This window comes from Papaver somniferum, chromosome 9 (genome assembly GCF_003573695.1).
Source record: "Papaver somniferum cultivar HN1 chromosome 9, ASM357369v1, whole genome shotgun sequence".
Taxonomy (NCBI): domain Eukaryota; kingdom Viridiplantae; phylum Streptophyta; class Magnoliopsida; order Ranunculales; family Papaveraceae; genus Papaver; species Papaver somniferum.
In genome coordinates, this window is record NC_039366.1 from 168,379,210 (window position 1) to 168,451,298 (window position 72,089).

Sequence of the window (72,089 nt, forward strand, 5' to 3'; positions counted from 1 at the left end):
CGTTCCGTTGCCGATGTATTTCTATCAAAGTCTTCAAGGACTTTGTTCCAAGCGACATCCTTCGAACCATCTTCTGAATCTTGGACTATCCTGGTTGAGGGGAGTGAAAGCGTCCCATGTTGGTAGTCCCCATGTGTAGCATACTTTCATTGCATCGCCTTGAATCCACGTCCACGGGATTCTATGTAAGCTTATTGTACTCTTCTGGATATGTTGTTGGGATACACATGGACGAAATATTCTGGATAGCGAAGAGGTAGGAATGAGAGAGTTATGTTGTTTATCGTGGCTCCCTCTGTTTATTCAAGAAAATGTTTCAGCCGCGTCTCTGGAGTCATCTCATGAGTCTTTGATGGTCGTCGGGATGGACTCCGATGATCAGTCCCCGGTCGCGTTTTTCTTTAGTTTCTGAAGTTGTTTTCCTCTGAGCAGGCTTGAGATCCGCCGCAGCCTCGTAAAGTGTTGAAGGCGTCTTATACACAGAGAGGTGATGATATTCTTACGCTACACCCTTGAGGAGTAGATGACCTTGTTGTGGCTATGGCCTTTTGGTTGACTGTATCTTCTGAGCTTTGACAGTAAAGGGATTCCGTGTAGATCTTTGTAGTGATTGCTGCTGCAGTGAAGCTCTGGCTAGTATCAAAAAATGAGCGGCAAAAGTTTTTGGTAGCAGACGTAATCAGAAGAGACTATATTGTCGTGGGAACAATGTAGGTTGGCTAGAATTGTATGGTAATCCATGGAAGTAAAAGGATTGGATAGATGCTTAAGCGAGCAAACTGTCCATGGTCACGCGTTTTGGAGGGATGGATTAAAAGGTGGCCATGACTACGAAGATTGGATGGCTGCGATCATGATCCTTGACATGGGGAGTGTGGTGGCACGACCCTTTGCAGGAAGGAGTGGAGTTAAAGCGGCTTCGGCTCTTGGAGAGGACGTTGAAACTCAAGGAGCCAAGCGCTGAAGCTTCGGCTTCGGATCCTGGAGCAGCTTATAGAGAGAACGCTGAAGCGGAGCGGCTGCTGGAGCGAACGTTGAAGCGGAGCGGCTGTTGAAGTGAGTTGAAGCGAAGCGGTTGTTGAAGCGAACGTTGAAGCAGAGCCGCTGCTGGAGAACGTTGAAGCGGAGCGGCTGTTGAAGCGAGTGTTGAAACGGAGCCGCTGCTGGAGAACGTTGAAGAGGAGCCACTTCTGGAGAGAACGTTGAAACGACACCTTGCAACTCTCAGAGCCTTGACGATTACCATGTTAAAGTCGGAGACCGCGTTCTGTCAAACTCGACATCCCTCAAGTGAACAGAGGTTAGGAGTCCCCAGTTTCATCTATCGATCGTGCTTTCCAGGAGAGGTTTGGGTTTCAGAACGGATTCCCTGGATGGAAACACCTATTTTCCTGATGCAGTGCGGTTGAGGGATGCAAATATGTCTTGACGCTACGCCTTGGAGAAATATAGAATCTCACGTAACTGTTTCATCATAGACTGTACGACTTTGTGGGTGAAGTACCCAGAAATCATGCAGCTCCTGACGGGAAGAGGGTCTCTATGAACTCAGGAGGATTGCTGATTTCCTTTGCCTCGATTTTGGAGAATTCGTTCCTAATCATTACGTTTGATGAAATTGGATTGCTGATTCCCTTATACTGGGCGCTCAAGAGCAACGCGAGCCTCTTCATCTATAAAAGGACGTCCTGCTGAAGTGCCTGCGCCGGATGTTAAAAGTATTCTTTGTCAGCTCCCTCTTGGGTTGACGTGACTCTTATGGTGGCCGCTCCGTCAGTGTCTTGAGGAAATAGGTATCTCTTCCTGAGTTATAAACATGTTTGTCTGAGCCTTACGAGAACCTTTCGTCTTTTCATCAAATCAACAGTGGTAAAAGGAGGTCGGCTTCTTCTGGCTCTTCCAGTATCTTGCCCTGATGGTGGAGTAGCAGCGTCTCTGGTGACGGTTGAAGCTGTCATACTTGAAGAAACGTTGGGGTGGCGGAAGCGGCTCTGGTTCTGGTGATCGTAAGTGTATCGTGCAGAGATGGAACGGTTTTGATCACGGAGTGCTGGAGCCATGGTGATGTTTCGAAGGGTGAGGCTGGCGCTGCTTTGGCTGGTTGTGGAGCAAAGAAGATGGCGCTGGAAGGGTGCAAGATGTTAGTGTCGGAAAGATGCAAGCTGCTGGCGCCGGAAAGATGCAAGTTGTTAGCGTTGGATCGTCTTGGAATGAGCACTGGCTTGGCGTGGACGCTGGCTTGGCATGGACACTTGGCTTGGATTTTTTATGGCGCAGACTGTTGGTTGGGCATGGCGCAGACTGTTGGCTTGGCACGACGCTGGCTTTGCGTGGCGCGAACTTGTTCTTACGGGTCCATTTGTCTCTTTCCATACGTAGCTCAAACAGGAAATCCTTTCCCTATTCAAATTCCAAAAGTGTTATGCTTATGAAAGGGGTTGGCTCTCCTTTTTTTCTCGTATCTTTGTTATCACGTCCTGGTGTTAGCGGTAGCGTGGTAGAAATAAAGTGGGCAAGCATATTCCAGCTATGTACTCCAGCGTTTCTCTTTCAAATTGTTCTCTTGTTTTCTTGTGTTGGTGCAAACCCTAGCCATAGGTATGCCTTCCATAAATCTGTAGAAATATTTTTCTTCTAAACTGGTGTAAACCCTAGCCATGAGTATGCCTTTCATAAACTTATAGAAATACTTCATCATAAACAATTCCTCTTCGAATATCACCGTAGTAACGTCGGCTACCTCATGAATAGTGATGGGTAGTCATTATTATGCAAAGTAGGCACGTACGGGTAGGTGACTGTTTTTTTTTTTGAAAGGAAAACAAAGCGCATGGTTTATGGTTTGATTTGAATTGATAGATAACTGTTATCTATGAGGGTTTTGTATTATTCTTTTGGAATGAATTATTTTAGAATAATGTTGTTTTGGTTATGACTATAAGTAGCATAAGTATCTCAGGAAAGCCATGGAATTGTGAATGTTGTGCGATAGTAGAAAGCATGAAATGAAACATGGGAACAATATGGTTATCGTTTTTTATCATCTCTGTGAAGATTTGAAGTAGTAGACCATGTATATTGTCTAGCAAGACTTACTCGGTTTTTCAGATCTCCTAACGAAAAATGGATCTTCCGGGTGCAAGTCCGAGTTTTGTGGGAAGCACCGCCGTGATTGTGGAAAGTCCCCAGTCGTCCCTGAGTCACCTGATAACCGAGTCGTCGATCCCTGGTCGGATCGTTTGCTTCTAACCTCTGGGAAGTCCCCAGTCACCCCTTGTCGTGTTATGATTGGTAACTGAGTTGCCAGGTAACTAAGTCGTCGATCCCTGAGCGGATCGTTTGCTTCTACCACCTTGATGTCTGGGTTGAAGTATGAGATCGGGAATTAAAAATTGATATTGTAACCGAAAGATCAATCTCCCACTGTGGTCGCCAATTGTTTGAGGGTGAAAACGGTTTCTGCTGATTTTGGAAATTTCAGGTGTGTGGGTGAGAAAAGAGTTTAAACCCTAAACAATGTACTGCAAGGGAGTACTTTAGATTCGAGAGATCAATCTGTACAAATCCGGCCTAAACCAAGAAATGGCCGTTCCATACTTGCTTCGCTCACAAAGTGAAGGATAAGGGTTGGTTTTGGGGAGGGAAGCGAAGAGAGTGTTGAGACCAGAATAGTTGATTCTGGAAGAGTATTTGTTTCACGACTTGTATCAGAAAGTGGGAAGCTAACAGATGGAAAGCTAACAAATGTTTTCTGAGTGTTGTATGCTCATGACCTGAACTTGTTGTTCGGTGGAAATAGGTAATGCCTATTTATACAAGTCGAAGTGAAACGTACTCTGGTCTCATTAAGAAATGGAAAACGGGTGAGTAAATGGGAGGAGGTGGTAACCGGTAACGCCTGGAATTGATGTTCCATAAAAGAAAGCGTTTCACCATTACTCCCTGTATTTACTAACCGCCTCATCCTTATGCCACTTTCTTATAATGGGCGTAGTGTACGCCGCACGCTGTAAACCGCCAAACCAATACCCAATGAGCATCCCCCAGTTTGTGACATGCGTTGATGTCTCGAGTGTTTTCACGGAAAACATGTAGCACGTTGTTGTTGTCTGGCAAGTTGAGCTTGGGAGACTTGCCGGCTCGGTGGTGACCTTCGACGATTGAGATATTGCATCTTAAGAGGAATGGTAGCCGTTGATTATTGCAACCCTTCGTTTGGTATCCAGTGACATGAAAGCATGATCAGTATGGATTTAATATGTCCTAGTTTAGGAACGGCCAAAAGTTAGGGTTTTGGATTTGTTTAGGCGCGACCAAACTAGGGCCAAAGGTTGCCATGCGTTAGATGGTAACCTTGGACGGCTAACATCTGCACCTTAGATGAAAGAGTGGTCGTTGATTGTTTCAGGGTTTCGTTTTGGTAGCCGCATAGGGAAGGCCGGAATGGTATGGTGCGGCAAGGTGGTTGGCATGCCATTGGCACATGTAGCATGGCATGCCTTGGCGCGGTTTGGCGTGGCCAAAACTAGGGTTTTGGGCCAAAGGTTACCATGCGTTGTTTGGCGACCTTGGACGGCTATGATTTGCATCTAGGATTGAAGATCGTCGCACGCCTTCGTTTTGGTAGCCGCATAGGGGAGGTAGGCATGGTATGGCGCGGCAAGGTGGATGGCATGCCATTGGCACATGTGGCATGGCCGGCATGCCTTGACGCGGTTTGGGCGTGGCCAAAACTAGGGTTTTGGCGATGGGACAAAGGTTACCATCCGTTGGTTGGGCACCTTGGACGGCTAAGATTTGCATCTAAGATGGAAGGGTGGTCGTTGATAATCGCACGCCTTCGTTTTGGTAGCCGCATAGGTAAGGACGACATGGTATGGCGCGGCAAGGTGGTTGACATGCCATTGGAACATGTGGCATGGCATGCCTTGGCGCGGTTTGGCGTGGCCAAAACTAGGGTTTTGGGCCAAAGGTTACAATGCGTTGTTTGGCGACCTTGGACGGCTAGGGTTCACATCTAGGATTGAAGGGTGGCCGTGGATCGTCGCACGCCTTCATTTTTCTAGCCGCATAGGGAAGGCCGGCATGGTGGGGTCAAGGCAAATGGCGCGGACGGCTTGGCATGGTGGGGCCAAGGCAAGGTGCGATTGGCTTGACATGGTGGGGCCAAGGAAAGGTGCGGTTGGCTTGGCATGGTGGGGCCAAGGGTTTGACATGTCATTGGCGCATGGTGCGGCTAGCATGGTTGGCATGCCTTGGCGCAGTAGACGTGGCTGGCATGGTTCGCTACTGGCACAATGGAGCGGGTGGGATGTTTGGCATGCCTTGGCGCGGAGATGTGGCTGGCATGGTTTTCCATTGGCACGGTGGTGCGGCTGGCATGGTCGGCATGCCTTGGCGCGAATATGCGGTTGGCATGGTTTGCCATTGGCACAGTGGTGCGGCTGGCATGTTTGGCATGCCTTGGCGCGGAGATGTGGCTGACATGGTTTGCATTGGCACAGTTGTGCGGCTGGCATGGTTTGCCATTGGCACAGTGGTGCGGCTGGCATGGTTGGCATGCCTTGGCGCGGAGATGTAGCTGGCATGGTTTTCCATTGGAAGAGTGGTGCGGCGGGAATCGTCGACATGCCTTGGCGCGGAGATGTGGTTGGCATGGTTTGCCATTGGCACAGTGGTGCGGCTGGCATGGTTGGCATGCCTTGACGCGGAGACGTGGCTGGCATGGTTTGCCATTGGCACGATGGTACGATTGGCATGGTTGGCATGTCAGATGTATGGTTTTACGATTTTACCCTTAAGCTAAAAACCACCATCAACAATAGGTTAAAATCTTTTGTTTGCAAGGATTATGTCTATTGTATGTCATTGTGCAAATAGTGATGGAAAATAGAATGAATCCTTGAGTATTCCGCAGTAATTGATCTTCCCTGATACATATTTTATGTATTACTGTGAGGCTATGTAAAGTGTCTTATGTTGAGCATTAAACAACCAAGTCGATTATTTTTGATTAGCTATGTTGTTGTTCCGTAAGGTACTTTATGTCGAGCATTTTCAACTAAGTTAATCATCTTGTTTGGTTATTTAGTTGTTGCTTCGTAAGTTTTCTTATGTCGAGCATGACCAATTAAATTGATTACTTTTGTGATTAATTTGGTTGTGTATTTCAATTAGATTAATTATGGGTTCTCTTGTGATTAATCTAATTGTATCTTTTAAGTCTCCATAAGTTCACTTATGTTTGAGCACTTGTCGATTAAATTAATAATGGGTTCTCTTGTGGTTAATTTAATTGAACTTTTTGGATTCAAATTCATACTTGTATGTGATTTGTTTTGTCCAAAGAAATCCTTTTTTTTTTTCGAAATTAAGGTCGCTCTTGTTGTTCCCTTGGGAATGACATTTTACGAGGGAGAGTTCTTTTTGAACTTGCGGTTAATTGCGAAATCTTTGTGGGGAGTGCGGCTGAGGAATATTATAGGGGTTATCTTGTATCTTTAAACTCCTTGATGAATGCATTTATCTTCGGCTTTATGATTGCATCTAAATAAGATGATGCGTGTTCTTTCTTTTGATCATGAAATGTCTCTTTCGGAAATTTCATTAGGATCTCGTTCTTGTACCTTTGCCAATTTTATTGACAAAAAGGGGGAGAATTAATATGTAATTCACACTACAAATACATATGGTTTTCGGATCATAATGTAAGGGGGAGTGGTTTCCATGTGAGATGGAGTATTGACTAAGGGGGAGTGATACATATCACCATAGTATTGTTGTTGAAGTTGTGATACAATTGAACTTTGACGCTGTATAATGATACTATGACATTGTATAACAATGATTGAGAACTATTGTTTTCTTGTTGTTATAGCTACGGAATTTTCAACAACGATGATGCTAAACTTATAACCTTTGGGATCATTGGAATACTTGGAAGTGATGAAGATTTCGAGTAATGTTGAAGATTAGGCATGTGGAATAGGCGCTACAAAAGTTAATTTGTTTATTTTTTGTATTCCATATTTATTAATAGTTTTGCCACTAAAATTGACAATGGGGGAGATTGTTGGAGCATTGCTCGGTCGAACTCGCATGCGTTGCTATCTCAAGCATGTTTGTCAATATTAGTGATCAAAACTATAAGTCTTGATTACTAACCTATTAGAGCTAAGGTCTTGGATTAGTATAGAAACTGTAGTTGAGCTCAAGACTCCATGGCAATCATCATACAAGACGAAGGACTACTCAAGGATCTGGTGGATCTTCATCGACTAAAAGGTATGTGGAGACTTGAACTTATCTGTCACTCAAAAGTCTATTTACTCTATCTCCTACTCTTGAGACAAAAGTCGTTTTGATATATAGACTTTCATTATACACATTTGCTATTTCGAGTCGAGTTTATCTCGCCTATCTATTTCTCGAAATGTGTGTTGGTAAGCTTTCGATTTAGCCGAATTCATTTTTACCAAGTGACGAAAGTCATGTTATGTTTCAATCACTTTGAAAATTGCTCTAACGAAAAATGGTATGTGAATAGCGGCTATATAACGTTCTGAGAATGTTTCAATGATTGAAATGAGAGTTTAGGTTACATAACCATTGGTAGGATATAAGCATTGTTGTGGAAACACATATATGCATAAGTACTTATTCCTTGAACCAAAGTTTGCGAACTTTGTTGATCAAGAGAAATGGAAGTGGCGTGAGCCAAGTCCGCGAACTTGCAGAACTTCTTGGCCCGAGATTTTCTGCTGGAGTTTGTGTACTCCTTCCATGAGCTTAAGTCCGCGAACCCAGTCCGGAGCTTGAGCAGGTTATATCTAAAGTCGGTTGTTCTTGAACTAATGTTTAAATAAACTAAGGAATGCTTTTGCAAAACGTGGCTATAAAGTTCATGAACTGATTCGAGAGAATCAAACCGATTTTGCTTCAATTGTGTCTTGTGTAGTTACATAAGATTTTCTTGCAATTGAACAACTCTCTAACTAGTTCATTTGAGTCATTTGAACTAGTTATGGTGAAGAAGAATAAGGTTGATATGAAAGTGATCATATGGCTAACCATTTGGTTGACTTGTTGAGCCAACAAATGTTATTTTTTGGGTACGGTTCATAAACCTAAAATTGGACATTTCATTTGTGTGTGACAAGCTAAGTTTTCGATCTAACGGTTGAGAAATATTAGCTTGAATCTAATCAGGTTTTCATCTAACGGTGAATATTGAATGCTTTATTACTAAGCTAACATTGATTGCAAACCCTGATTTGAAAGTGTATATAAGGGAGAACTCTAGCAATTGGGAAACCTAATCCCCACAAATTCTTTGTGGTACTAGTTGTGCTAAGCTAGAGTTGATTCTCCTTTAACCTTTGGTTTATTCTTTTAAATCAGGTTAACGACTTAAAGACTTCATTGGGATTGTGAAGCCAGACCGATACTACTTTTATCGTAGTTGTGTGATCTGATATTGCTTTTTCTATCGTACGAGTACAATTGTAATAATTGGCTCGAGATTTTATATCTCCGATATGAAAGATAGAAAAGTAATCACAAACACTTCGTCTCATCGTTTGTGATTCTGCAATATCTTTTTTCGCTGCGTCGATTAAGATTATTGTGAGGTGATTGATAATACAAAGCTGTTCTTCGGGAATATAAGTCTGGTATTATTGATTGGTTCCTGTTCACCTTGATTTATCAAAAGACGGAACAAAACTCGTAGGTATATTCGTGGGAGATGGATTTATCTATTATCGTAGACTTTTCTATGTGATACAGATTTGTTTATTAAAGTCTTCGAATTTGGGTCGTAGCAACTCTTAGTTGTGGGTGAGATCAGCTAAGGGAATCAAGTGCGCAGTATCCTGCTGGGATCAGAGGAGTAGGAGCATAACTGTACCTTGGATCAGTGTGAGATTGATTGGGGTTCAACTACAGTCCAGACCGAAGTTAGTTTGGAGTAGGCTAGTGTCTGTAGCGGCTTAATACAGTGTATGTTCAATCTGGACTAGGTCCCGGGGTTTTTCTGCATTTGCGGTTTCCTCGTTAGCAAAATTCTGGTGTCTGTGTTATTTCTTTTCCGCATTATATTTTGTATATAATTGAAATATCACAGGTTGTGCGTTGTTCAATCAATTAGAATATCCTACCTTTTGGTTGTTGATTTAAATTGATTGACATTTGGATATTGGTCTTTGGTACCATCCAAGTTATCTCTCTAGTATTTGATAAATACTCGCATATTTCTATTTGCTTGAGTATATATCAAATCGAGAGATTGAGATATAAACTCTTTGATATACTTTTTATCTAGATTGAGTCTGACTGTCTAGTTGATTCTCTAGAAAGTATATTGGAGTTTGTCCATACAGATTGCTAAGCGAAATATTGGGTGTGGTTGTTGTACCCCCATTTTTTCACCATCAAACTTGGTTGTAATAGGTTGAGAGTCTTCTCGAGACATGATGAATAAAAAAGGATATCGCAGATGTAAACGAGATTAAGGATACGAGTGATACACATGAAGGATGCGTAGGGTTTCAAACTTTGATAAGAGAGTTGTATTTTAGTTGTTTGCAGTGGAAGATTGGATCTTTTGTGGCTCTGATGCCATGATAATATTAGTCATGGAATCAAGAGTTCTGTGTATATTGAGCGTGTGTAGTTTACAATAAAGCACTACTCTCCTTATACATGATATATTACAACAGAGAAGGAAACAATAGAATACAAAATATGGCATATCCCAGGAAACTAATACTATAGTATATCCTAGAGTAATGAGATGGATATGCGAATATATGCAGAATACTCTAGAATATTTCTTAAGTAGATCACCAATTTTATGGCTAGTATTACCAGCAGTTTTACTACAGATTGTATAACTTGTGCTACTAGTAGTATTACCGTTTGTATAGCTAGTACTAGTAGTTGTATAATTTGTTTCATCAGGAAGTGATACCGAAGGAGAATCATAGTAAGAAAAACTAGCTACCGCGATGTTTGTCGATGAAAATGTTACGATGATCAAACACAACACTGACAGAATTAGTTTAGAACAACCCATGGTGACTTAAGAAGAAAATTTGTTTAGAATGAATTTGGGTTTGTTTAGCATCTATTTATAGTTTCAATTACAATGGATTTAGATTTAATAACTAGACCTTTCTATCGGTTGGCATGTACATGTTAAAGGACCATATCTGATTACTTATTGATGTGCTAGAACTTGAATAAATATGCTCAAAAATGTATTAGGGATAGTTATTGGTGTGCAATCAATCTATTCAATTTCTCATCATTTTTGTAATAAATCCAAGAAATATATTATATGTACTTAATGCAATTCATGTTCAAGGTTAATTGACTAGCTATCTGGCTAATTAATCTCACACTTATGATATTTCATCAAGATAAACTTTGAAATCTCTTACTCAGAATAGACTGAGAAAAACTTATCTGAAGTTAGTTTGTATAAACATGTTATTCCAGAGTCTCAAATGGTAGATTTATTTGTTGACTTTTTGACACGTTATTGGCAAGTAAAATATGGAAATGGAGTAGAGAGGATAAAATGCATTCCCGTAGACCAATCAATGGGTGCATATGATAAAATGTATCATGGAGTTCGAGTGGCATACGCCGTAATACAATACCATCAGCACCACGTCATCCTCCCATCTCCCTAATGATTTACAAAAGTGTATATGTTAGACAAACACAAACTACTAATATCAATCAAGGTTTTTGGTATACTTGCCATTGCCAATAAACTACTGCATAAGTATGACAAAAAACAAGAATGGACTGAAATTCAAAATTAGGTACGCACCTGCGGGTAATTTAATCAACACCGTATTTCCACAAGTATGGCTCATCCCACACATACTGCTTAGATATTTTCTTAAGCTTAAGTTTTTGAAAATTACATATTGTACTTCAATTATAAAAATACTCCAAGAGACATGGGTGTTGTATGCATAGTTTCACAAAAGAAAGGGAAGATTCAAAAATAATTAACAGAAATAGCAACCTGCTGCAATTTACTTTCCACCACCCTCGCTGCATATGCCCCCCCTTTTTTGCTGCATTCACTTATTTTGACCTCTTTGTTGCTGAGAAATTATCTATGTTGTTATTCACACCTCAAAAAATAAGGGAAATACTGTCCCACTTAAAACCTACTAGAGAACACACTCAAATTATCCTAGAGCTTCTCTGTTTCTTTTCATCTCTGAACCTCTTAAGAACTTGAAAATTTTCACTTCTTTTCCTTTTTCTTTCCCATTTCTGCAAATATTTTTCTTGAATCTTTTTCTTGCGAGGTATGTTCATTAGTTTCTTGAAATCTTCACTTCGTAAGTAAAATGAGAGGTTGGCTTATGTTTTGCACGGGGTTTGTGTTTTTGTTTGATTTTAAGTGGTGAATACAACGTTGTAGAGCAACTTCTCCGACCTGCATTCAACTTTTCCATCGAATTATTCATAATGAAGAAAGATCATAACTTCCCCCCTATTTGGTATTGTCTTTCCGTTATTATTCCTCACTGTAAACTCCAAGCCAAACGAAGAAGATGTTGGTACAATGTGTGAGTTTAGAAACAGTTTGAGTTCATGTTCTTTAAAATATATTGGTTGGGAAGATCCAAACCCACGTACAATAAAACTTATCGGAGAAATACTCCATATAAGAATAAAAATTTATGGTCCCGACTTGGGCTAGTTATATTTAAGAATAAAATTCATATTGGAATAAGTCATAAATTTTTTTGGTCCCGCCTTAAGGATCTTACCTCTATTATAACTTTATAAGAATAATTGACATCATAATATAAATATATAACACTTGTCATACATCAAAGTTTAATACGAATATCTTCATACTCACATGACTTCATTTGTCAATTTACAATGGGATAATTGTGATGTATATAAATTGATTTATTACAAATTTTGTATATACATAAATATATATATTTATATAAAATAATCCTCATTTAAATAGTTTTTATATATACTTGTACATAATTTTGTGTTTCCTATGCGTATGCATGAATATTCTCAAATATACATATGAAAAAATTTCTTTTGGTGTATTCAAGTTATACCTCCATATAAGAATACCTTCCATATAATATCTTTTTGTGGTCCCTGAGATATTCTTATACATAGGTTTTACTGTAAATGGAATCATGTCCATTGCAGCGAAGGAAGGGTTAGAGTCATTGATTTAGGTGATCTAGGAATAACTGGCACCCTCACTCCAATGGTCAGTAAGCTTAGAGCTCTGGAAAAATTGATACTTAAAAGGAATTATTTTTCGGGTGACCTTCCAAGCTTGAGCGGAATGAGTTTGTTGAGGTTGTAAACGTAAAGGGGAACAATTTTACATCATTTCCTTCTGATTTTTTCTTCGGTCTGTCATCCCTCACAGTCGCCTGGTTAGACGACAATCCATTTCCCTCCCGGGAAATACCGGAGAGTTTGAAAGACGCATCAAAACTTTCTATCAGGTTTTAATTTTCCTTTGTTATACGTACTGCACATGTCACTGAACGACCTGGAAGGTACCATTCTCACTAATCTAGGCATTATGCACCTCATTGACCTTGCACTCAATGAGCAAACAAGAAAGCTAACTGGAAGTCTCCACATTTTGGCGAATATCAGTTCATTAATTGGGGTTTATCTACAAAGTAGTCGTTTTTCTGGGTCTTCGCCAGATTTCTCTAATCCAATTTATTTCAAAGTGCTTAGTGTAACAGACAATGATCTATGTGACATTTTCCCTTAATCCATAATGAGTCTTACAAGTCTGAGTTCGGTTAGTTTGGCGCACAATTACCTGCAAGGGCATGTACCCAAGTTCGACAAGTTGGTTAAAGTAGAGATGGGAACAAACAACTTATGCTTGTCTGGTCCCGGTGATTTCCAGCCTGAAGTTATGAGTTTGCTTTCCTTTGCAGAATCGGTGGACTACCCTGTCAGAATGGCACAAAGTTGGGTCGGAAATGACTCGTGTGCGCAATGGCTGAGGATCACTTACCGCAATGGTAAGGTCACAGTAATCAACTTCAAGAAAGGCTTCTCTTAAATGTAGCCCACGCTTTTATTAACCACAGCCCAAAAAGTTTAAGTTCAAAATAAAAACCAAAAGTTAAAATGAAAAACCAAACAAGTCTTAGTTTTTTTCCAACAATTAAACTTAAATCCTTCTTACTCAAAATCAAAATAAACCCTAACTTTTTTTCCTTAATCATACTTAAAATTAATCATCATTGTTTTTTTTTAGTATTCTTACTAATTGAACAATTATATATAAGCGCTAATTTAAACTTTTCCCAAAAAAAAACTCTAATTCTTATTTTCTCTAAAATAATTTTTTTTAATCATGATTACATTAAAATTAATTGGGGTGTATATTTTAGTGGTTCTCTTAAAAAAAATCCACAACAACGTCAATCAAAATGGAATTAACCAAGGTTTTAATTCTTATCCTAGGACCATTCTCCTAGAACTCCAGAAACATAATCTATATAAAGAAAATATCTATAAGATGATGTTTTTTTCTTCTCAATCATGATTATACTAAATTTGATTGAGGGTGTTGATTATTCTTAGAAAAACATTAATTATGTCAAATATCTTACATAAAATTGATTAGATAATTAACTTTTTTTTTAATGTTGATTTAGGGATTTAGGGATTTAATGATTATCTTATTATTATGGATTATATATAATAGTTATGCATAATTTAGTGGGCTATGTCGAATGATTGTAAAGGTCTATTTGGTTAGTTTAAGCACTTATTTTGAATGGACTATGCTTAATAAATGTGTGGGCTATATTTAAGAGAAGCCTCAAAAAATTTGATCTTACGGGTTCTATATCTCCCAATATTTCGTTCATTCGTACTCTGGAAAAATTGTCCTTTCCGACAATAATACGAGTGGCCCAATACCAACTGAGTTAACTAATATCCCTAATCTCAAGTTGGTTGATATTATGAACAACCACATGTCATCTAAGATTCCACATTTTAGAAGTACTGTAATTGTAATTACATAAGGGAACCCAGACATCGAGACTTCACCACCTCCAGGAAGTTCAAAGAGTAGAGTACTAGTTATCGTGGCCGTGGGTTCTATATTTGTAGGAATTTTTATGTTTGCTTCGCTCGCAATGTTATCTTTCTGTCTGTATAAAAGAAAACAAAAGCGAGGTACAGTTCTATGCTTCAACCCGATGGTGATTGAAACAATATGTCCTTGTTTGGTAAAATTTATGATTATAGATAATCATAAATTGATAAATGATTTTGATATAATCATTATAAAAAATAAGTTTTCCTAAACATTTTTTTTTCAAATAATTGATTATCTCAGAACGATGATATCAAAAAGGAGAGGAAACAACAATGATTTAGGATTTTTTTTTAGTCCTATATTGTTTTTTTATCTCTCTCTTGATAGTTTAGAGAAAATACGAAGAAAAGTTTCAGTTTGAATTTGTTAGAAAAAATAATAGATTATAGTAAATTTTCAGAACAACTTTTTTCTGTTTATGGAAATAATGGATCTTTTCAATTATGATTAAAATAATCAATTATTATAATGGTTACCAAACACTATGGAATCCATTATAATTTGCATAATGGATTATGGGCAGATAATCCATTAAAATAATAGTAAGGAATTTCCAATTGAACTACTTGAAAAGGCCACCAACAAATTTAGTCAAGAAACTCTTTTATGTAGGGTGGGGAACTGAGCGACAAAACAATTGTTGCAGGGAAAAGAATGATAGGTGATATGAGTAAGGAAGCCTTAGAGGCGTTTAAGTCTGAAATTGAGATTCTTATTTAAGTCAGCGATGTGAATCTTGTTGCTCTTCATAGGTTTTGTTTGACGGCAAATTAAAGGATTCTCGTTTTCGAATACATGCCCAAGGGAACACTTGCTAAACATCTTTTTAATCCGGATGGTGTGCCTCTTGATTGGACAAGAAGGTTAAGCATTGCGCTGGACATTGCTAGGGGTGTTCAACATCTTCATCGTCACACTTACATTCACAGAGACTTGAAATGCACAAACGTTCTTCTCAATGAAGCCATGACGGCTAAGGTAGCCGATTTCGGTCTAGTTTGTAAGACTCCTACTGGCAATTCAGCTGCGCAACTATCAGAAGTTGTTGGAACTTTTGGTTATATGGACCCGAAATATTATCGCAAGTGTACAATACATTACTGCTTAAACTAAGAAGCATTTGTTTTTTTTCTTCTAGAAAGTTTAAAAGCAAGTCTTAATTCTTAGATATCTCAGTGTCAATTCTTTTGAGTTGGTCTTTGATTGGGCCGATCGAACGAAGCGAGGGAGGACCTTTATACGGCAATTTTTCTGTAAAATGTAAGTGATCAATTAACATAAAAAGATTGAATTTGGTGTCCATGGTTGGTCTTTTCCACTTGACACAATTATCCATTTTTTTTAGTCCAATTACTATAACTCTTATGTATCCTATTTTTTAGGGATATAATTGGAAAATAAACTTTAAAATATAAAATATCTAAAAATCCGTGTCTTTGAATTTTACAAATTTTATCTCGTTGGAAAGGTTATAAAAATATCTAGACAATGAGTACAAACAACAATATCAAATTTAGAGTTTTTACGAAAAATTTGGAGGCATTTATCATTTTAGGCACAATTTTAAAAAATTAAATGTATATCCATTATGCAAACCACCACAAATGATGCATAACACATCATGCAACCATATTTTGGTTTATAGATCGACTAATTTTTTGTTTCAGGAAAAGTGATACTTTCACATTTCGTTTCAGGAAATTTCGCTCAATTTCAGAAAAAATAATATTTTCGCCTGTTTCAGAAAAAATGATACTTTTGCTCAGAACGGAAGTATCACTTTTCCAACCCGACGGATGCATTGGCTTGGTCCCTTGGTTCCAAGATCAGCTTAAGAATAACAACTTTTATGCAATAATTGACACGACAATAGACGGTACTGATGAGAAGACAATAAAAACCATCAGAACTGCCGCAACACTTGCTAGTCCCTGTTGTTTAACGGTACTGATGAGAAGACAATAAAAACCAGAATTGCCGCAACACTTGCTAGTCCCTGCTGTTTAATGTCATCTGCTTCTAGAGTATGATTTACGTGGTAAAAGAATTGTTGATTCTGGTGGTGTCCTGGAAACCAGCAACGCCAGATTCCGGTCGCCTGAATGAATTCCTTTGCCCGGAATATCTTCAAATATATAATGGACAGCAGGGAACTGAGGGGCAGAAGTGGCAGTTTGAACCCACGTCCTCTTCCCCCGGATCTCACACCCCGCATCAATCTGAAAATAGAGACGGAATGTACAAATCGCGGAGTATGTAAATTTTCAAGCTACAACTAACATATAGTTTACTGTTTGGCACTATCAAGAACGCTACATCAAGCACGGGCTCAGATTGGTTTTCTCAGATTTACTTAGATTTGTGCTTTATTCATTGATCCAGATTTGGACACTGATGAAACAAACATCTTACCCAAGAGAAAATTTTACACTCTGACCACAATCTATATTGTTAGAGTAAGTCTTATGGTGGAATTTAACCTATTTCAAGTGTGGAACAATTATGGAATGTCAAGTCTAGTGGCTTCCAAGCTGGGGTCTTTCACAGTTTTTCCAAGCCATGTTAAATGATTTCGTGGGATAGTCCGTGGAATCCAGGAAAACGCTAATCAGATTAGAGTAAAACGTTATTCAGAATAGCGCGCTAGAAGACGGAAAACGTCAATAAAAATGGCGCCTAATGCTAATCTAAATAGCGTAAAGCACTATTCAGAATAACGTGTTTTTTAATCCGTAGATTTAAAACGAGCCGTTGAAAATCTAATGTCCGAGAAAAAAAGTAACTTAAAGCGAATGGCGTTATTTTTACGCTATTCTTATTAGCGTAAAACGCTATTTTGATTAGCGTTTTTACGACTCCACCTAAGGGTGCACGGGAACCGAGCTGGACAGATGGACCGAACCGGAACCGGTGGAACCGTATCTGGTTTTGGACCGAACCGAGGTACAAGGTACAGGTACCGGTCCAAAAAATAGGAACTGAGGTCTGGGGGTACAGGTACACGGTCCTGTACAAGTACCGTGCCGTACCGGACCATATGTCCCGAATGATTAGAGCCGTTAGATTTAGGGGATAAGGGATCAGTATTAGCCGTTAGATTAGAGGGGGGTATATAAGCGAACATTATAGGGTTTCCGTTTCTCTTCTCATTTTCTTCTTCTTTTTTTTTTCCGTCTCCTCTCTGTCTGAGAAGGGACGAGCGACAATCTTCTCCATTACAAATGTTGATTAACAGAGACGAGCGACAATCTTCTCTTCTCCATTACAAGTGTTTATTCAAAGGGTAAGTGTTGATTCAAACGGTAAGTAATTAAGATTTGTAAGCGAACTGAACCTACTTTGAATCTCAAGTGTTGATTCAAAGGGTAAGCGAACTGAACCTAGGGTTTTGTAATTGAGATTTGTAATAATTCTGAATCTTCTGAGAATCTGAATCTAATAATTCTACCTCTAATCTTTTGATTTTTCAGATTTGTAATTAAGACTTGTTCATCAGATTTGCAAGAGTTGATTGATTTGGCTTGGATTTGGTAAGAATTCTATCTTCTTAATCTTTTCTTTTGATTTTTCATTATTTTTGTTAATGAAATTAGGGTGTTAAATAAGATCTGGGTTTTGCTTTAGTTTGTTTTTTAATGTTTGAAAGATTGAGATCTTATCTGATTGATGTGTGTTTCATTGAATTGTGATGCTATGCTCTGTTTTATGTTACTGAATTTGTGATTTTAGGGTTAGGGTTTTGTTTTTGGATTTGTTTGGATGAGACTTGATCAATTGAATGATGTTGAGAAGATCCAGATGTTATCTTGATTTTGAGTATGAGCTGCAAAATCTTTGGATTGAAAGTTTAGCTGAATTGCTAATAACAAGCTAGTACTTGTCTTAATTCAGGGTTCATGTTTTGTTATTGATCTGGTAATGTGTATCTTGATGTGTGTAGTTAATTTGAGAAATTAGGGTGTTAGAAATAAGGGTGTTAATTTGTTTTGGTGGTGGTTTTGTAGTTCTCATCTTAATTATGAATTGAAGTTTGGTCTTCTGGATGTTGATAATTCTAGGATGTTTAGCTGATTAATGAATTGAGTCTAATGAAGAGTTGTTATGTATGTTGATGGGTTAAATGAGTTGTGATGCAAGATGAGATGATATTGAGTTACTAACTACTATTATTTGTTTGGCAGCGTTACTTGGTCCTATCAACACTGATGACACCACAAGTGCTGCTGATATGGATTAGAAGATCAAGATTCAAGACTACTGCATCACTAGCTGCACTGCTAGTTGTTCTTTTTTCAGATTTTCTCATTTTCAAGACTTAGTGTATGTGTCTGTGGCTACTGCCTACTGCTAATTGTTGTTTTTTCGGATTTCCCAGACTTTAGTGTGTGTGATTGTGAGATTGTCAGTTTGTGTGCTACACTGCTACTGCCTACTGCTACTCAAGTTTTCAAGACTTTGTTTGTTTGGTTTGCTAGTAATATAGCTACTTATTAATTGTTGCTTTGTTCTAAGTATGAGTAATTACTTAATATATTGAAAAACAGGTAAAAAAGATGTACTTAGATTGTCAGAGAAAAAGACATATTTCTGTCTGGAAAAGAACCGATTGGAACCGGTACCGTACCTGGTACCGAATGGAACCGGAACCGAGGTACAAGGTACAGGTACCGGTCCAAAATTTTGGAACCGAGGCTAGGGAGGTACAGGTACTCGGTCTCGTCAAGAACCGAGCCGAACCGTACCGTGTGCACCCTTAACTCCACCATGATACTTGACCTTCCATGAATTATTCCTAATGTTGAGGTGGCGTGGAAGATGAAAGATGAAATTCTTGCATGAATTATTCCAAATGCTGAGGTGGCGTGGAAGATGAAATTCTTCCACCATAAAACTTGCTCTTACTCGAGTAGGTTCAGAGTAGCTGGAATAATCAATTTATAATCCAAAGAACTTGAATGAAGATTTTACGCAGAATACTAAACGGACTACCAATTGAGTTTGCACAAATTTATGCACTGACAAAAAAAAGAAAAACAAAAGAGCCCCTTCCATCACTCAGCTTTGCATAGGTGACGGCCAATAAATTGTCTTTCCCTAGCAACTTTTGCTAATCCAACAACCAAAAAGTTTGAGAGAACAGATGGATAGCTTTTTGTCATTTACATCAAGCGAGAACTCAACAGGGTAAATAAAATAAAACATATAAAAATATTAGATCTCTTGACAACTCTTATTAAAATTCCTAAAATTCCTCACTGAAGAAATGAAACATTCTGATTCGTTTGGCACATTGCAGAAAGTATCGCTCCTTGCACAAAGTACAAGTTCTAATGCTAGTTACACAAAACACTGCAATCACAAACCTTCAAAGAACCTTAAGTGATCATCAAAAGTCTCTCCATGGCGGATTTTCACCAGAGATCCATCTTCTTCCACCTGCAGAATACAACCAAACAAACTCACATAAGTTCCAGCCCAGCCCCATGGAAAATTGACCATATTTCCTCCGTAGCATACAACTTCAAAATTTTAATAAGAAGATTCATTACCCAGTATTCAGGTGGTCTCATTTTCAGGTTGTAAGTAGATGACATGCTCATGCAGTATGCACCAGCATCATGAACAACCAATCCGGTTCCCTGATAATCAAACACCACTTTTGAAGTCAATATCATTTAAAATGAGCAACTTCAGAAACTTCGTAACAAATAAAGAAACAAATCCTTTATCACCTTAGCTGGAGTAGGAAGTTCCCTATTCTTCCCCAAGAAATCTGCCGACTCACAAACAGGGCCAACCACATCAAAGGTTGAAATTTCAGCATCAGATGGGGAAACCAATTCAATGTGCTACACAAAAGAAAAAAAATTTGTCATGGCATGGGTCAAGATCATAATGTAATATAACCTATATTTTCAGAAGGATATCAAATATAACTTTGTAATAGAAGTGATTTACTGATTACATACTTGATAAGCGTCGTAAAGGCTAGGCCTGATAAGTTCAGACATGCTGCCATCGATCACAATAAAGTTTTTTGTTCCATTTGTTTTAACACCAGTGACCCGATTAACAAGGCAACAAGTGTTGGCAATGAGTGATCTCCCAGGTTCAATAATGAGCTTAAGACCTCTGGAAACAACTATCTCTCGAACCTACAATAAACATCAAGTTAGAAAGCTGCACCAACTGTGGAAGTATTATGTTATTGAATACACAAGATGGTGACTCACGGTGTTAATGAGATCCATGGGTGTGGGAAGGATAGCACCAGCATGATAGTAATCTATCCCCAGACCACCTCCAATGTTCAAGTAGCTGAGTTCAAACCCTTCGGCTCTTATCTGGTCGATATAGTTCACCATTAGGAGAGCGGCATCTCTGAATATGTCCACCTGCAAAAGAAAACAAACGGGAAACAGTCTAAAGGAATGAGTTTATTATATAAGCATAAGAACAGATTAGTTGAACAGAAGATACTAAAATAGAGACCTATAGGCCATTGAAATAAGATCACTGATCATGTGCTCATCATCTAGAACATTACTTTCCCGAACACACAGTAGTAGGTGCATGTGCATTATGCAGCTGCAGATAAATTGTAATCAGCACATTCTGTTCTCTCCGGTAGACGGTTCGACAAATAGTAAGGTGTAAGTAGATGGTGGCATGCATGATCAGTTTGCCTTGCTGTTCAGGTGCATATATAGGCACAGCTCAGACCAATATTGTCCTTGTATAGCAGTCAAATGATTCACAATTATTGGCAATCATTGTTCCTTGGAACCCTACAACTTCCAAAACTACACTAAATTTTTTTTTTCTATAAAAAGAAATCTCAATCTCTACTAGCTAATGATGGCATTGAAATAAAACCATTACATGCTAATAAAATACCTTGGTTATGGTAGACCCAAGATGGCAATGAGCTCCCACGAGGTTTAATTCATCAGGATGAGCTTTAACTTCATCTAGAAACCATTGAAGCTTTTCATTTCTAATACCGAATTTGGAATTCTTGTTTCCGGTAGCAACATAAGCATGAACCTAAAAAAAGTTAGGATAGCACATAACTAATCAGTTTATCATGCATTTTAAACAATGACATACTCAAATTGAAAATACATGCTATGAATTAAACAATCAAACAATGACATACTCAAATTAAACAATCAAAAGAAAACACATACCTGAGGATCAACATCAGGATTGATCCTAAGCAATACATTAACTTTCTTTCCCGCAATCCTGGAAGCTGCCACAATATTTTCCAAATCAAATTCACTATCCACATTCACAAATACACCCTCTTGGACAGCAAGAACCAAATCTTCCAACAATTTCCCATTCCCATTAAATATGCACCTGAAATCCAAACACAACATATGAACGAAACCCACGCAGAATTACTCAATTCCCCAAACAAACATAAATAAATAAAAAAATATATAGGAAAATTAGGGTTTTAGTGTTTTAGGGTTTTACTTGGTGGGATCATATCCAGCTTTGAGCGCCAATCTCAATTCATTCCCACTGACCAGAACAGCTCCGCACCCCAATTTCCTCAAATGCTCAATAATCTTCAAGTTATTGTTAGCTTTAATTGCATACCCAATAATCGAATCTAAACCTTCCAAAGCTTGTTTATATGCTTCAACATTTCTGGTAATCTGAGGCTTACTGTATAGATAAAAAGGTCTCTTTTCCACCGAATCTATAGCATCCTGAACTTTCAAACCTTCACAATACAAAAACCCATCATCAGATTTGCTGAAACAATGATCGAAGGCCTTGGGTGGAGTCAGAGTTGTGGTCTTTTCAGATACGACTGCTGTTAGTCTGAGGTTTTTGAATGAGGGTTTTAGGTTCACACAGGGTTTAGATAAGAATGGTTTTGATGGGTATTTCAGAGATTTAGTGAATGGTGATGGAGTGTAGGAGAGTGAATTCGCGGCAGCCGCCATTGCTCTTTGAGGTCTCTCCCTGAATGAAGTCGACTATTTTCCTGCGAGGTTTCACAGTTAAGAGTTGTATATATATCCATGGAATCTGAGAGAATATATTCGGGTTGGGCTGAATAGAACTTGGGCTTATGTCTTTTCCAACCCGTTCCGAGTTTTGAGCTTTAGCATGAACATACACAGAAATTAGGTTTTTCAGTATTTCAGTTCTTCTTAAATTCGTTTTTGCAGGGGAGGGAAATCGTGATATCGTGGTTTTTGAATCTGAAATTCCGAATCATCATTTTTGACATCCTCAGTCTCAGATGTGTAATGTTTTGGTGATTATTTCTCTACTTTCTTTGTCTCACTTGAAATAACGTTGTAAAATTTGGTGGGAATTTTTATGCGATTGTGATTAATTGTTCTTTGAGTTTAGTTTTGTTGTCCATTCACCTACGGATGAGATATTGGTTTTGTTAACTGGATATTTGTTTCATATGTGGCTTTTTACTACTGTATAGGTTTAGATGATGTTATCATTTTCCATGACATGAGTATCTAACTAGAAGAACAGCGAATCGGTGTTTAGGACGAAATAGCTGTATAAATATGAGTGCACTCTACCAAGTGAGTGTTTCAAATACCTAAAGGCCCCTCGCGAAAGAGTAGAGCTTTAAATTGAATGTTGATTAGCACTAATGGCGGCCTTGCAGATAGTTTAGAGGGACTCTTTAGGTTCTCTATTCCGTATCTAGGTTTGCTGGCCGTATAGTTTACATCTTGATCGCTTATGACTTCCAACTTAATTTTTCGTAGTCATTCTGTTGTGCTAATTAAACGGCAAATCCTATTTCCCTGACTATAAAGCTTAAAAAACCTACCAAAGCTGCAGAGTTAGATTTTATGATTAGGGTCAAAGCTGCAGACTTAGATGGGCATTAGTTTTTACCTACCCTCCTTTTGCAGTATTTCAAATTTGATTATATCGACGGCTAATTTCACTCTTTCATAGTCCTGTGAGCTCAACTACTAAATTTGTTACTCATCTTTCTCTCCTCTTTGTGTTATCAGTAATTCAATCAGGATTTTACCAATAGCATCTCTACAACACCTACTCAAAGGTCGTTTTCGTGGAACTTTCTCGGGGTCTCCACCTTTAAGAGGATTTGGCGTCTTTAAGGCAATTGCAGAGGATAAAGATTGTCATAGATTTACAGTTATGGCTGGTTACAGCACCCTTACAGATGCTCCTAATGGCGATTCAAATATTCATTCTAAGCCTTTAAGGACTTACCAAGTTGTGGTAGCAGCAACTAGAAATATGGGCATAGGAAAGGATGGCAAATTGCCATGGAGATTACCTTCTGACCTCAAGTTTTTCAAGGAGATTACTATGGGTACATCAGATCCTTCTAAAAAGAATGCAGTGGTTATGGGTAGAAAAACATGGGAAAGTATCCCAATGGAATATCGACCTTTACCTGGCCGTCTGAATGTTGTGCTTACCCGTTCTGGAAGTTTTGACATTGCAACTGCCGAGAATGTTATTAGTTGTTCAAGCATTGTTTCAGCTTTGGAACTATTAGCAGCATCTCCTTATTGTCTATCGGTTGAGAAAGTTTTCGTTATAGGAGGTGGTCAAGTATTGAGGTAAGATTGTTCTAGTATAGTCCCAATTGATAAACTGAGTATGTTGTTAAATATTGATGGGCATCTGATGCTGCAGGGAAGCTTTGAATGCTCCGGGATGTGATGCAATCCATTTTACTGAAATTGAGAACAATATTGAGTGCGACACTTTCATCCCTCCTGTTGATTCTGCGATTTACAAGCCATGGTACTCGTCCTTCCCGCGGGTAGAAAACAACATTCGGCATTATTTTGTGACTTATGTTCGGCTCAAGAGTTCCTTGGAGTCAGTTGTTGAAAATGAAGTGACATTTGATAATAATAAAGATTCCAGTAAATCTGAGACGGAAAAGTTCACCTTTTTGCCTAAGATGATTTTCGAGAGGCATGAAGAGTACAATTATTTGAATCTGGTTCAGGATATCATTTCTAATGGTAACACAAAAGATGATAGAACCGGGACCGGGACCCTGTCAAAGTTTGGTTCCCAGGTACTTTCGACCTCATAGTTGCTTCTCCGGCCAGTTCCTATCTACTTATGTACAACTTACAATTGTGTTGCTACTGAACATATTATAATTATTAATTGGTGAATAAATGCCTACTGAATATTCTTCTTTGATGTTCCTTGTGTTTCTCGTTTATTCCAACCAAAGATGAGGTTTAATCTCCGGAAATCTTTCCCACTTCTGACAACTAAGGTACATTTCTTGTCTGTTGAAAATTATAATTCTGTATTAGTTATTGGTCATTATTGCCATATTTATGTTTCTGCTACATTGTCTATTTGGGAAACATACTTTGTTTTTCACCCGTCACCGGTATGCTCAGACTGAAGATAATGGCAAAATTGTTTGATTGTTTGTTTCCTGGCTGAATGTCCATGCTTGTGCTATGTTTTGGGTAAACAGAAAGTATTTTGGCGAGCTGTTGTTGAAGAACTTTTGTGGTTTATCAGTGGTTCTACGAATGCAAAGGTAAAACCATCTTTGATATTTTGAAACTTACTATTACTGAATATGCATTTATCTTTTCAGATGTCCAGGCTTGCTTGGCTAGTCAATTTGAGTGTTTGTACACAATTTGAAGTCTTCACAACAAATTCATCTTATACCTGCTTTCTTAGATCTTATAACACCAGTAAGCAACTCAAATTTGGTATTTTGTCAACAGGTTTTACAACAGAAAGGGATTCACATTTGGGATGGTAATGCATCCCGAGACTACCTTGACAGGCAACTACTTATCTATTCATCATACTCTGCTTTATCAAATAACGTGCTTCTTCTTGAAGATTGAATGTTTTTCTGCTTTTCAATTTCAGCATTGGTTTAACAGACAGGGAAGAGGGTGACTTGGGACCCGTATATGGGTTCCAATGGAGACACTTTGGTGCTAGGTTGGTTAAAGTTAAATTATGGATATGGCACCATATTGCATTTATGGATGCTTAGAAATGTCTATTTTTGGCAGGTACACTAATATGCATGCAGACTACAGTTGGCAAGGATTTGATCAATTGATAGATGTAATTGAAAAGATAAAGAACAAACCTGATGACAGGCGAATTATTCTTTCAGCTTGGAATCCATCGGATCTTAGTTTAGTGGCACTTCCACCATGTCACATGTTTGCACAGGTTGGAAATATTAACTTTTTCGTCCCAGTTTTTTTTATTTAATCATTCTCTTGATTTTTTATGCTCTTATTATATCCTGTAGTTTTACGTAGCCAATGGGGAGCTATCATGCCAAATGTATCAACGATCTGCTGACATGGGTCTTGGTGTGCCGTTTAACATTGCATCTTATTCTCTTTTGACATGCATGATTGCTCATGTTTGCGGTATATATTCCTAACTTAAATCGCACATGTTTCTGTTGTTGTGATGTACTAAAAATTATCTCAAGGCATCATTACAATCGCTTACTCATACTACCTTTATGTGTATCTCCCCCCCATCTCCAGATCTTGTTCCTGGTGATTTCATCCATGTTATTGGTGATGCCCACGTTTACAAAACCCATGTTAGGCCTCTACAGAAACAACTTCGGAAACTTCCTAGACCTTTTCCTGTGAGTACAGCGAAATAAATTAGGTTCAAGTTTACTTTCAAAACAGCTTATTTCATTATCTTTTATTCGAAAATGACTTTCTTCTTTCTTGTGTCATTTGTTTTACTCTTTTCTTAATGCAGACTTTGGAGATCAGTCCTGAGAAGAAGGATATAGATTCTTTTGTGGCGACTGATTTCAAGCTAATGGATTATGATCCTCACCAGAAGATAGAGATGAAAATGGCTGTTTAAATCTCCGACCACTTTAATAGTTGGAGTAAGCACACTGCACATATTGATAAATCATTATATATTTTTGTTATTTCAGAATTTGTATGCATCCTTTCTATTTCATACTTTCATACTGTATACTGAAATGAGAGTTCTTGATCATTTATACTAGGACAGATAAATGTTGTGTCATTCTTTTAGGGCTCTGCTCAGTATTTCGACTTGGAAACAATTTTTTTGAGTATTTTAACCACCACGAAGATCAGAAACTAGATGAACGTGTATTCACATAATCCCGTAGTTGATCTTATTCACATAATAGGTACTAACTGTACGTCCTCACTTTATCCACTGTTTGGAAGGTTCACTTTAGTTCTCTATACTTCACATGGTTGAATTAAGATAGTGATAGCTTCAACAAACAACACCTAAAAGAAAAATCGACTCTCAGCCAATTCAGAATGTGTAAAAACTTTAGGCTGGAACGGGCACATGAGTCTTGACACGTTTATATGACTTAGAATATGAGTCTTGACATTTCTGTATTTCGGTGTTTCTTTTGAAGACTGGAGCTAGGATATACCCATTATGCATCAATAATCAAATACTAACCTTGGCAGTGGGAGCTTGGTAGCCATTATGATATTATTCAGAATGCTGTTGTTCAGTGTCCCGATCTTAAAGATCTGTGCTGCTATGTTGTAGCAACCAATAAGCTTCGCAACTCAGAATTTGATTGAAGACTACCGAGCTCTAGATCATAGATATGGCAGTCGAGATAATTAGCCATGGCAGCAATTGAACTGGGTTTTCCAGTACCAGGAATATAACAAGTGGTTAGCCATGGCAGCAATTGAACTGGGTTTTCCAGTACCAGGAATATAACAAGTACCCACGTTTCCAAGCTTTTCCTAGTTTCTTACATACTCTTCTTGTAACAGCAAGTTTAGCGGTGGAATCCAAGCTATTTCAAGCTTGTAAAAGTGTGGCATCTCAAGCTTCCAAGTTTGGGGGTTATCTACACTTTTTCCGAGGCATGTTCCCGGGTTTCATGGAAGTTGGAAACCAAATGGTGTTGAACACCATTCCGAATTGCCACTTTCTGGCCGTCAATTTTGTGGGCCAAGATTGAATGCAATACGGATTGGCGTTTTAGAAGCCATGTACCATTAAACTTGCACTTCAATGATCTCTTCTGTGTGTTGAGGTGTTATGAAACTTGGAGGATGGAATTCTTCCACCATAGGACTTGTTTAGCCGGATATCAACATAACTGCTAGGATATCAATTGGAAGATGGAGGGTATCAATCATAATTGCTTAGCAGTATATTCTAAATGGACCGTGGATATAATATTTCGTGTGTCCATAAGCCCAAAAAACTAATATGTGAAGTGGTGGCAAGTCCAAGTCTAAGAATATTTTAGAATATATGCAACTGGTATAATACTCCCCGAATCACATTTATTGAGCAGATGTCTTTTCATCTTTGTATGTCATCATCCTTATATATAAATATGTAACTTAGGCTTCAAAAGCCAAGGATCCCATTTGGTATTTCTTACTGCATCAAGTGCAAGTATTTTCTTGCTCCGCTCGACTAAAACCAAATATCAGACTATATTTGGTCTGGAATTCGGATCAAAATCAAATTTAGTCGAGCGGACATTAAAAGTGTGCCTGATACCGAGCGTAGGTATAATGTCCGTTTATAGCAGGACGTAAGTATAAAATCCGTATGATGGTGAGGCGAACATTATACTTACGTTTGAATCAAAAACAAGCGTAAAATGGGGCGAAGGTATAATGTGAACCTGATGAGGTGCGAACATTTAATGTGAGTTTGAATGGGGCGGGGTATAATGTGTGCTCGACCAAATTTTACTCGTGCACCGTAGCATAGCACATTGGACAAAACCCAAATTTGATCGTTTTTTTTAGTTTTTGGTCTTTGGTTTTGATCGCACCATTGCAGTTGCTCTTAGCAATTATATTGAAAACCCCGAAAATCAAAATTACCACCTTGTCTTCGTAAAAGCTTTCATGGAAGCTTTGATATCTTGTTTTCTATATTAATTCTTTCCGTAGTACGTAAATTCTAATAACTTTTTCTTTGGATCTCTTACCAAAACTGAACTCAAAAGATTTTTATTCAGGTTTTGTATGAGGTTGATGTGGATGAAACATATCTCCATCTAAGCTAAATTTCTTCAAAGCATGACGTTTTTCGACAATAAATGATGTAGATACCATATTCTACACCGTACACGTGGAGGACAATTATGAGCCAAAACATGATACAACCATACAACCACACACACTGAATTGGTTCTAAGAGTGCTTCAAAGTGACGCTAAGGGCACCTAAATAACAACCACACACTTTTCCCCCTTTATATACCAAAGCGACTAGTTCGAGTAAGGGGGCGTTTGATCCTCTCTTTTCTCTCTATCTCTCAGAACTTCATGATCTCATTAATGGTGTTCTTCTTACCAAATGTAGCAAATCAAATACATAATAAACTTACCTTTATTTTCCCATGGACGCTGGATTAGCCGAACCACATTAAATTACTTGTGTTAATGACTCTTTACTTTCCCGCACTCTATATTTTGTTTATTTTCTGTTTACGTAATAAATATCCTTCACTTTGGTTGACGTTGCACAAATACCCCCGAGGGGTAAAAATTAACTTTTTTGGGGTCAACTTAAGAAAGTTGCTTCCACTTTTTGGAAGCAACTTGTATAAAGTTGTGTCCACTTTTGGAAGCAACTTGTGCTAGTTGCTTCCACATAAAGTAGGGATATTTGTAAAAACTGAATAAGGGTATATTTCAAAAGGTAGATGATGGATTTCAAACAGTGATTGTAGTAATGGTGGTAAAACTGGGTCTTTTCAGACTTGTAAAGAAAACAATTTTTTTAGATTTAATTTAAAAAGGAAAATAAATAAATAATTCAATTTTAGAGAAAATTACCAAGACTAGGATTTCACCATTGACCAAATAAATAGTAAACTCTAAATAGTTTTTATGCAATTCTATCTTTAAAATCAATTCTAATATTTGCCTCAAATATGTTTTTGAAGTAATAATTGTAATCAAAAAGTATAAAACATCAAAAGTTATTAAAACCCAACATGCTTCATCAAATTAATTCACAACTATTCAATAAAAACTAATATTTCAATTTCAATTCAATGCAAATAATCAAATAATAATATTGCAAATAAATAGTAAAATTAGAATTATACCAATTAATGTGGAACAATGGCTTCCTCCGTCGCCTTGGCTAATGGGTTTAGCTCCTCATCCCAAAAACACACTCACAAGATAAATTCATGGCTAAAATAGGTGTTTTTATTGATGAATATAAGATGAAACAGGAATTTGCAACGCTGTAATGGTGTTACAGCGCCACTGTTACAAAGGGGAAAGGGATGAAAATCAACGATATAACTCAAGTGCTGTAAAACAACGACACTGGGTTCCACTTTTAAGACTGTTGAAGAACGACTGTCTTAGCTAGTCTGTTCTTCGTCTTCTTCTTCCTCCTCGAGCAGCAGCAGCAGCAGCACTGTAACTCTCTGTAACTCGATTCTCCCTTCTCTGCAGACCTCTAAACTCTCTCCTAATGGTTTCTAACCCTTCTATGATGAAAACACAGCTATTTATAGCTATCCAACTCCCTAGAAACTCGATCAAATCCGAGAATAATCTCATTATTCTTCTCCGGCAGTTTGGAGAAAAATCACTTTCCTGTTGATTCACGTGGTTCTGTTGGCTATTCTCTCGTATCCAAACTATTCTCTGACTTGAACAAGACTAGGTACATCTTTATCCAGCGTAAAACTCTCCCAAAATTCTTCACAAAATCTTTGAAAATAAACAGAAAGAATACGTATCCCTGTTGAACTTTGATTCACTTCTCCCGGATATTCTAGCCCAATATGTTCGACCCAAACGCACACACAAACCCTGTTTTGCTCTAGTAAGTCAAGCCCAATCGAATTCCACAATTGAATCTCTTTAAAACTGCCCAAAGATTCTCACACAAAAATTGCTCCTCGCTGCTGCCAGTTTCCCGCCAAAAATTGTATTTGAATTATGTAGATGACCTCCCCTTATCCATTTCGAGAGTCCCTTTAGTACATGCCCTGAAATGGGGTGCCCCTTATCCAACTTAGGGGTGCCTTTAGCAATTCTTCTAGGATGTTTTCCGCACTTTTTCGGGGTTCCTCCGGGGTATTTCTGGGGTGTCTCCAACATACTTCTGGGGTGCTTCTGGTAGTTGCTCTCGGGGTGTAAATACCACTTTTCGAGTCCATTTCGCCGCAAAAGCTTATTTCTCCAAAAACACCTACAAAAGCGCAAAATAACAAAATAAGTACAAAAACGAGCACTAACAATACATGTAAATGAGAACAAATAGACATATAAATGCGTCTATCAGTAGACTTTTATAATGTTCCTTTATTTTATCTATTGGTCTATCATTTTAATCAATTGATTGTCGTATCAAATAAATGGTATTCACAAATGAAATTTATTTTTTGTTGCTTTGCTAATTATGAGGTGATATATAGTTGGATCAAAGCTTCATAAACTTGGTTATGCGTAAGACCATTGAATTCTTGAATAATGAAAATAACAAGAGAATGATTACTACTAAAATCATATAAAAATCCGACAAAGGTACATTCGAAGTGGTTCCGGATTTATTAGCAATTGATCTTGCACACAACAATCACTGAACCAGCAAATGAAGCATAAGCTAACAAAATTGATGTTGGTGATGGGATACTTTTATGTCGTTGTAAACACTTTGATGTAGAAAATGAACTTTTTTTTTATGCAAAAAAACTACTTCATTTAAGCTCTTATATTGCATAAGTTCTTGTTAACAATCCTATCATCCTTGCAGCCAAAAAAAAAGATAAAAAAAATCCTATCATCCCTAATGATTTTAATATATTCCTCATGGATGTTACACCAAAAATCAAATAAGGGTTTGTTAGCTTAAAAAATGAATCTTAACAACCTCCTCTTGTCATTTCTTTTCACTATGGAAATCAAAGATGGAAAGTGGGACAATAGGTATATATAAAGAAGAAACTGAGCTACAAGCCTTTTGTTTAATGAAAGTGGGTCCTAAGGGAAATTATAGGAAATAAATGGCATGATATCTTGCAAAACAAACAACCACAACCAAAGGAAAATCAATGAATGAGAACCGCAGACTAGACCGTTTTCTTAGGACGATTTCACGACTCTATCCTGAATGTGCAAGCAATTCTTATGTCGTCTTCCTCAGGATAAAACAACATATCAAAATCAAACACATAACCTCTCATGCACCGCGAGAAAATTTTAACTCTTACGTCTCTCATTTATTGCTCTTAATACTTAGAGTTATGGGAAATCCTATGTTCATTCTCTAGGAATACCCGAAATATTTGATTCATGCAGGTATTGAAGTCCAGATTACTGCTTAACTTCACAAGAAACAAATATGAAATTTTTAGACAATGCTCTTTTGATTATTTATTTACAAAAATAAATCTTGAGCAGTGATACTCATGTTGGTGATGTTGGAATTTTGAGTTGAAATTTATTAAGTGAATGAAATTTATTTTCAAGATTTACAGGGTGTTAGTCGTGAGAGATTTTGATGTATTTCAATAGAGTTGGAAAATCCCCTGTTAGTCGTGGGGGAGTTTGTCAAAATCTTTTAAAATCTCTGTTAGTGGTGAGAGATTTCTAGGGAGTTTCTAAAACTACCTCAAAATCCCTTAAACTCCCCTGTCAGTGGTGAGAGATTTGATTAGAATCTCCTAAACTCCCTGTTAGTCGTAAAACACTAGAGTTATAGGGAGTTTACAATTTGGGGGAGTTTGGGGGAGTTTGAGAGAGTTTCATGATGTTTTTGTGCTTGGACAAAATCTCCCAAAAAACAAGAGATTTCTGGGGCGTTAGGGTTAAACTTTCCCAAATTTTCTAGACTCTCATACACTCCCTCTAAATCCCTAGGGATTTAAATACATTAAAATCTCTCAAACTCTCCGACGACTAACCCCCTGTTAAACTTCACGAGATGTGTTTGCCCTTTCACCATAAGACACCTAGTCATGAATAGGGTTATGGAGAGTCACCATTAGCCATGGTAAGTCACATATTGGTGAAAAGACACTTTGTAGAGCCACCATTGATTCTATATAAACCCATCTTAGTGTTGTTTAGAATGGGTTTTTACAAGTTTTTGAGAAGTAGAAAACATGTTTTAAGAGCCAGAGTCATTTAAGAGCACAGTAATTGTCAACATTCGCCGGGCTGAGTAGTATTGTAGAGCTACTTTCTATAATGCATGATCGTTGTATCTTGGGAGACGACATCCGTAGAACTATGAGCATTGTATGCAGGGATGAATTGTCTTTAAGTAAAGAGGAGTACCTCGCCTCGATCAACCAATCCGATGAGTCTTTCTTACTCTTTTTCTATGTTAATGTTTTGTTTGTCGCATGATTCCCGAGAAACCGAAATCACATATTTTTCCAACATGTGATGATTATAATTATGAATAATGTTTAATAGCCTCATATTTTAGTTCAACATTGTTGTCAAGTTAATACCATCACTTAGCCTATCCGGAAGAAGTTCAAGTTCTTGTGTTGATTTGGTTGCCGAAAGGTTGTTTGCAGTGTAAACAAAGTGACTAATAATGAGCAAGGCTTTGAGATAAAGTTTGAAGAAGATATTGATTTTCTTGAGATTTTTGACAATAACAAATCGAATAGGAGACACTGATATTGTGTGATTTCTTTTTGTTCAATAAACATGGATTAGACAAAAGAGATGAATTTAAACAAATATGAGGATTGTTTACTTCGTATTGATCATGAATCTAAGTCCTAAATTTTTATTGTAAGTATATATTTTGTTCAAGGCATATTTTCATATATTCATCTTTTCTTTATTTTTTTCTTTTAATTTTAGAAATTCCTAGTTTTTTTTTCCATCTTTTTTTCGTAAGAGTTTCTTAATTTTCTTTATTGTTTGTATCATCTTTCATTATTTAGCACAAGTTAACGATATGGATCCAATATATATATATATATATTGTTTATCTGATTCTCAGGTGTGGTCATTCACTCACAACTTGAGTATTTTCTTAAGCTTAAGTTTTTGAAAATTAGACATTGTACTTTAATTATAAAAATACTCCAAGAGACATGGGTGTTGTACGCATAATTTCACAAAGAAAAGGGCATATTCAAAAATAATTAACAGAAATCGCAACCTGCTACAATCTACTTTCCACCACCCTCGCTGCATTTTCCCTATTTTTTTTTTTTTTTTTTTTTGCTGCATTCACTCATTTTGACATCTCTCTTGCTGAGAAAAATTACCTATACTGTTATTCACACCTCAAAAAATAAGGGAAATATTTTCCCACTTAAGACCTACTATAGGACACACTCAAATAATTCTAGAGCTTCTATGTTTCTTTTCATCTCTAGACCTCTTAAGAACTTGAAATTTTTTATTTCTTTTCCTTTTTCTTTCCCATTTCTGCAAATCTTTTTCTTGCGAGGTATGTTCATTTCATTACTTTCTTGATTGAAATCTCACTTCGTAAGTAAAATTAGAGGTTGGCTTATGTTTTGCATGGGGTTTGTGTTTTTGTTTGATTTTGAAGTGGTGAATAAAACGCTGTAGAGAAACTTCTCCCACCCGCATTCATCTTTTCCATCATATTATTCATAATGAAGAAAGATTATAGCACCCCCTATTTATTATTGTCTTTCCGTTATTATTCCTCACTGTAAATTCCAATACAAACGAAGAAGATGTTGGTACAATGTATGAATTTAGAAACAGTTTGAGTTTATCTTCTTTAAAAGATATTGGTTGGGCGGATCCAAACCCATGTACGAATCATGTCCATTGCAGCAAAGGAAGGGTTAAGGTCATCGATTTAGGTGATCTAGGAATAACTGGCACCCCAATAATCTAGGCGTACTGCACATGTAAATGAACGACCTGGAAGGTACCATCCCCACTAATCTAGGCGTTATGCACCTCATTGACCTTGCACTCAATGGACAAGCAAGAAAGCTAACCGGAAGTATCCATATTTTGGCGAATATCATTTCATTAATTGGGGTTTATCTACAGAGTAATCGTTTTTCTGGGTCTTTGCCAGATTAATCTAATTCATTTGAAAGTGCTTAGTGTAACAGACAATGATCTATGTGGCATTGTTCCTTCATCCTTAACGAGTCTAACAAGTCTGAGTTCGATTAGTTTGGATCACAATTGCCTGCAAGGGCCTGTATCCAAGTTCGGCAAGTTGGTTAAAGTCGATATGGGAACAAACAACTTCTGTTTGTCTGGTCCCACTGATTGCTAGCCTGAAGTTATGAGTTTTCTTTCCTTTGCAGAATCGGTGGACTACCCAGTCAGAATGGCACAAAGTTGGGTCGGAAATGACCCGTGTGCGCAATGGCTGAGGATCACTTGCCGTAATGGAAATGTCACAGTTATCAACTTCAATAAAGGCTTCTCTTAAATGTATCCCACACTTTTATTAACCATAGCCCAAAAAATTTAAGTTAAAATGAAAAACCAAACAAGTCTTAGTTTTTTTCCAACAATTAAACTTAAATCCTTCTTACTCAAAATCAAAATAAACCCTAACTTCTTTTTCTTAATCATACTTAAAATAATTTATAAATATTCTTTTAGTATTCTCACAAATTGAACAATTATATATAAGACCTAATTTAAACTTTTTCCCCAAAGTAAAATAAACTCTAATTCTTATTTTCTCTAAAATAATTTTTCTTAATCATGATTACATTAAAATCAATTGGGTTGTATATTTTAGTTGTTCTCTTAAAAAAAATCCACAACAACGTCAATCAAAATGGAATTAACCAAGGTTTTAATTCTTTTCCTAGAACTCCATAAACAGAATCTATAAGATGATGTTTTTTTCTTCTCAATCATGATTATACTAAATTTGATTGAGGGTGTTGATTATTCTTAAAAAAATATTAATTATATCAAATATCTTACATAAATTTGATTAGATAATTAACCTTTTTTTTATGTTGATATTGATTTAGGGATTTAATGATTATCTTATTATTATGAGTTATATATAATAATTATACATAATTTCGTGGGCTATGTCGAATGATTATAAAGGTCTATTTGGTTAGCTTAGACACTTATTTTGAATGTGCTATGATTAATAAATGTGTGGGCCATATTTAAGAGAAGCCTCGAGAAATTTGGCATTACAGGTTCTATATCTCCCAAGATTTCGTTCATTATGTATAATTATTATACAGGTGCTTACAGCCTCAATAAATGGTGCTTGATGGATGATTTAGAGTTTATATATGATTTGGATTGTTGTTTAGTTGTTGAATGTTGAATCATCTGTAGGGAAGGAGATATAATGGGGGTTAGAAGAACACAATAGCCATATCTCTGCCAACATCAATTCACACTCAACAAATGTTCGAAGAATGTCCCGAAAGATATAATAGGGGTTGGAAGAAAACAGATGAAGTAAATGAAGGTATAGTTAGTAAGTAAACTCAAAGATTAGGTCTAAGTCAGTAGTTTTCAATTATTTAACCCTCTTTTAGACGTTCAAGATGGTCAACTTGAGTCATGGGATCCAAACTAAAATTTAGAATTTTTTACGACCCAAAAGCAACACTGGTCTAAGGGTGCACACGGTACGGTTCGGCTCGATTCTTGACGAGACCGAGTACCTGTACCTCCCTAGCCTCGGTTCCAAAATTTTGGACCGGTACTTGTACCTTGTACCTCGGTTCCGGTTCCATTCGGTACCAGGTACGGTACCGGTTCCAATCGGTTCTTTTCCAGACAGAAATATGTCTTTTTCTCTGACAATCTAAGTACATGTTTTTTACCTGTTTTTCAATATATTAAGTAATAACTCATACTTAGAACAAAGCAACAATTAATAAGTAGCTATATTACTAGCAAACCAAACAAACAAAGTCTTGAAAACCTGAGTAGCAGTAGGCAGTAGCAGTGTAGCTCACAAATTGACAATCTCACAATCACACACACTAAAGTATGGGGAAATCCGAAAAAACAACAACTAGCAGTAGGCAGTAGCCACAGACACACACACTAAGTCTTGAAAATGAGAAAATCTGAAAAAAGAACAACTAGCAGTGCAGCTAGTGATGCAGTAGTCTTGAATCTTGATCTTCTAATCCATATCAGCAGCACTTGTGGTGTCATCAGTGTTGATAGGACCAAGTAACGCTGCCAAACAAATAATAGTAGTTAGTAACTCATTTAACCCATCAACATACATAACAACTCTTCATTAGGCTCAATTCATTAATCAGCTAAACATCCTAGAATGATCAACATCCAGAAGACCAAACTTCAATTCATAATTAAGATGAGAACTACAAAACCACCACCAAAACAAATTAACACCCTAATTTCTAACACCCTAATTTCTCAAATTAACTACACACATCAAGATACACATTACCAGATCAATAACAAAACATGAACCCTGAATTAAGACAAGTACTAGCTTGTTATTAGCAATTCAGCTAAACTTTCAATCCAAAAATTTTGCAGCTCATACTCAAAATCAAGATAACATCTGGATCTTCTCAACATCATTCAATTGATCAAGTCTCATCCAAACAAATCCAAAAACAAAACCCTATCCCTAAAATCACAAATTCAGTAACATAAAACAGAGCGTAGCATCACAATTCAATGAAACACACATCAATTAGATAAGATCTCAATCTTTCAAACATTAAACAACAAAACTAAAGCAAAACCCAGATTTTATTTAACACCCTAATTTCATTAACAAAAATAATGAAAAATCAAAATAAAACATTAAGAAGATATAATTCTTACCAAATCCAAGCCAAATCAATCAACTCTTGCAAATCTGATGAACAAATCTTAATTACAAATCTGAAAAATCAAAAGATTAAAGGTAGAATTATTAGATTCAGATTCTCAGAAGATTCAGAATTATTACAAATCTCAATTACAAAACCCTAGGTTCAGTTCGCTTACCCTTTGAATCAACACTTGAGATTCAAAGTAGGTTCAGTTCGCTTACAAATCTTAATTACTTACCGTTTGAATCAACACTTACCCTTTGAATCAACACTTGTAATGGAGAAGAGAAGATTGTCGCTCGTCTCTGTTAATCAACATTTGTAATGGAGAAGATTGTCGCTCGTCCCTTCTCAGACAGAGAGGAGACGGAAAAAAAAAAAAGAAGAAGAAAATGAGAAGAGAAACGGAAACCCTATAATGTTCGCTTATATACCCCCCTCTAATCTAACGGCTAATACTGATCCCTTATCCCCTAAATCTAACAACTCTAATCATTCGGGACATTCGGTCCGGTACGGCACGGTACTTGTACAGGACCGTGTACCTGTACCCCTAGACCTCGGTTCCTATTTTTTGGACCGGTACCTGTACCTTGTACCTCGGTTCGATCCAAAACCAGGTACGGTTCCACCGGTTCCGGTTCGGTCCATCGGTCCGGCTCGGTTGCTGTGCACCCTTACACTGGTCACAAACTTGGGACTCAAAGTCAAAATATGCCTTTAAAAAAAATATATATCTACATCACCATTGCTGTTTTTTTCGATTTTTGTTGCTGCTTTATCTTTGAAAAATACATATAGTAAAGAGGAATATATCCATTATATAATTATTTCTTTTGGATTGGAAATATGTAATCAATATATCAACTAAAACGTACCTTCAGTATAATAGTTCTTCTGTTGGAGTTAGTGCATTTTTTAAATTTACTAGGATTTATAAAACGGTAAAAGAAGTTAGTAGAACTCTTTTTGTACTCGGTTTAATTTGAGGTAAGTTCAAAAAAATCTGTATAAAGTAGTCAAAGTTGGTCATAGTTTTTGGTGTGAACTACTACTAGAATTGTAATATCTTTTACATTAATAAAAGTCTAGATAGTTGGTTGTCAAGGGCTATAAATAACCACTAATTGTAACATTTTGGAAAGAATGAAATATAAAAACAAAGAAATCAAGTTATGGAAAAGTGAATAACAAATAGACAATTACTTAGGTGATAGTAAGAATTGTAGGATATACATTTGTGAGTTCTTTCATAACATACATAGAAGCTCTCTAAATATCCAACAGTGGTATCAGAGCTAGTTCGTTTGAAACGGGCGTTCACTTCCACTTACTACATGTCGTCAAATAACGGTTCAAATCAGTATGTAGCAGTTCCAATGTTTACTTGAGAGAAATATAATTTTTTGCGTGTCAATATGAAGACATATTTTCAATCTCAAAATTTATGGGATGTTATCGAAAGCGGCGCAACCATGATTGAGACGATTTCAACAACTGTGGAATAATAAATGGAACTGAAGAATATGAAATTGAAAGATTATAAAGCCTTGTAATTTATCCATATGGAAACGGATAATAGGATTTTTCTGCGAGTTATGGGAGCTACAACATCAAAAGAAGCTTAGGTTACACCGAAGGAGGAGTTTCAAGGAAACGAAAAGGTATGTATGGTTAAATTATAATCATTAAAATGAGATTTAAATTACATCAAAATGAAATAACTTGAGGCTGCAAAAAATTACTTCTAAATAGTGAAAGAGATAGTTAATCAAATGAATTACGAAGAAAATATTGGTAATAAGAAATTTGTAGAGAATATACTTATTAATCTTATCGATAATTATGATCCTATAGTTACTATCATTGAAGAGTCAAAAGATATTACGACTCTTTTAGTGACAGAAATTACGGGTTCACTTGAAGCGTATGAGCAAAGATTGAGTAGACGTCATGAAGCCCCAACCTAAAGTACTTTTCAATCTAAACTGAAGGAAGGAAAGTATAGAGAAAAAAGTTATTATAACAAAAATTTAGAGAATGGGAACAAAACTACAAAGATACTAGAAAAAGAAAAGAATTTTCACCATTTAGAATTTGTAAAAAGATAAATCATTTAGAGAAACTACGCTGGTCCGATGAAAGCAAGCCACAATATTATAATTTTCGGCGACATGGGCATCTCATAAAAATTTGTCGCTTGAAGAGAAATTACCAAGCAAATTATCATGAAGAAGAACTTATGTTTTATGCTTGCCAAACATCAGTGGGATTGGAAAATGAGTCCCGGTATATCGACGACGGTTGCAGCAATTACATGACCGTAGATGAAAGTGTTTTTTGCAATATAGACATATCTATTAAATCTCAATTCATGTTGAGAAATGGTGATTAGGTTGTGGAAAAAGGAAAATGTACGATCGTCATACAAACTAGAAAAGATATGAGACTAATCAAAGACGTCTTTTAGTTCCCAACATAAAACCAATCTATTAAGTGTTGGCTAGATGATAGGAAATGGCTATTCTCTATAGTTTGATAAGGGTCAGTGTTTCATATATGATAAAAGAAAGATGTAGGATCAGAATCTCGCAACAATTATGTCTCAGCGAAATTATCAATGGTATTGCACAATAGCGTCGCAGAACAATTTCAGAAATGACGTCAGTAAGGATCATGAGAAAGATGTGATAGTCTTGCGAAAATTAGAGAGCTTGCGAAGTTAACATTTGTAAGGTTGCGAGAATGTCGCAAACCATATCCGAAAATAAAGGACAGATTAGCTGTCATCCACTATGTATTTCCTTATAAATAGTCATTCGAGTTGTAAAAAGAAAGAGAGATATTTTTTGAGTAAGAAACAAGTAAATAGGAGAGAGAAAGTTCATAGCAGAGTTCATTCTTGATTTCTTTATCTTTCCTGTAAGAACATTCAAAAATTAATCAATAAAATTAAGAGTGTAAACCTAAAATTGAGTTGATCAATAATGAAATCATATGAGGGGTGTAGTGTAGGATTTCCGGCAACTACATAATGGCGCTAGAAACAGGGAATTGGAGATCGAAAGTTGAAGATTGTTGGTTGAGAATATTCAAATCAAGAAAGTGATTAAATAAATCAATGAATCAATTAAAAGAAAGATGAGCAGAATTAATGAAAATGGCAAAAGATTGGAGTGTAATATGATAACAAAAAGCTTGATCAATGAATTTCATGAAAACGTCAAAGGAAGAATACATAAACGAAATTTTGAAGGAAAGAAAATTATAGAGGTAGAAAAAATATCACCCTTGAAAGAGTGGGAAAAGAAAAAAATTGCATTCATGGCGGAAGAAATACCAAAAGAAAATTTAAATCATACATCTCCGTTGGTCATCACAGTGCCTGTTACACAAAAAGAGAAGGATACATCAATAAAATCCGCAGGAGAATGGATGTTGAACAGAACTTTAATCGATACAGGAAGTTCTGTTGATATAATATTTTATCATGCATTCCGGGGAATGGGATTTAAAGATGAAGAAATGTCCAGTTCAACATATTTTGTTCACGGCTTTGGAAAATCCACAACAAAACCTAAAGGAGAAATAGTGGTGCGAATTCCACTTGGAGAAATCGAAACATATGTAACATTGTGTGTGGTGGATATGGAATCGCCATATAATATTTTATTAGGAAGATCATGGATACATGTGATAAAAGCTGTGGTATCAACGTTATATCAATGTATTAAATTCCCCACTCCAAATGGAATAGGTGAAATTAGAGGAGATGTTGACAATGCGATATGTCATCAAATTGAAGTAAAGCATTATGAAGAACAAGCAAAAAGGAAACAATTTCGCAGAAAATTGGCAAAGGAAGCAAAGAAGGAAGAAGAATTTAGAGTTTATATGATAAGGGAAAAAGAAGGAAAAGGAATACCCAACGAAATTTCGGAAGAAGGGGAAGAACCCATAAAAGCAATAAAAGAACCAACACCAATGGGAGAACCTAAATCCAGTTACACTGCCGCAGAACCAACAAAAGAAATAAATGTTGGGACTGTAGAGGAGCCTCTAATGTTGAGAATTGGAACCAAAATGGATGTAGAAGAAGAAGAAAGAACTGTCAACTTGTTTCGAGAATGTAAAGATATTTTCGCAGGAAACATGGAGGAGATACCAGGAATAGATCCATCAATTGCTTGCCAGAAATTGGAGATTAACAAAAATGTGAGACCCTTTAAACAGAGAATAAGAAAAATTGCAACAACTTACCATTCCCAAATAGAAGAAGAATTACAAAAAATGCTTGAGGAATGAATTATAAGAGAAGCTAAATACCCAGAATGGATAGCGAATATGGTTATTGTCCCAAAGAAAAACAAGGGAATCAGGATTTGCATAGATTTCACTGATTTGAACAAAGCTTTCCCCAAAGATAGTTTTCCGTTACCCGATATTCCTCAAATGGTGGAATCTGCACCGGGAAATGATAGGGTATCATCTTTAGATGGGTACAAAGGGTATAACCAAATTCCTCTCGCTGAAGAAGATCAAGAAAATACTGCTTTCTTTGCCCCTAGAGGTTTATATTGTTACACGAAAATGCCATTTGGTTTGCGAAATGCGGGAGCGACATATCAAATAATGATAGAGAAGGTGTTCGCAAAATGGATACATAAAACATTGGAAGTATACGTGGACGACATGTTAGTAAAGATTAAAGAAGCTAAAGACCATGTACAAGACTTGAGGGAGATTTTTGAACAAATGCGGCAGTATAATATTAAATTGAATCCTGAGAAGCGTATTATTGGAGTTGCATCGGGAAAATTTTTAGGCTACATTGTGTCAAAGGAAGGAATACGGGTTGATCCAGAAAAAGTGCAAGCAGTTCGTGACATGCCAACACCAGCAACAATAAAAGATGTACAAAAGTTGAATGGGCTTCTAGCTTCGCTGGGGAGATTCATTTCGCGATCATCAGACAAATGAAAATATTTTTTCGATATACTCAAGAAGGGTGCGAAATTTAAATGGAGTGATGAATGTGAAAAAGCTTTTCAAGGAATCAAAGAACATCTTATGAATACAACTATTTTACAAAAGGCAGAACCAGGAGAAGAATTATTGTTTTACCTTGCGACAACGTCGCATGCATTAAGTGTTGTGTTATTGCGAGTAGACGCAGGAGTGGAGAAACCCATTTATTACATTAGCAAAACTTTTAATGCTGCTGGGAAGAATTACTCAAAGATTGAAAAATTAATCTTAGCATTAGTCTATGCATCATTTAAGCTCCGCATATACTTTCAAGCACACAAGATAAAGGTATTAACAAAAGTGCCAATTGAATCAGTGATGAAGAATTCTAAAAGATCAGGAAGGGTAGAGAGATGGAATGCACAAGTAGGCCACTTTGATATTAAATATGAAATTTTGTCTTCACCAAAATCACAAGTTGTTGCGGATTTCTTGGAAGAATTTCCTTTAGAAGAAGATAAAGCAGTAGAAGAGATGATGGATGTAGAAGAAGAACATGGAGATCCAAAAGATTTATTAACAGAACCAAATAGATGGGAAATATTGGTAGATGGATCATCAAATGGAGAAGAAAATGGAGTTGGAATTGTCTTAATTTCGCCAGAAGGAATAAAGATGGATTTTTCATTCAGATTGTAATTTGCATCCACTAATAATGAAACAAAATATGAAGTTGTGATACATGCTTTAAAATTCGCAATAGAGATGAAACTAGAAAATGCCAGGATCACTAGTGATTCGCAGCTAGTTATTCGCCAAATAAAAGGAGAGTATACTACAAATGAACCATCCTTGAAGAAATACAAGAAACTAGTTGAAGAATTATCAACGAAAATCCCAAAGATAAAATGGAGGCACATTTCAAGAAAGGATAATAGACTCGCAGACGATTTTGCTTTCATCTCAAACATGATGACAGATCCAACTGCGAGATGCATAAAAATACAAACACTTCTGTCACCATCAATAAATAAAGAAGAGGAAGATGTGGATGTGATGGTGATAGATAATGAAAAAGAAGAACAAATGAACAATGTCGCAGACTGGAGAATGGAACTTCACGCATATTTGGCGAAAGGAGAAACACCAAGAAATAGATTGGAAACACACAAGTTAAAAAGCCGAGCAAAGAATTATGAATTAAGAGATGGGTTGCTATACCGAAAATATTTTAGTGGACCATCACTCAGATGTTTGACACGAGAGGAAGGAGAAAAGGTGCTGAAAATGTTACATAGTGGAGATGCTGGCAATCATAGTGGAGGAAGATCTTTGGCACATAGAGAAAAAATGCAAGGTTATTATTGGCCATACATGCATGAATATGCAAAACAAATATCAAGACGCTGCGAAGATTGTCAGACATGGAAAGAAAATAATGCACCAGGAGCACCATTGTCATCTTCAACCAGTGTATGGCCCTTTGGAAAATGGGGATTAGACATTGTGGGGCCATTTTTACCAGGAACTGGACAAAGAAGATACTTAATAGTCGCAACAGATTATTTCACAAAATGGACAGAAGTGAAGGCAGTACAGCATATTCGCGACAAAGATATCTTTACATTTATATTCGAAAATATCATTTGCAGATTTGGAATTCCTGCACAGTTGGTATCTGATAATGGCAAACAGTTTGAGGGGCAGAATATAGAAATGTTACTTAATGCATTCAAGATAAAATGTGGAAAGTCCACTCCTTTGTATCCACAAGCTAATGGGCAAGTAGAAGCAACAAATAAAACAATTGCAGATATATTAAAGAAGAAATTGGAAGGACATCACATATCGTGGTGCGAACAAGTACATAATGCAGTATGGGATTATAATACAACTAGAAGAGAAGCTACTGGAATGTCACCTTTTTGTTTAACATACGGAGTTGAAGCGGTGTTACCAACATAAGTTGTTATTCCGACAACAAAAAGAGAAGCTTGGGAGAAAAATCTTAGTGCGGGTTTAATTTTAAACAAACTTGATGAATTAGAAGAAAAAAGAGAAAAAACTTTACAACATATGGAGAATTATCAGCGAAGATTAGCTCGAGAATATAATAAACGTGTCAAAATACGTGAATTTCAACCAGGAGATTTAGTTCTGCGAGAAACACCAATATATCAGCGAGAAAATGGTGGAAAATTAGCGAAAAAATGGGATGGACCTTACATCATTAAGGAGATAGTTGGAACAGGAGCTTATAGATTAATGGATCCAGAAGGGAAAGATGTTGGTCATAGATTAGACATACCATGGAACAGGTTGTATTTGAAAAGATATTATCAGTAAGAAGCTTTGAGAAGTTATAAATTCTGATTAAATAATCGCAGAATTACTCATATCAAAAGAAGATCATGATGTGCGAAATTGTCGTAGAGATTACCAAAGAACAATGACATAAAAGGAAGGGGCGGACCTTTATGGCGTACACCCTAGTTCGCGAATAAAATTTCGCAAGAGGCAAATGTAAGACCTAAAGTACGTCATATTAGGGGGTACCTGTTACATGGCTCAGGGAAAGGCTACACCGCCACCGGAACCTGAGTCATGGAGATTTGGGGTCAATAAAGCCCATCCGGGAGAGGCACCTTGGATTCTCAACTTAAGCATATGACTTAGGTTGGGAGACTAAGGTAATAAGGACTCTCTCAAGGAGTGCAGAATCTGATCAAGGCGCCGAGGTACACGGTTGAGTCAAGGGTGCCGGGGGCGTTTGAAGCGTCCTTGCCATTCTTGACAAGTCTTGGCTTATACTGCACTCGTCCTGAAGAAAACCCCACTTAGAGTGTAGTCTCGTAACCATAAGCCCTATAGGCAAAAGGGATAAGAGGCTGCGAAAATAACTGGTTGTTGTTAAGATTGGATGGGAGGAGCTAACCTTGTATGGTAGAAGTACGCCTCCTTGAAGGGGCAAACAGGGGGGAGATAAGGGCGGCACCCTCCATTAGGGAGCTGATAAGTGTCTTAAGACGCAAATGTCATGGGGCTTTTTATTCGCAAGGATATTAAGGCTTGTTATATTTGTGCAACAATCCTGAAGAGGAAATAATACAAAAGAAAAAGATAAGACGAGATCAGTGGGTTTTCGCATGAAAGTGCGAAGACGTCCTGCAATTTCGTCGCAAGACGGAAATGTCATGGGGATTTATTTTCGCAAGAATATTTAGGCCTGTCATATTGTCGCAACATTCCTGAAGAGGCCATAATAAAAAAGAAAAGGTTAAGACAAGATCAATGGGTTTTTGTATGAAAATGCAAGGACGTCCTGCGATTTTGTCGCTATGACAAGAGATGGCATAATAAGACCTTTAATTAGGAAGGCAATATAAGACCATATGATAAAACAAATTGATGAAAAGCATTCACAACAGATTATTTTGTGCAAGAAAGATAATGAGAGGCAAGTATGGGAATCGATATACAAGAAGCATTATCTTTCTTATCAACAAAATATTAAAAGGAAAAGTTGACTTCAAAGTTATTGAAAAATGTAGCTCTCAAAAGTGATAAAAATAAGACAGCTCAAGAAAACAAAGCTAGAAAAGAAACTCAAGCTTCAATATTAATATCAGTAGCAGGAGATGACATAAATTCTTCGCCAACATTCTCGCAAGCTTCTCCTTCATTTCGGCTTTGATCTTCGCCATGACCAGCATTTTGATTATCGCCAGAAATTACTTCTTCAGGAGAAATTTCTTTCTCATTCTGATTAACACCACCAGATACTTCTTTAGAAGGAACCTCTTCTTCATCTTCCAAGAAATTATTCTCTGCACCGCTTTCGTAATCATAATCACTATCAGCAGGACGAGGAACTTCATCATCATCTACTTCTAGAGGATCAATTGATGTAGGAGGAAGAGAGTTGGACAGTAAGATGTCATTTACAAGGACTTCAGCCCGGAGATGAACTTGGCGAAGAAGTGCTCTTTGATGATTCCTATCTTGAATATCTTTAAAATAAGCAAGGTAATCAAGTCTTCTTTCTGCTCGATCGCGAGAACCAGTAAGGGTAGAGACGAGCAAGGCATTCTCTTTGCGAATTTTGGCATATTTAGCCTCCAAGTCATAAATAGAGGAATGAAGATTCTTCTCAGACTCTGCGAAAAATAGAATACAAAATTTTGTTAAAATAAGGAATTCAGAGACATATGACAAAGAAAAGATAATTAAGGCAGTCAAACTATTATGACTACCTTCCTTTTGCGAAATAAGGTGTTGAATCAAAGATAGACAACTATTCTCCCAGTGGTCCATTGCGCCATCAAATTTATCTCCAACTAAACCTTTAAGTCGAGACTGAAGATTTTTCTCTTTAGAAACAAGGAAGGCATTTTTCTTCGCAAGAGAAGAATAAGATTCTTCTAATTTGGAATATTGTTCTTTAATTTGATTTGCCTTCACACTTAAAGCTATTCTACCTTGAATGAGTGTATCTTTTTCAGCGATAGATGATTCTGTTACTTCTTTAAGTTCGTTTCTTAAAGAGTAAAGAGATTTCTCTTGGTCAGCACATACTTTTTGGAGAATATTAAGTTGTTGCGAAGATATCGCCATCTTGTTTAAATAAACTCGCTTCTCTTGAGATAAGGTTTTATTCTCATCTGATAAAGTTTTCATCCCTAAGTTAGCTTTGGTTAAAGAATAAGAAAGACGAGATACTTCATTACTTAATAGATCTTGTCTTTGAACTAATTGGGTATTTTCATTGGTAAGATTATTTATTTTGTCAAGGGAATATGAATAGAGGTTATCTAATTGGTTATATTGATCCATTAAAACTTCTTTATCAACATGGGCTTCTTCAACAACAGATTCAAATTGATATCTCTCCATTACTCGTTTCTGATTTAATGCTTACCATGTGAAAGAGGGATTTAAAGGATAATTAAACATGGGAAGGATAAAACCATCGAAAAGGAAAATCAAAGACATAGATGAGGAAATCATACCTATTAATTCATCATTCTTCTTGCGAAGATTGTCACGATCCAGCAAAACATTCTGAAGTTTCTGATTTTCAAGACGAAGAGCATTACATTCTTTTTCTAAAGCTGTCTGCGAAGCAGCTTTGTCAGAACCCAAATGCTTGCTCAGAATTTCGCAAACATTAGACTTGATGGGATCAGTAGAAGACTTCTTGCCATTATCCATAATCTCAGATAAAACCTTGAAAGCAATATTTATCCCTTCCACGGTTTCTTTCGACAGAGAAAGAGACTTGGGTAGAGAACTAGTAGAAATAGAAGGTTGAGAAACATTCTCAATGGGAAGAGAGGAGGTTTCATTCGTAGAAGGATCCATAAGGGGAATTTCAATCATAGAAAGATCAACTGGAGAAATGAAATCAGAGGCAGCATTTTCGCGAGTTGGAGATAAAAGTTTATCTTGCGAAGAGGTCGCAGGAGATTTGGAAGAAATGAAATCAGAGGCAGCATCTTGACGAACTGGAGACAAAGGTTTATCTTGCGAAGATGTCGCAGGAGATTTGGAAGAAATGAGTAGGTGGAAGGGAACATAAGTTGGAACAGTCAGGTGGCGAGATTTCTTGTGAGGTTTATGAAGATCTTTATCGCCCTGCGAATTACAATCTAGATAAGAAACAGAGGCAACAATATTGTTATTAGAAAAAGATAGTGTTTCTTACTACCTTCTCATTGGCAGACTTTCTTTTGTGTGCGACAACTTTATGCTGTGATTTGGGATTGTTAGGGTTCTGGACTGTAAATTTAGTGTTGGAGCCGCTTTTGCTGTAATAACAAGAGTATGGGAATCACATAAATAACATCACATAAGGCAATAAACAAGATTAATTTCAAATATATCAATTTCAGCAAAACTTATAAGGAAGAAAAGAGAAGACTAACCTTGATGAATCCATGAAAAATTATAGCAGGGAGATTGTCTCGAAGAAGATCACGAACTATGAAGATCTAGTTTGAAGATGAAGAAGAACTTAAAAAGATTGAAGAGGAAAGAAGAAAAATTGCAATAATAAAATTTGCAGAAGAACGATGAAGTTGCAGAGAGAATAAAAGGAAAGAAGAAGAGAATGAAAAGAAATATATATAGAGGAAATTTTTCCTCGAGAAAATAAACTAGGTTAATACGGAAAGATTTAAGCGGTTAAAAAGTAACGGTTACAAAAGACGTGTCGAGAAATAAATGGAAGAAAGAATACATGTGATAAATGTAGAATATGAGAAGATAAGCAGTTGCGGCATTTCTCACAGCATTCTCTACTTTGCAGAGAAGATATGAGAAGAGGCAAGATGTAGAATCAGAATCTCGCAACAATTATGTCTCAGCGAAATTATCAATGGTATTGCACAATAGCGTCGCAGAACAATTTCAGAAACGACGTCATTAAGGATCATGAGAATGGCGTGATAGTCTTGCGAAAATTAGAGAGCTTGCGAAGTTAACATTTGTAAGGTTGCGAGAATGTCGCAAACCATATCCGAAAATAAAGGACAGATTAGCTGTCATCCACTATGTATTTCCTTATAAATAGTCATTCGAGTTGTAAAAAGAAAGAGAGATCTTTTTTGAGTAAGAAACAAGTAAATAGGAGAGAGAAAGTTCAGAGCAGAGTTCATTCTTGATTTCTTTATCTTTCCTATAAGAACATTCAAAAATTAATCAATAAAATTAAGAGTGTAAACCTAAAAATGAGTTGATCAATAATGAAATCATATGAGGGGTGTAGTGTAGGATTTACGACAACTACAAAATAAGCACGAGGTCATTGCAAAAGTGAAAGGAAAGATATAAATTTTCATATCTATTGGAACTATGCAACAATATGGCAATGAAGGATGAAACTAACAAGTTTGATTTGCTAAAGCTACATCAACAATAGAAGTTAACAAGAATATGTGAAGGTTACAAATGTCGCAAATTATTTCCTCGGTATAAGAAAGTTTAGAAAGATAAACCAGTACGCAACACATAAGACATGTGGTTTTACAGTATAAGAACCAGAATTTTTTAATCAAGAAAGAAAATCCAACAACAAATAAGAGTTGCTCAGAAAGGAAAACACATTAAGGAGGTGTATTGGAGTTAATGCATTTTCTAGATTTACCTAGACTTGTAGAAGAGTAAAATAAGTTAGTAGAATTCTTGTACACTCGGTTAAGTTGAGATAAGTTGAAAAAAATCCAGATAAAGTTAGTCAAGTTTCTGGCGTGAACTGCTACTAGAATTGTAATATCTTTTAAATTAAGAAAAGTCTAGATTTTTTTTTGAAGCATAAATTTTATTAAACTATTTAAAAGGCTATTAAACGAGGATATATAACATCCATAGATTCATCAATTACATAGTCTAGATAGTCGGTTATCAAGGGCTATAAATAGACATTAGTAGTAACATTTTATGGGATGAAAGAACTAGAAAAACAAAAAACTTAAGATAAGAAGTACATGACAAAAGAGAAAATTATTTAAGTGGTATTAAGAATTGTAATAGAAAAATTGGTGAGTTCTTTTTAACATCTAACTAGATTCACAAGTTTAGAATAATACGCTCCCTCTGTTCCACTTTAGACAAGGGCTTATGGTTGTTTCTAGTTCCAAAATACTTAGGGATTTTTATCTTGAGGGTTTTTATATATTTCCACAAAACCACCAAAAACACCCGTGAATTTTGTCTTGGAACCACAAATTTGTTTTTAAACGTAGTAATAATAGTTAATATTTAATGACTTTTTATGGACATAGATGGAAAAATGTGGTTTCTTTCTTTTTCCTTAGTCTGCGTGGAAACTCCAATACCCTCGTCCAAAGTGGAACGAATGGAGTATATAGAAACTCCCCAAATATCCAACATCTTTAAAATTGGAAATATATTGTTGGTATCATAAAGTACCAAAAGAAAACACGTTGGAAAAGAAGTATAGCCACTAATATGAAATAATGCATCATACAACTAAAAATTGATCCTTCATATATCTTGCTTCGGTAATGTTTTTATATTAGAGTGCATCCCATCAACTTATTTTTTTCCCTAATCCATCATTAAGTATTTCTAAAAATAATTAGTTAACATATTTACTTTTCATATTATCTTAATTAAAAAATCATTGGATAATGGATATCCATGTTTTACATCGATATTGTTTAAACAAATTTTTTTGGTATGCGCAAGAGTATTGATTTTAAATATGTTCATGAAAATAAAAAAAGTTTTAACCTTAGTTTACAGAAGAAAAAAAAGTTATGCAATAAATGAAAATATATTTAGGATTGGTTTTTGTTTATAAAATTATCATTAGTTTATGAAAGCAACTAGCGCATGTTAGATTAGAAAGAATCAAGGAAAGGTATTTTTAGTATACGAAATCAATAATTTAATTTGTTAAAAACTGCTAAAAGAAACAAAGACAATTTTCAATTTCTTATTTATCCAGCATTCCCACATCCAACTGTTATCAACATCAAACAAAATCTCGTTAAGTTTTCTTGCACCGACCACCTTACCATTTTCTTCTTCCCACATTAGCAGTTTACAATTATAAACGGTACAATGGTCGATAAATTTTTAAAATAAAATATAATGAATTTAAGTTGGATATCCTCTGATAGCAATGGATATAGTAAGTCACTTTTTGTTTGTGTTTTTTAGGTTTGTAATTGACCATTCACAAGTGAAACTAACACCTAATCCTAGAAAACAAATGAACTAAGAATCGTTGATCCTAGCTTGACAAGTATCTCACATGGTTGGTGAAAATGCGGGGTACCAAAATACACCACCAACATTTTCTTAGAAAACATGTATGGACTAAACTCAAATACAATTCTGATAGTTCCAACTTAATGAATCTCAATCAGGAAATATAAGAAGAGTTTATATCTCTTTCTCTCACAACAAGTCCGTGAACCTGATTATACTATGAGAGTACTTGACGATTCCAAAGATCAATATCCAAGATCAATCAAGTCGTATCCAACAATTACGATGGACGTATCTACTTTGATTGATTTACTAACAACCCGTGTATTTCAATTATAAAGATAAACAATATAATGTGGAAAAAGAAATAGCACAGATGCCAGGAATTTTGTTAACGAGGAATCCGCAAATACAGAAAAACCCAAGGACCTTTTCCAGATTTGAACACCAATCTGTATTAAGCCGCTACAAACACTAGCCTACTATCAAAACTTCTGACTGGAACGTAGTTGAGACCGAATCTACTGTCACAGCGATTCAGTTACAGTTGCGCTCCTTACGCCTCTTGAATCCCGCAAGACTCTGCGCAATTCATTCCCTTAACTGACGTCCTTTACATCTTAAGAGTTGCTTCAACTCAATTGAAGACTTTAAACCAATCTTCCTCCCACAGATAAGCCTATATGTGATTTACGTTCTGATCAAAGATCAAGGTGAAATAGGAAATCGATTGCAATAGACAAAGTCTAGCAAACCTCAAAATCTGGTACTTACGACTCCCTAAGAGCATCCTAGATTATTATTCATCTCACAACTAATTCCTACTCTGATTTCAACACCGTTATCGAGTAATATACCTATCTATCACAAAGTCTGAGACAAAGAACTTTGTCATTTCTATTTATCTCGCCTGTTGGATCTAAAGGCTCAACAATCAGTAGCAAGATCAGGATACAGATAAAGATAGTTGGACCTGGTTTCACGAATCCCTACGTGAAGTCTTTTTAGTCGTTAAACCTAAAAAGGTTTAAAGGAGATAATGACTCTAGTTTACAACTAGGATATACAAGAAGTGTCAGGGATTCAAAAATACCAGTTGCTTGAGGTTCTCCTTATATAGACTTTCAAGGTCAAGGTTGCTTTAGATTTAAGCTAAGGTAGATTTGGAATCAAACAATCAATAATCATCGTTAGATAAAAAACTTGACTTGATATTAACATAACATAATATACACTTTGGTTAGGATGGACCGTAACCTAACTGTGTACAATTACTTTTTTATGAATGTTTAGCCGAAACTAGCTAGACGAACTATAAGCTTAACCATTTTCATATACCACTTTAAGACTTAATCTTGAGTCACAATCATATGTTATAATGTGATCAAATATGTTTATATAGTATTTTTAAAGAGTTGTTCAAATGCCGATTATCTCATAGAAATAATTATGATGCATCTGAAAATATTCGACAGGTTAAGTACGTGTACTGTATTCATGTTCGTGAGCATTTTTTTCAAGGTACGTGTACCGGGTTCGTATGCCCTTAAGACAAAACCTGATTCAGGAGTCAACATATGTTTTCCGGTTTGCATACAGGGCATGCGTACCATCCTGGTTCAGGAATCACAAATATTTCTGGTTTGCATACTAGGTATGCGTACCATCATGGTTCACGAGTCAACAAACGTTTTAAGGTGTGGATATTGGGTATGCGTACCAAAAATCGTTGTCGACCTATATCTAAGCAGGTACGTGTATTGGGTACATGTACATCGTCTCCGGACCTATAACAGTTGTGCCAATATGTGAACTGGTATGCATACTGTCATGTATCCAGATTTACAGTAGTTCTATATATATCTATCTAATAATCAATTTGTAACATTTCCGAATAACATCAATGACACATATCACTGTTCCATGATATTTTCAAATGATTAAATCTTGAATAATAATTTAGGTTAAAATAATATATTGTTATAAACCAAATTCATCAAGCATGAACAAATGTTCTTAAGCTTAGACAACATATTTCGAGAATGATTAACAAGATAAACTTGACTCAAAATTTCTGTTATGCATGTACTGTCTAATTTTGTCATGCGATGTTGTCTCATAGATAGAAAGGTGAAAACTTGAGAAATATGTGGTTCGGTCTTCACTTACCTTTTAATGATGAAGTTCTCCAAAAGCTTCGGTTGATCTTCGCCTTCAAATGGTAGCACGCAGTGATGTCTGGTACTCAACTACACACTTATATCCTAATCCGAGACTTGACTAAATGTAGATTATAAATCAAGATATAGTTTTGATCAACTAAATCTGACAACAAGCTTGAGATATCAACACTTGTGAGTTCGACCGAGCAATGCTCTAACAATCTCCCCCTTTATCAATTTTAGTGACAAAATACCAATACATATGGGTTAAAAAATAAAGCTTGAAAACTCCAGAAGTCATCATGCTTGATTTCCTTGGTTTTCCAACTCCTTGAATTCTTCGTTATTTAAAGTTGCAAAGATTTTGAACGTGTTCAACTCAGCATAGTTGTTGTTGAAGATCTGTAGCGATAAAAACTTTAAAAATATATATTCCCAATCATTGTAATACAAAAACATAATATTATTATCTTCTCCACAGTTTAATTGTATCACAACTTCGAAGTAATACTACGGTGATATGTTTCTCCCCCTTAGTCAATACTTCCATTTTTTGCATAATAGGTGAAACTTACAGATGTTGATTCACCCCCCCTTACATAATGATCCGTAAACCATATGTATGTAGTGCGAAACTACTAATTAATTCTCCCATTTGTTGTCAATAAAAATTGGCAAAGGTACGAAAATAATGGGATCGTAATGAATTCTATCAAAAGATACTTCAAGACTTAAAAGGACCACATATCAACTTTAACTTAGATGATATCATAAAGTATAAAATACTTAGCGTCGAATCTAATAGATTTAAGATACAAGCACCCCTTATATATTCTACATCCACTCTCCCCATAAAGATATGACAATTAGGCACAAGTTGATAAAGAACTCTCCCCAATTTGATGTCATTCCCAGGAGAACAACATGAGTGACCTTGCTTTTATAAAAAGAAGGATTTTTTCGTACATTAACAAATCACATGGATTTGTATCCTGGACATCGACATATATTAATCTCAACGCCAGTTACGAACAAGGAGACAATTTAATCGATATGACTCAACATAAGAAAATCTTACGGAGTTGATAATGCAGTAATTACACAAGAGTGTGACCACGAGTAGATCAATACTACGAAAGATTCTCACACAACTTGTTCTATTTTTAGTTCATAGAAATTAATAGATCAACTTTTGAGCATATATGAGGTATCAATTCAATTTTTTTAAAAAAAGTAAAGAACACATATCTCATAAGACTTTGCAATACATAAACCCAATAATGATTAAATACTGCAAATTCATCTTCCGAAAACTCTAGAATTTAAATAAATAAATCTACAAACATGCAAGATGAGAATTATTGGAAATAGCTTGTGTATGCACAATATATGCTATACCAAACCCTAGTTATCCTTCTTGAACACAAGAAATATTCTCACAAGAAGTTTCCTAGTACTTAAGATCCTTGAATCATCTTTATCATCTCCGAACTCCTTATCAATAACATGCATATAGGAACATACGGTTCATGATGAAGAAGAGAGCTAACTCCTCCAAACATGTTAGGTTTTTGTTTGACAAGTGATTCTTGTAGCTCAAGAGATTTTTGTAGAATCGCTTTCAGTCCCTGCACCTCCATCTTGGTTTTCTTAAGTTCTTCGAGAAGAGTTGCAAACATTTGATGATTTATGTCATTCTTGACTATATCAAAATATCGATACCCACAGACAATGTATAGTGGTAGTATCAATTTATAATTATAAATGACACATATGAGAATAGATTTACATAAAATCAGTTGTGTAACCGATTTATGACCAGATAGAATTATCCTGGACTATTTTGATGGAGCAAGGCTCAACAACAAAATATTGTTATTCTATTTAAGAGATGGCAAGACAACACAGGTAGTTTCATTCTATCAGCGAGCGTTAAAAGATGGAAATCCAAGTAATAATATTCAAGTTTGAACCACATCCCTAATGTGCACGGTTCTTGTCTCCTTTAAGGGCACATGAGACAAGATACACTTTTCAACACAATTAAATTGTGTTGAGGTGAGCAGTAGAGTGCTTACCACTAGGTTCCTGCACGGATTTGTATTACTCTTCTTTACGGAACGTTTAGACCCGACTCTTCTCTTCATTTGAGATTTTACCTTTTTCTTTGAAACATTCAATCTTTTAGGAGAAGAAGAGTTCACTTTATGTACCTCGGGATTGAACTTTTGAACAATTTTAAGAACATTTTATATATGACTAGCCCTCTGTTGCAGATTGTTGACATACCTTAATTAGTTTGTGTTTGTACTTAAAACATTGTCTGAGTCTGGGAATCTCAATGGTACAATAAGGACATGTCGGTTTGTAGATTGATTGAAGAATGACTTTAGCAGCTAAACAAAGGGTACCTGAAATATTAAAGAGTTTTCATTAGTATACAAAAAATCCATTACATCCTTAAATGATTTTGATGAAGAATTATCCACCAGATTATCAAGATTGATATGACTATTGCTACATTCATCAAAATTGATAATTTCTCCCAAGAGTATTACACCTGATCCAGCTTCCTCTTCGGAGTCATAATGATCAGATGTTTTATAAGCGTTGCAGCAAATCTCTTGTTGCTGGTGTACTTTTTTCCGATTTGGACACTCATAGGAAAAGTAATCTAACCCTTTACACTTAAAGCACTGTGGCATATCCTCATCGTCAATATCGTTATAGTCTATGTTTTCACAGGATTACGATTATGTGGATTAGATGACACATGAGGCTTTTCTCTTGTGGAACGTTTATTTATCTTCCTAAGAAATTCTCTAAAACTGTCTTGTGATTAATGAAACTGAGTTATCAAGATCTTCATCTGAAAATTCATGATCAAACAAGATTTTTCACAGAGTTGTCAACACTTTCACTTTTAAGAGTTTCAGTGTTTTTCAGTGCCTTGAACGCAATATCCTTCTCGACTTTGGATTGCACTTCATGATCAAAGATCTTTAACTTTTCAATGGTATTTCTGGAAAGTGTTTTAAGGTTATTTCCTTGCCTGATGGCATGTTTCTTAGACTCGTATTTTGCTGGTAAAGATCGAAGAATTGTCATCACGGTGTCCTTTTAGGGAATAATCTTCCCTAACGCATAACATGCATTAACAATTCCAGACAAACGAATCCTCATAAGATATACAAATATTTTCCTAGTTAGAATTTAGATTTTGAAGCCTAGCTTCTTTTTATAAGGTATCTTCTTCGAATACGGTTTCTAAGATATCCCAAGCATCTTTAGACTTAGTGCATGAAGCCACGTGATGCTTAAGATCTTGGATTATGGCGTGACTAAAAACATTTAATCCGTCAAAATTATGTTTTGCAGCACTTACCTCGACTTCACTATATTCTGCTAAATCTTTCTCGATATTGTTTCCGTCTCTAACAACTGTCGGAGGATTGTATCCTATAACTACAAGTTTCCATGTCTGAAAGTCACGAGCTTATAGCAACGAACGCATAGCAATTTGCACCATAAGTAATTTTTGTCATCAAAGGCTGGAGGTACGTTTATCGATATTACACTCATGTCCATATAATCAGATTGCTTCAAACATGTACTTATTAGGTCTTTCGCGTATTTTTCTGTTCAGATACCAATTGAAAATGTGGGGTACCAAATTACACCACCAACTTTTTCTTAGGCAACCTGTATGGACTAAACTCAAATAAAATTCTGAGAGTTACAACTTAATGAATCTCAATCAGGAATTATAAGAAGAGTTTATATCTCTTTCTCTCACAATGAATATGTATTCGGAAACAAGTCTGTGAACCTGATTATACCATGAGAGTACTTTGAAGATCCTAAGATCAATATCCAAGATCAATCAAGTCGTATCCAACAATTACGATGGACGTATCTACTTTGATTGATTTATGTACAACCTGTGATATTTCAGTTATAAAGATAAACAATATAAGGCGGAAAAAGAAATAACACAGACACCAGAAATTTTGTTAACGAGGAAACCGCAAATGCAGAAAAATCCCGAGACCTTGTGCAGATTTGAACACCAAATTGTATTAAACCGCTACATACACTAGCCTACTATCAAAACTTCGTAATGGAATGTAGTTGAGACCGAATCTACCATCATAGCGATTCAGTTACAGTCACGCTCCTTACGCCTCTTGAATCCCACAAGACTTCGCGCAGTTGAATCCCTTAACTGACGTCCTTTACATCCTAAGAGTTGCTTCAACTCAATTGAAGACTTTAACCAAATCTGCCTCCCACAGATAAGCATATACGTGATTTCCTTTCTAATCAAAGATTAAGGTGAAATAGAAAATCGATTGCAATAGACAAAGTCTGGCAAACCTCAAAATCCAGTACTTACGACTTCCTAAGAGCATCTTAGATTATTATTCACCTCACAAGTAATTCCAACTCTGATTTTAACAAAGAATCATTATTCGAGGAATATACATGTGGAATCACAAAGTATGAGACGAAGAACTTTGTGATTTATGTAGATATCGCCTGTTGGAGTTAAAGGCTCAACAATCAATATCAAGTTCATGATACAAGAACTAAAAAGATAAAGATGGTTGAATCTGGATTTACAAAACCCTAGTATTTGTAATCGCTAAACATAAAAAGGTTAAAAGGAGAGGATGATTATATTTTACAATTAGAACACACAAGAATGGCGTCAGGGATTCAAAAATCCTAGTTGCTTGAGGTTCTCCTTATATAGACTTTCAAGGTCAAGGTCGATCAATAATCACCATTAGATAAAAAAACTTGACTTGAGAATAACATAACAGAATATACACTCTGGTCAGGATGAACCATAACCGAACCGTGTATAATAACTTGTTCACGAAAGGTTAGCCGAAACTTGTCAGACGAACTATAAGCTTAACCATTTTCATATAACACTTTAAGATATAATCTTGAGTCACAATCATAGGTTATAATGTGATCAAATATGTCTAGATAGTATTTTTAGAGAGTTGATCAAATGTCGATTTCCTCATAGAAATAATTTTGGTGCATCTGAAAATATTTGACAAGGTAAGTCTGTGCACCTGGTACGTGTATTATATTCCTGTTTTTGAACATTTTTGTCATGGTACATGTACCGTGTTTGTACACCCTTAGTACAAAAACGAGTTCAGGAGTCAACATATCTTTTCCGGTTTTCATACTGGGTATGCGTAACATCCTGGTTCAAGAGTCGCAGATCTTTTTCAGTTTACATACTAGGTATGCGTACCATCCTGGTTCACGAGTCAATAAAATTTTTAAGGTGTGCATACCGGGTATACGTACCAAAATTCGTTGCCGAATTGTAGCTATGCTTGTACGTGTACTGGGTACATGTACTGCGGCTCCAGACCTATAACAGTTGTGCCAGTATGCTAACTTGTATGCATACTGTCATGTATCCAGATTTATAATAGTTCTGTATCTCTCTAATAATCAATTTGAAATATTTGCGAATAACATCAATGATATATATTACTCTTCCATGCTGTTTTCAAATGATTAAATCTTGAATCATAATTTAGGTTATAAACTATTAATTGTTCCGGACCAAATTTCTCAAGTATGAACAAATGTTCTTAAGCTTAGTCAACATATTTCGAGAATGATTAACAAGATAAACTTGACTTGAAATTTCTGTTATACATGTAATGTCTAATTTAGTCATGCGACATTGTATCATAGATAAAAAGGTGAAAACTTGGGAAATATGTGGTTCAGTCTTCACTTAACTTTTGTTGATGAAGTTCTCCAAAAGCTTCGGTTGATATTCGCTTTCGAACAGTAGAACGCGGTGATATCTGGTACTCAAATACAATATACACACTTTTATCCTAATCCGATACATGATAAATGTAGACTAGAAATCAAGATATAGTTTTGATAAACTAAATATAACAATAAACTTGAGATATCAACACTTGTGAGTTCGACCGAGCAATGCTCTAACTTTTGGATTATTTTTGAATTACTTAGTGTTGCTCACATACTTTCTTATATATGTTAAAGCATTGCTTGGTTGAACTCATTGGCATTGGTATGTCAAGTTAGGTTTCATTTCCAGAACATATTCTTGATTTGGTTTAATAAAGTCAGTTTCATACTAGATTAGGCTTGGGTAGTCGAGTAATGAATCAAAGTTATCCTTGATGATTGAAGACTACAAGAATACATCTATAGATATCTTCACTAAAATTCAGTTTAATACTTGATTATATTTTGAACTCATGTGTATTCAACCTTTCTATTTATAGAAGCGAAGTGCTCACTCCTTGGAATAATACCTATGACAACAAATATATTTTTGTATATACACTTGTGGAGAATTGTGCCTAATACTTGAGTGAGTATAACCATTAACTTCAAAAAGTTTTCATGTCGTGCTAATGAAAATACGAAACCAACAACCCAAGAATCACTCAAATCTATTGCATAACGAAGAAGTTATAAGTAAAATTAATGCTGAAAAGTGTGGCTAAATGTTGATTTCGTGGCTAGGAAAAAGTATTTGAAGTATCGACAAAAATTCGCAAACTGAAACATGATTTACTGTCTACTTTAGTCAAGTTTTTAATGTTTCCTTTCCTAAACAAGGTGGCTTGAATTTAAGAAAATTAGACTTGGTCATTCACTACAAAAAGAGGATTCACGTAGATATACAAATTAAAATTGTATGTGTGTCGCATAAGATTGTTTTCCACATCTTTGTTCTACACGACCAAAAGTGAGATTTTGAAAACTTTACTTGGGGTTCGTAATGCATAATAAGCTATCTTTTTCTTTGGTAGTTACGAAAATTGTATCCAGGTGATCACAATAATCCTTGTCTATTATAAGGTCATTCTCTCCAGGTATAAGGCTATTCAAGGATTACTTATCCTAAACCATTTATTTGATAGATTAGTATATCTCTAGAATATTTTTGGTCGATCTTAAAGAGTAAAATGAACTAGGTTACGGAACGTGTAAACCCAAGTTTTTGAGTAACATCTTCTAAAAAGAATTGACGTTCTGCCAGAATATTTCCAAGATCATCTTCTAAAGAGAATTAATGTACAATGTTATTACTTTAAGATAAATACAATAATAATTATAATGTTGAAAGTAAATTAAACTCACACAAAAAGATTTTGTTAATGAGAAAAATTACCAGACGGAAAAATCCCAGAACCTAGTCCAGTTTTGAATAGTCTCAGAATTAAGCCGTTATACAAAGACTACAACAACTTCGTATAATTGATACCAAGTAAACTAACTCCAAGTTACTCAGTTCCTTCAGTATCTCTGCGCCTACAATCATTCTAGTATATGCACGTGAATCTTAAGATAGAGTCCACTATCTTAAGTAGCTTCACCCGCTGTAAGGTCTTTATCAACTCAACCATTTTTAATCATACTCCGAAACAGTAAAGGACTAATCTGTTTTAGTAACCTCTTTATCAATCTTCGATATTAAACAATTTAATAAGAGATATAGTTGATTACAGAGGTTCTTTCGTTTAATTAATATAAACTCCTTTGTTCAGTTAGATCAACTAAGATCAAGATTACCGAAATAATCAATCTTAGTTCACAATTTATTAAAGTAAATCTCAAAGAAAGACATAAAGATAAATTGTCGAACTGTAGAACAAGCTTTAAAAGCCTATATGAAATAAACAAGCATGTTGGATCCTAGTCAATCAAGTGTGAAAGATCAGAACACCAAAATGAAATCTTCTAGTCTTCGATTTTCAGTCTTCAAAGTACCTGCATAAACAACTTCGTTCCACTAATGATCGATTACATAAAGATCTAGATCACAAATTCTGTTAACAATGGATGATCAGAAGTCTTATCTTCAAATGTAGATGCAATAAAAGTATATATGAAATCATTGACCATTGAACTAGTTCAAGAGACCTAATATCAAAATATAAGGATCACAGGATAAACAAAATAGATCTATCAAGGTTCAACTTTACCATTACTTAATCGAATCAATTATCAAAAACTAAAATAATAATACATTTCTAATTTCCCGCCAACGTTACTACTAGTGCTTCTTTGATCCCATAGAAGTCTTTAGACGAAGCACACATAAATTATTTCACCTAACTAAATTACTCTCTTCTCGAACGAGTATTACAGGAATACTCCAGTGGGCTTCCCACACAAACAGTTAGTTCAGCATTCCAAATTCTATGAGTAATCAAGTGGGGTTTTACTTGACATATATAAACCTATTTTTTTAAGAATTACAAGCTTCACTATTTATAATGACCAAGGTAGTTTGGATAACAACAAGGTTATAGATGGGGAAAAATGATTTGCTGGTTTTTACGGAATTGAGGAGACTACCGTGCGGAGACTCCTTGAACCGAGCGAAATGTTGAACCTCACACAGATGCACTGCAAGAAGGGAGTGCTTTAAGTTCGAGAGATCAATCTGTAGGAATCCGGCCTAAACCAAGACGATGGTCGTTCCAGAGTCAATTCGGTCACAAGAGAGGATGGGTTGATCTGTAGGAGGGAAGCTGAGAAATGTGTGAGATCAATGGTGATCTGAGATTATATGTGTGTCGTGTATTCTGCATAGAAAAGTTCTGAATGATCGAATTTACTCAGTTGAGAGTGATTGCTCAGACGGTGAGTTCGTGTAGACGAAAGATTGTTTTATGAACTTGTCGAGAAAGTCTTGTGTAGATGAATGTTGTCCCTTTCAATCATGATTCGAGGCCTTTTATATTGCTGAATTGAAAACACCATGAACCCATAAAGTGTGACAGTTTCCGGAGTCAAAGAGTGGGGAAGTGGAAAATCATGTTAAAACCAGTTTCTCATCGTGCGGAGACTTGGTTAATTTTCCACCCACTACTTTGCTAACTCCTCCAACTGATTGCACGACTTGCTCACATTCTCATCGTGTGTATGAACACACGTGCCGTAGATCGCCAGACCAAAACCCTAGTTAATATCTCCCATGTGACACGATTGACATCTCGTGATTGTGGAGTCAGTTGCTGACTTTATGGGACGATGAGTCCTTGTATTGTTGAGTTGAACGTGCAAATGTTCTGAGACTCAAGAATTGAACATGTCTGTTGAGACAAAGGTTTCATTGTCTAATAATTGTTGATAATCTAAGACGAGCAAACTGTGCTACTGAATTGTTGAATATTGATAGTTGAACCAATATTCCTTAGTCTGAGCAAATATTGCTAGTCTGAGCAAATATTGCTCATCTGAGCAAATGTTGCTCATCTGATAAATTATTGGTGGCGGGACCAAATAAAATATTAATTTAAAATACTGGCGGCTAGGCCGAGCATAATAATAATAAAGGTGTTGATCACGGGATCAACATAAAATTATTAGTGTTTGAATCTGCTCAGAATTATGTTTCCACAGAGCTCTGGATTCGAAACCCTAATTTCGATCAATTGATGATTTATTGATAATCGACCACAGAGTGAAGGAGGGACCGACTACACGGGATGACGAGTCGACCATGTAACTCCCAGATGCTCGGATGAGGAAAATATCAAAGTCTCCTGAAGACCAGTTGGTAAAGGGATGATTAAATGCTAGTTTAATCATTTATTATAATAATGCTCGTGTGAGCGTTAGGTAGTAAAGCCTGATTATGGAGAGATGAGGAACTGACCAAGGGGCCATGGGACCGTCTCTTGGTGGTCGTGGGTCTAGCTGATGGTCGTTTGAGCAAACTCCCAGTTGTTTGAGAAGAGTTTGGACCCAATATAAGCAATTGAGCAAATTAGGTCAAAATTATTAAAACATATGGGACCGGCTGTTTGCAAGCCTTAGGTCCGGACTTGGTCGGTCAAGGAGACATGCCTGTGTCACCATAATGTCAGTGTCTCAGTCCTGAGAGTTTCGATATTTTCTGATGCGCGTTTGAGCAATATTTCGAGAAAATATGAAGGATTTAGGGTTTTGCCGAAACTAGGAAAAATTCAGATGATAATAATTAATAAGATAAGGAATTGCAAGGTGTGGGACCGTATATGTCTAGGGCATGGCCGACCAGCTAGCAAGCTCAGTCCCGCAACACCTTTCCCAATTTTATATAATTTTATGTACTTTTCCTGATGTGAGAGAAATATCATGAAACTGAGGAATTTCATGAAGTTAGGGAATTTTCATGAGATCATGGAAATAATAATAAAATAATAGGGAGTCATGAAGTGTGGGACCGGCTATGGCCAAGGCATGGCCGGCAGGCCAAATGGCCCGTCCCAAGGCACTTTTCCCAATTTTATAATATTTTTCATGATTTTAGGGAAATATCATAAAACCAAGGAGTTTGTTGAAACCAAGGAATTTTTTGAAATCAAGGAGTTTCCATGAGATGAGGGAAACATAAAAATAATAATAACAAAGTAAGGGACGTGTGGGACAGGCTAGGGGCCGGTCTCACGAGTTTTCCCTAATTTTGTATTATTTTTCACGGGTTTAGGGAAATATCATGAAATCAGGAAGTTTTCATGAAACGAAGGATATTTGCTCAAATGAAGAGATTTTCATGAAATCAAGGAAAATAATGAAAATATGATAAAATGTAAAATTGGGTGTGGGACTGGTCACGGCACGACCGGCCGGCCGCTGGGCCCAGTCCCCTAGCGCCTCAATTAATATTTTAATATTTACTATTTTCTTCCTATTTTGCATAAGTTCATCATTCCTTCGTGTTTTGGAATGCTCGTTTGCGCATTCAGGTGCTCGTTTGTGCATTATTGCTGAGTACACTTGCACCATTTTAATCAGGGCTTACTCGATAGCTGCTCAGATGCCTGTAAGTTGAATATTTATCACTAACCCATGGAATTCTGCTGGGAAGAACCACAAATTGAAGTGATGAAATATTATGAAGAATTGTAGAATATTGTTGAATATTCAGTTAACGATTATAGATAATTAACTGATGGCTCTATACTAGCAGGCATGTTGTCTAGGAGCATTAATTATCTGAGGATTGAGAGATATGAGCTTGTTGAAACGTCATGTCTCTCCTAGATAGTCAGGGAAAACGTTGTTGCATCCTTAAGACGTTGTTGCTCTACACTAGCAGGCATGTTTTCTAGGAGCCGTCCAATCTTTCGATTCTATATAGAAATAATTACTGATATTGCTCAGTATTCATGAGATGTGCCGTTGCCTTAACTGAGAGACTACACATCTACATATACTCTGAGAGAAAGCCTTCTCAGTCAGATATTTTATGGCATGAGCTTTCATTCTTCAATGAGAGAATGAGCCTCAATACTCATCTGATTGCCGGATCAGGAGCATGTATAATTATGGTTTTACGATTTTAACCCTTGTCGAAAATCCACCATCAACAAAGGTATTAAAAAATTCGATGCTAAAAATATACATAATTTGTTGAACTATAGGTTTCATAAATAATCCAACTTATACACCGAATCTCTCTTGGATGACACATAATATCTAGCATATAGCTTATACTTTACTAATATAACTGTTAGAGCACTGCTCGGTCGAACTCGCAAGCGTTGTTATCTCAAACTTGTTTGTCAAGTTTAGTTGCCAAAACTATAAGTCTTGATTTCTAGTCTACTTATAGCTAAGTGTCGGACTAGGATAGAACGTGTAGTTGAGCTCTAGACTCCACGACGATCATCATACAAAGACGAAGAACTACTCAAGGAACTGGTGGAACTTCATCGACTAAAAGGTATGTGGAGACTTGAACTTATCTATCACTCAAAAGTCTATCTACTCTATCTCCTATCTTGAGACAAAAGTCGTATTGCTATATAGACTTCGTTTATACATATTTGTTATTTCGAGCCGAGTTTATCCCGCTTATCTATTTCTCGAAATATGTGTTGGTAAGCTTTCGCCTTGGCCAAGTTCATTTTTACAAGTGACGAAAGTCATGTTGATTATTTCAATATCTTGAAAAATCGTTTTGATGAAGAATAGTGTGTGAGTAACCTCTATTTAACATCCTGTAAGAATGTTTCAATGATTGAAATGAGAGTTTAGAATATATAACTTTGAATGTATATAAACATTGTATGTGAACTCATACTTGTGTAAGTTCAAAATACTTGAACCAAAGTATGCGTACTTTGCTGCTCAGGATAGCCGGAACTAAAGTCCGCATACCTGTACGCGTACTGTCGGAAGTTCACGTCCCGTGAATTTCTGCTGGAGTTTGTGAACTGAAAACAAACTTAATCTTGGTACTTAAGTATGCATACCAATATGCATACTTGAGTGGGTTATTTTCTAAGAACGGTTTATTCGTGAACTTAAACTTATATAAACTAAGGAATGCAAATTTGCAAACCGTGGCTATAAAGTTCATGAATTGATTCGAGTGAATCAAAATCGTTTTTGCTTCGATTGTGTCTTGTATACTTCTATAAGATCTAATCAATTGAACAACTCTCTAACTAGTTCTTTTGAGTCATTTGAACTAGTTATGGTGAAGATGAATATGGTTGATATGAAAGTGCTCATATGGCTAGCCATTTGGTTAACTACTGTTAAACCAACCAGGTGTACACGTTTAGGTACGGTTACACAAACCTAAATGAACGTGCATTTCATTTGTGTATAACTAGCTAAGTTAGATCTAACGGTTGAAAGATATTAGCTTGAATCTAATCAGGTTTTCATCTAACGGTGAATACTGAATGCTTTATTACCAAGGTAACTTAGATTGCAAACCCTGATTTGGAAGACTATATAAGGGAGAACTCTAGCAAATGGGAAACCTAATCCCCACACCTCATGTGTGATACTAGTTGTATAAACTAGAGTCGATTCTCCTTTAAACTTAGGTTTCTACCGAGACCCTGTAGGTTAACGACTCGAAGACTTCATTGGGATTGTGATGCCAGACCCTACTATTTTCTTTGTAGTTGCGTGATCTGATCTTGCTGTTTCTATCGTATTTGAGTACAATCGTAAGATTGGTTTGAGATTAATTTCTTCGATAGGAAAGATAGAAAAGTAATCACAAATACCTTCGTCTTATCGTTTGTGATTCCACAATATCTTGTTTCGCTAGTCGATTAAGATTATTGTGAGGTGATTGATAATTCTAGGGTGTTCTTCGGGAATATAAGTCCGGGTTATCAATTGGTTCCTGTTCACCTTGATTTACCAAAAGACAGAACAAAACTCGTAGGTATTTTTATGGGAGACAGATTTATCTATTCCAGTAGACTTTTCTGTGTGATACAGATTTGTTTATTAAAGTCTTCGACTTTGTGTCGTATCAACTCTTAGTTGTGGGTGAGATCAACTAAGGGAATCAAGTGCGTAGTATCCTGCTGGGATCAAAGACGTAAGGAGCGCAACTGTACATTGGATCAGTGTGAGATTGATTGGGGTTCAACTACAGTCCAGACCGAAGTTAGTTTGTAGTAGGCTAGTGTCTTTAGCGGCTTAATACAATGTGTTTAATCTGGACTAGGTCCCGGGGGTTTTCCGCATTTGCGGTTTCCTCGTTAACAAAACTTCTGCTGTCTGTGTTATTTCTTTTCCGCATTATATTTTGTTATATAATTGAAATATCATAGGTTGTGCGTTAAATCGATCAATTGGTAAATCCAACCTTTGGTTGTTGATTGTAATTGATTGATCCTTGAACATTGGTCTTTGGTACCATTCAAGTAATTTCTCTTGTATTCAATTAAACTCGCAGATTTCTATTTGTTGAGTAAGTATTGAATCGAGAAATTAAGATATAACTCTTAGATATACTTTTTTATTAAGATTGAGTCTGACTATCTAGTTGATTCTCTTAAAAGTATATTGGAGTTTGTCCATAGAAACAGCAAGATCAGATCACACAACTACAAGAAAGTAGTATCGGTCTGGCTTCACAATCCCAATGAAGTCTTTAAGTCGTTAACCTGGTTTAGAAGAAGAAACCAAAGGTTAAAGGAGAATCGACTCTATCTTAACACAACTAGTATCACACAGAAGGTGTGGGGATTAGGTTTCCCAGTTGCTAGAGTTCTCCCTTATATAGTCTTTCAAATCAGGGTTTGCAATCAATGTTAGCTTGGTAACAAAGCATTCAATATTCGCCGTTAGATGAAAACCTGATTAGATTCAAGTTAATATCTTTCAACCGTTAGATCGAAAACTAGCTTGTTACACACATATGAAATGCACGTTTCTAGGCTTGTGTAACCGTACCCAAACTTGTACATTTTTTGGTTCAACAATAGTCAACCGAATGGTTAGCCATATGATCACTTTCATATCAACCATATTCTTCTTCACCATAACTAGTTCAAGTGACTCAAATGAACTAGTTAGAAAGTTGTTCAATTGCAAGGAAATCTTATATAACTACACAAGACACAATTGAAGCAAAAACGATTTGATTCACTCGATTCGGTTCATGAACTATATAGCCACGTTTTGCAATTTGCATTCCTTAGTTTATATAAGAATAAGTTCACAAACATCGTTTTTAGATATAACCTACTCAAGTTCGCGGACTTAAGTTCCCGTACGGAGTTCACAAAATCCAGCAGAATTTCTCGGGATGAGAACTTCCGCCAGTTCGCGGACTGAGTTCTCAGGCTGAGTTCGCGGACTTGGTTCACACCACCATTCCGGTTCTATTGATCAACAAAGTTCGCAAACTTCGGTTCAAGGAATAATGACTTATACATATATGTGTTTCCACAACAATGCTTATATCCTCCAATGGTTATATAATCTAAACTCTTATTTCAATCATTGAAACATTCTTAGAGGACGTTGATATTCTATAGTTGTTATTCACAAACTATTTTTCATCAAAGTAAGCAATTTTCAAAGTGATTGAATCTTGTCGTGACTTTCTTCACTAGGTAAAGATGAACTTGGATAAAGCGAAAGCTTACCAACACATATTTCGAGAAATAGATAGGCGAGATAAACTCGGCTCGAAATAGCAAATGTTTATAATCTAAGTCTATATAGCAAAACGACTTTTGTCTCAAGATAGGAGATAAATAGACTTTTGAGTGATAGATAAGTTCAAGTCTCCACATACCTTTTAGTCGATGAAGATCCACCGGTTCCTTGAGCAGTCCTTCGTCTTTTATGATGATTGCCATGGAGTTCTTGAGCTCAACTACACTTTCTATCCTAGTCCGAGACCTTAGCTATAGTAAAATAAAGACTTATAGTTTTGATCACTACCATTTACAAACATGCTTGAGATAGCAACGCATGCGAGTTCGACCGAGCAATGCTCTAATAATCTCCCCCTTTGTCAATTTTAGTGACAAAACTATCAATACATATGGAATACAAAAAATAAATAGAATAACTTTTTTAGTTCCTATTCCACATGTCTAATCTTCAACATTACTCGAAATCTTCGTCACTTCCAAGTACTCCAATGATCCCAAAGGTTGTAAGTTCAGCATCATCGTTGTTGAAAATCCGTAACTATAACAACGAGAAAACAAGACTTCTCAATCATTGTTATACAGTGTCATAGTATCATTACACAACGTCAAAGTTCAATTGTATCACAACTTCAACAACAATACTATGGTGATATGTATCACTCCCCCTTAGTCAATACTCCATCTCACATGGAAACCACTCCCCCTTACATAATGATCCGAAAACCATATGTATTTGTAGTGTGAACTACATATTAATTCTCCCCCTTTTTGTCAATAAAATTGGCAAAGGTACAAGAACGGGATCCTAATGAAATTTCCGAAAGAGACATTTCATGACCAAAAGAAAGAAACACATATCAACTTATTTAGATGCAATCATATAGCCGAAGCTAAATGCATTCATCAAGGAGTTTATAAAGATACAAGATAACCCCAATAATAGTCCACAGCCGCACTCCCCACAAAGATTTGGCAATTAAGCACAAGTTCAATTAAGAACTATTCCCCATAAAATGTCATTCCCGAAAGAACAACAAGAGCGACCTTAATTTCGAAAGAAAAGAAGGATTTCTTTGGACATAACAAATCACATACAAGTATGAATTTGAATCCAAAATACTCAATTAAATTAACCACAAGAGAACCCATGATTAATTCAATCGAAAATGCTCAACATAAGTGAACTTATGGAGACTCAAAAATATACAATTAGATTAATCACAAGAGAACCCATAATTAATCTAATCTAAATACACAAACAAACTAATCACAAAAGTAATCAATTTAATTGGTCATGCTCATCATAAGAAAACTTAAGGAGCAACAACTAAATAACCAAACAAGATGATTAATTTAGTTGAATATGCTCGACATAAAGTATCTCCCGGAACAACAACTAAGCTAATCATAAAAATAATCAAATTGGCCGTTTTAGTGCTCAACATAAGACACTTTACGGAGCCTCACAATAATACATAAAATATGGATCAGGGAAGATAAATACTGCGGAATATACAAGGATTCATTCTATTTTCCATCACTATTCGCATAACGATATTCAATAGACATAATCCTTGCAAACAAAAGATTTTAACCTATATTCCATCAAAAATTGACATAATAGGCTTAACTATTGTATTTGTCAAAAGTCTATTCATTCTTTTATCAATACATGCATATCGACATACGAAAGACTTTACTTTTGACAAGGTATGGGACAATCATAGTTCACGGACGCAAACACACATATCCCATAACAATATTACAATATATAAAACCATAAAGATTAATACTGCAAAAATCATCTTCCAAACAACTTTATAATTTAAACCAATAAATCTAAAAACATGAAGATGAAAATGTTGGACATACCTATGTGTAATCACAATAATGGTGATTCCAAACTCTGGTTTTTCGCCTAACAAAAACAAGAAAATAGAAGATTTACTAGGGAATAAGACCTTTGAAGAATTCTTTATCGTCCCCGAACTCCTTGTCATCAACAGCCATTGGGACGTAAGGTTCATTAAGGTAGGAGTTTATATCAATAAACCTTCTTGGCTGATGATGTCGAACCAGGGCCTTCTGAATCTCATGAGTCTTATACACAACAGCGTTTATTTGTTGAATCTCCTTTCGCATATCCTTCAACTCTTCAAGAACATCAGAAAACTTCTGAGACTTTGAAGGAACGACTCTTGGCTTCTTCACATTCCTTCTCTTTCTTTTCAAGGTAGGAGATAACGGATACTTCTCTTTTTCCTTCATGATTGATGGATTAACAATCATATTAACATCTTTTTCATCAGAAGACATCACGCTTGGAGTATCCATAGTGTATGGGTTTGTGAGAGGAAATCACAAATTGTACTCAACAAGTAGTCTTGAGATAAAAAGAGGTTTTGAGTAAGGAAAAAAGGAATGTAGGGTTTCGAAACCTTTAAACAGGTTCGTATACGTCCAACTCACAACCCTATAAAGAGTAGAATTGTCGATAATAACCCTCTTTCGATGATAGACAGGGAAGGACAAAAACTAAGAAAAAAAGAGGATTTTTTTTCCCTAAAGCCTGAGAGGTACAAAATCATTGTATGTTTTGATCAGGCACATGGGACAAGATTTCCAAAACAACACAATCAAGTTGCGTTGTGGTGAACAACAATTTGTCCACCATTTTTCTCTTGAGAGGAATCCGCAGACCTCTGTCTATCGAAACGACTCGATCATACTTTCTTCTCTAATGGTCTTAGTTTATCCTTGGAAACTAACTTCTTAGACGAAGATCAAATTCTACATACCTCAGCGGTCACTCGAGCAAGTTTAAGCTTATTTGATAATTGATTTGCTATTCGCTGAAGTTTGTTGACGTGCCTCAATTGGTGTTTGTACTTGTAACACTTTGAAAGTTCATGACCCTTTAGAGAACAATACGAGCACGTCAAACTAGGATAAAAATCAGGCTTCTGAGATGTGCATGAAGCTAGACACATGGTGGAACCTGAAACATTACAAACAGAGTTTCCAAGAAATGGGTCAATTTTTCTTCCAGATTAGTTGGGTTCTCTACTGAATGAATATCGAGATTGATGTATGTATTGCTACAGTTATCAAAATCAATATTTTCACCAAGAAGTGCAACACTTGATTTCTCGTCTTCATTAGAATCATAGTTGTCATACATTTCATCAAGAGTTGCAGCAAGACCTTTATTCCCAGTGTATTTTCTACGATTTGGACACTCGTTTGCAAAATGACCAAATCCCTTACACTTAAAGCACTTAGGCATATCCTCATCATCAGTTTCATTTGTTTCCCTGTTTTTAGGAGGAATACGATTATGAGGTTTAACTGATGATTTAGGCTTATCTCTGGAGAACTGTTTACTTCTCTTCAACATAAGATCCCTAAACTGTCTTGTGATCATCGAGACCGAATTGTCAAGATCTTCATCTGATGAATCTGTCTCAGAGTGATCATCTTCAAAAATATAGACTTTTTTACTCTTATCAAGTAATTTAGTGTCCTTTTGTGCTTTTAACGCAACATCCTTAGTTTTGGATGAATGTTCGTGATCAAAGATCTTAAGCTTCCCAACCAGCGTATTTCTGGAGAGATTATCAAGGTTATTTCCCTCAACGATGATATGCTTCTTAGAATCGTATCTAGATGGCAGCGATCTGAGAATTTTCATCACAATGTTCTTTTCAGGAATAATCTTACCCAATGCAAAGGATGCATTAACAATTTCAGACACTCTGTGATTAAACTCATCAAATGTATCTTCATATGCCATACGAAGGTTTTCCCAATCGGAATTAAGGTTTTGAAGCCTAGTTTCCTTTTCACTGGAGTTAACTTCGAATACGGTTTCTAAGATATCCCACGCATCTTTAGACCTCATGCAATTTGACACATGGTGCTGAAGATTTGGGGTAATGGCATGTATGATGGCATTCAAACCGTCGGAATTTTGCTTTGTAGCATTTATCTCGGCAGGGGTGTATTCACCAATATCTTTGGGAACATTTACATCTCCAACTGCCACGACGGGAGCATTATAGCCATTAACAACATATACCCATGATTGAAAATCACGTGCTTGAAGAAAAGCTTGCATAGAAATTTTCCACCATAAGTAATTAGAGCCATCGAAGACTGGTGGTACGTTAATTGAGATTGAAAAAGCGGGGGTCTAACAACCACACCCAATATTTCGCTTAGCAATCTGTATGGACAAACTCCAATATACTTTTATGAGAATCAACTAGACAGTTAGACTCAATCAATGAAAAGTATATCAAAGAGTTTATATCTCAATCTCTCAATTTGATCTTTACT

The 72,089-nt window shown here is 36.2% G+C and overlaps 2 protein-coding genes across 3 annotated transcripts; one reads left to right on the plus strand and one right to left on the minus strand.

Moving 5' to 3' along the window:
* Positions 1–19,225: 19,225 nt before the first annotated feature.
* Positions 19,226–22,168, minus strand: LOC113307582 (diaminopimelate decarboxylase 2, chloroplastic-like). Its single transcript, XM_026556025.1, has 8 exons — positions 21,641–22,168; positions 21,346–21,520; positions 21,053–21,202; positions 20,389–20,550; positions 20,125–20,310; positions 19,888–20,004; positions 19,705–19,794; positions 19,226–19,591 (listed from the first exon to the last, which is right to left on the minus strand). Exons 1-8 carry the CDS (start codon positions 22,117–22,119, stop codon positions 19,511–19,513), a joined length of 1,440 nt encoding a protein of 479 aa, XP_026411810.1. The 5' UTR covers positions 22,120–22,168; the 3' UTR covers positions 19,226–19,510.
* A 116-nt stretch (positions 22,169–22,284) lies between these two features.
* On the plus strand, positions 22,285–26,206 carry LOC113307581 (bifunctional dihydrofolate reductase-thymidylate synthase-like). Of its 2 annotated transcripts, none has more exons than XM_026556023.1 (11): positions 22,285–22,436; positions 23,170–23,748; positions 23,825–24,218; positions 24,384–24,428; positions 24,639–24,704; positions 24,901–24,962; positions 25,052–25,126; positions 25,201–25,366; positions 25,449–25,572; positions 25,696–25,802; positions 25,925–26,206. In XM_026556023.1, exons 1-11 carry the CDS (start codon positions 22,429–22,431, stop codon positions 26,033–26,035), a joined length of 1,737 nt encoding a protein of 578 aa, XP_026411808.1. In that variant the 5' UTR covers positions 22,285–22,428; the 3' UTR covers positions 26,036–26,206. The 2 variants fall into 2 exon arrangements, with proteins under 2 accessions (XP_026411808.1, XP_026411809.1); XM_026556024.1 differs by having other exon boundaries at positions 22,285–22,425.
* Positions 26,207–72,089: the final 45,883 nt, after the last annotated feature.

Bases quoted from the DNA above. Each gene is read 5' to 3' on its own strand.
- LOC113307581 (XM_026556023.1), top strand. The intron at 24,219-24,383 runs GTACTTTCGACC...TTCCAACCAAAG, and splicing joins TGTCAAAGTTTGGTTCCCAG to ATGAGGTTTAATCTCCGGAA. The intron at 24,705-24,900 runs GTAAAACCATCT...TTTTGTCAACAG, and splicing joins GTGGTTCTACGAATGCAAAG to GTTTTACAACAGAAAGGGAT.
- LOC113307582 (XM_026556025.1), bottom strand. From the start codon at position 22,119: ATGGCGGCTGCCGCGAATTCACTCTCCTACACTCCATCACCATTCACT. The intron at 21,521-21,640 runs GTAAAACCCTAA...TTTGGATTTCAG, and splicing joins GCTGGATATGATCCCACCAA to GTGCATATTTAATGGGAATG. The intron at 20,311-20,388 runs GTGAGTCACCAT...TGTTTATTGTAG, and splicing joins CCATGGATCTCATTAACACC to GTTCGAGAGATAGTTGTTTC.